This window comes from Ranitomeya imitator, chromosome 10 (genome assembly GCF_032444005.1).
Source record: "Ranitomeya imitator isolate aRanImi1 chromosome 10, aRanImi1.pri, whole genome shotgun sequence".
In the NCBI taxonomy this organism is placed as follows: domain Eukaryota; kingdom Metazoa; phylum Chordata; class Amphibia; order Anura; family Dendrobatidae; genus Ranitomeya; species Ranitomeya imitator.
Genome location: NC_091291.1, coordinates 25104498 through 25165445, shown reverse-complemented (window position 1 = coordinate 25165445; position 60948 = coordinate 25104498). Strand labels below are relative to the sequence as shown.

Genomic DNA, 60948 nt, shown 5'->3' with positions numbered 1-60948 from the left:
TGAAAAAATGAAACCCAAAAATGAAACCTTCTGAACTCCAAAGAGACATTTTGACCCCTTCACAAACAAGGAATTCGCACGAAGGACCTGGAACACCATTCTGACCTGCTTCACATGAGACTCCCAATCATCCGAAAAGACCGAAATATCATCCAAATATACAATCATGAATCTATCCAGGTACTCTCGGAAGATGTCATGCATAAAGGACTGAAACACAGATGGAGCATTAGAAAGGCCGAATGGCATAACCAGGTACTCAAAATGGCCCTCGGGCGTACTAAATGCTGTTTTCCATTCATTGCCCTGTTTAATTTGCATAAGATTATACGCCCCTCGAAGATCTATCTTGGTGAACCAACTAGCCCCCTTAATCCGAGCAAACAAATCAGACAGCATCGGCAAAGGGTACTGAAATTTGACTGTGATCTTATTAAGAAGGCGGTAATCAATACAAGGTCTAAAAGAGCCATCCTTCTTGGCCACAAAAAAGAACCTTGCTCCCAACGGTGATGACGACGGGCGAATATGACCTTTCTCCAAGGATTCCTTTATATAACTCCGCATAGCGGCGTGCTCTGGCACAGATAAATTAAACAGTCGGCCCTTAGGAAACTTACTACCAGGAATCAAATTAATAGCACAATCGCAATCCCTATGAGGAGGTAGGGCACCGGATTTGGGCTCTTCAAATACATCCCTGTAATTTGACAAAAACTCAGGGACTTCAGAAGGAGTGGAAGACGAAATTGACAGCAATGGAACATCACCATGTACCCCCTGACAACCCCAGCCGGACACAGACCTAGATTTCCAATCCAAAACTGGATTATGGACCTGTAGCCATGGCAACCCCAAAACGACCACATCATGCAGATTATGCAACCCCAAAAAGCGAATATCCTCCTGATATGCAGGAGCCATGCACATGGTCAATTGAGTCAAGTACTGAGGCTTATTCTTGGCCAAAGGCGTAGCATCAATTCCTCTCAATGGAATAGGATGCTGCAAGGGCTCCAAGAAAAAACCACAGCGCCTGGCAAACTCCAAGTCCATCAAATTCAGGGCAGCGCCTGAATCCACAAATGCCATAACAGAATAGGATGACAAAGAGCAAATCAGAGTAACGGACAAAAGAAATTTAGACTGTACCGTACCAATGGTGGCAAACCTAGCAAACCGCTTAGTGCGCTTAGGACAATCGGAGATAGCATGAGTGGAATCACCACAGTAAAAACACAGCCCATTCCGACGTCTGTGTTCTTGCCGTTCAACTCTGGTCAAAGTCCTATCACACTGCATAGGCTCAGGCCTATGCTCAGAGAATACCGCCAAATGGTGCACAGCTTTGCGCTCACGCAAGCGCCGATCGATCTGAATGGCCAAGGACATAGACTCATTCAGACCAGCAGGCGTGGGAAATCCCACCATGACATCCTTAAGGGCTTCAGAAAGACCCTTTCTGAAAATTGCCGCCAGGGCATACTCATTCCACTGAGTAAGCACAGACCACTTTCTAAACTTCTGACAGTACACCTCCGCTTCATCCTGACCCTGACACAAAGCCAGCAAGATTTTCCCTGCCTGATCCACTGAATTAGGTTCATCATAAAGCAATCCAAGCGCCAGAAAAAACGCATCTACATCACGCAATGCAGGATCTCCTGGCGCAAGGGAAAATGCCCAGTCTTGAGGGTCACCACGCAACAAAGAAATAATGATTTTTACTTGTTGAACGGGGTCACCAGAGGAGCGGGGTTTCAAAGCTAGAAATAATTTACAATTATTTTTGAAATTCAGGAACTTAGATCTATCCCCAGAAAACAAATCAGGAATTGGAATTCTAGGCTCTAACATCGGATTCTGAACCACAAAATCTTGAATGTTTTGTACCCTTGCAGTGAGATGATCTACACAAGAGGACAGACCTTGAATGTCCATATCTACACTTGTGTCCTGAACCACCCAAAGGTTAAGGGGAAAAGAAAGACAAAACACACTGCAAAGAAATAAAAATGGTCCCAGAACTTCTCTTATCCCTCTATTGAGATGCATTAATACTTTGGGCCAGCTGTACTGTTATGGACCTGGTGGTTAGGAGCACCAGGAACGACCAGATGGTTAAACTCACACAAGACAAGCTCTGGGAAGTGGGAACTCTGCTGACCGCAACCCCTAATCCTATCACACAACTAGAAATAGCCGTGGAGCGTACCTAACACGGCCTAGATGCCTCTTCACAGCCTAAGAGCTAACTAGCCCTAGAAATAGAAAATAAAGCCTACCTTGCCTCAGAGAAATTCCCCAAAGGAAAAGGCAGCCCCCCACATATATTGACTGTGAGTAAAGATGAAAGTCACAAACACAGAAATGAAACAGGTTTCAGCAAAGAGAGGCCAAACTTACTAAACAGACTGATGATAGGAAAGGTATCTTTGCGGTCAGCAGAAAAAACTACAAAAAGATCACGCAGAGTGTGCAAAAAGACCTCCGCACCGACTCACGGTGCGGAGGTGCCACTCTGCATCCCAGAGCTTCCAGCTAGCAAAACAAAATCATGGTAGCAAGCTGGACCAGAAAACAATGAACAAATAATAACTAGCAGGGACTTAGCTTCTGCTGGAGTAGACAGGTCACCAGAAAGATCCAAGAGCGAACTGAACCAGTACAAGAACATTGACAGCTGGCATGGAGTAACGATCTGAGTGGAGTTAAATAGAGCAGCCAGCCAACGAATAAACTCCGTCACCTGTGGAAGGAACCTCAGAAGCAGCAGCACCACTGACAGCCACCAGAGGGAGTCCATGGACAGAACTCGCCGAAGTACCATTCATGACCACAGGAGGGAGTTCGATAACAGAATTCACAACAGCAGACAGTAACCTCAATTCACCCACAGTACAAATTGCAGCATGGCACTGCAGCATCAGCCAGGCATGAGGTATCGTGGTCTGGGACAGCATTTACAGCTTTCAATTGAATGTCACAGTAATCTAGAAAAAAGACGACTGAGGGGCGATCTAATAACCATGTATAAGTATATAAGGGGACAATACAAATATCTCGCTGAGGATCTGTTTATACCAAGGAAGGTGACGGGCACAAGGGGGCATTCTTTGCGTCTGGAGGATAGAAGGCTTTTCCACCAACATAGAAGAGGATTCTTTACTGTTAGGCCAGGATCACACATGCGAGAAAGAAGTCCGTGTCTCGCATGTGAAATCCAAGCTCTGGCGCCGGCACTTGGGAGCGGAGCGTGCGGCTCCATGTGTTCCTATGCGGCCGCACTCTCCGCTCCACAGTGTCGGCGCCAGAGCTTGCTGTTCACATGCGAGACACGGACGTGTTTCTCGCATGTGTGACTCTGGCCTTAGGGCGGTGAGAATCTGGAATTGCTTGCCGGTGGTGATGGCGAACTCAGTCGAGGGGTTCAAGAGAGGCCTGGATGTCTTCCTGGAGCAGAACAATATTGTATCATACAATTATTAGGTTCTGTAGAAGGGCGTAGATCTGGGGATTTATTATGATGGAATATAGTCCCCTCTATAATTTGTAAAGCGCTGCGGAATATGTTGGCGCTATATAAATAAAAATTATTATATTATTATCTGGATGGACAAATGTCTTTTTTCAGCCTTACTAACTATGTTACTATGTTATGTTAGTAAGATGAGGTGGGTGAGGGATCAGTGTATGCCTCCTGTGCTGGTAGCCCTAATACCACATGTAACACAGCTCAACCTGCTTTCATACTCAGCCACACTCAGGTGACTCAAATATCATATAAATTTTGTAGACTAATATTGTCAGAAAAATGGATAGTAACACGGGCAGCTGACTCAAAGGAAGTGGAGGCCTGCCAATCTCTGAAGCCTACTGCTACAGGCAACACGCATGAAGGAGACCCAACCAGGAGTGTTCACATTTAAAATAATTAGGGGCAGACAAGTGGCAACTAGGGTTGAGCGAAACGGGTCGAAATTTTTCAAAAGTCGCCGACTTTTGGCAAGGTCGGGTTTCATGAAACCCGACCCGACCCCAGTGTGGGGTCGGCCATGAAGTCGGCGATCTTTTGAATCTAGAATCGGAATTCCGATACCGATTCCCGATATGTTTAAGATATCGGGAATTGGTATCGGAATTCAGATTTAAGTGTAAAATAAAGAATTAAAATAAAAAATATCGCAATACTTACCCTCTGTCGCGCCCTGGTACTAACCGGGAACCTTCCTTCCTTAGAATCAGCCTTCCAGGACCCTGCAGTGACGTCGCGTTGACGTCACGGCTTGTGATTGGCCGCGCGGCCGCCCATGTGACCGCTCGCGCGGCCAATCACAAGCCGCGACGTCACCCGCGACGTCACCGAAGGTCCTGGAAGGGCTGATTCTTAGGAAGGAAGGCTGCCGGAAAGAAGCAGGGCGCGTCCGAGGGTGAGTATATTCCTATTATGCACTGCATTGGGTTTCGGGTTTCGTCCGACCCCGACCCCGACTTTTTTATAGGATCGGCCGATTTCACTCGACCCGACTTTTTCAAAAGTCGGGTTTCGTGAAACCCGACCCGATCCTATAAAAGTAAAGGTCGCTCAACCCTAGTGGCAACATTTTCACTAGAGTAGAATTAGTATAATGGGGAGTAACAGGTCTTCCACTACAGCCAACGCAGCAGATGTAGACCCAACAGGAATGTTCACATTTCCACCAATTAGTGGCAGAAAACCAACAAAGTGGCATCAGTTAAACACTAAAAGAAACCACACTCAAAAATTACAAAGAAAAAGAAAATCTAACCTTGATGGTTGGATTAATGACTCACACTCAAGTGTCGCAGAGTAATATTCAACACCAAACAATAGTAATTTGAACACTTTTGTGAATACACCTTTTAGTAGGCACATCAGGAGATGAAGAACCGTGGGAACCAGAAAAAAACGTGAATAACACATTAATCGGTAATGAAGTGGTTAATTTGTCTGATCGAGTATTAACAAAAGATCATTTGACTTTGCTATTGGTCTTAATTTTTGCTTACCTGAAAAGTTTGATGAAACAGATTTCAAAATTGATTTATTCAAAACTATTAGAAAAATACATCTATGTAAAGCATATGCCAATGCTAATACAGATATTACGCAACCATGCCATGAAGGAGAAATTCCTAGTTCCCTAGGTCCGTTAGGGTTTAGTACCAATATGGATAATAAAAAAACAAATTCATTGTGATGCAGTATTCCTATTGAGTCTAACTGACCACTAAGACTCATATATTACTTCAGATACGATTGTATACTCACCTTTCACAGGTGGTATTCCTTCCACATATATGCCTCTGATATCACCTGGAAATGTCATAGATCAATTTAAAGATCAGATGAATCAATGATGGAGCCATGTCGCTTTTGGAGACCCCCTGATGTACCTAAACAGTGGAAACCCCCCAATTATAACTCTAACCCCAACACACCCCTAACCCTAATCAGAACCCTAACCACAACCCTAAACCCAACACACTCGGAACCCTAATCCCAAACCTAATCCCAGCCCTAAACACAACACACCCCTTACCCTAACCACAACCCTAACTACAGCACACCCCTAACCCTAATCCCAACCCTAACCATAACACTAACCACAAACCTCACCCCAACACACCCTTAACTCTAGGGACTGATCCTGGCCTTACAGTCCCGATACTTATGGCCCTCCTCACCACAAGCATTACACATAACAGGATTTGTGTAGTCTTTTGCCATATGGCCAGAACTATTGCAATTCCAACAAGTTGGCATCTCCCTGCAGCTATCCTATGTATGTACAAAATTTTTACACCTCCTGCAGCACATTGGGGCATAAAAAAAACAAAACACTATTCTTCCCAATTGAAAAATAAAGAGGGGTAATGGATGCCTCCTGGGCCTTGGGGATCCATATTAAATCTCACAAAAAATTTGTACTTCTCCAATCAGGACCCTGTGGGAGTATTGAGCATGAATGCAATGTCTCTTTTAAAATAAAATAATGTCATCCAGGCAAACAAAAGGGTTGTGCATGAAATCTACAAGTGGGATATCCCCCTTAAGGTACCGTCACATTAAGCGACGCTGCAGCGATATAGACAACGATGCCGATCGCTGCAGCGTCGCTGTTTAGTCGTTGTGTGGTCGCTGGAGAGCTGTCACACAGACCGCTCTCCAGCGACCAACGATGCCGAAGTCCCCGGGTAACCAGGGTAAACATCGGGTTACTAAGCGCAGGGCCGCGCTTAGTAACCCGATGTTTACCCTGGTTACCATTGTAAAAGTAAAAAAAAACAAAAACACTACATACTTACTTTCCAGTGTCTGTCACGTCCCCGGCATCAGCTTCCCTGCACTGTGTAAGCGCCGGCTGTAAAGCAGGGAAGCTGACGCCGGGGGACGCGACAGACACCGGAATGTAAGTATGTAGTGTTTTTTTTTTTACATTTACAATGGTAACCAGGGTAAACATCGGGTTACTAAGCGCGGCCCTGCGCTTAGTAACCCGATGTTTACCCTGGTTACCAGTGAACACATCGCTGGATCGGCGTCACACACGCCGATCCAGCGATGTCAGCGGGTGATCCAGGGACGAAATAAAGTTCCAGACTTTCAGCTCCGACCAGCGATGTCACAGCAGGATCCTGATCGCTGCTGCGTGTCAAACACAATGATATCGCTATCCAGGACGCTGCAACGTCACGGATCGCTATCGTTATCGTTCTAAAGTTGCTGAGTGTGACGGTACCTTTAGAGGACAGCACAGTAAAGGTAAGACCTCCCAGCAAAGGATTTGCAATTCTATTTTTCAGGGCAGTAAACAAATTCTTGGCAAGCAGCCATAGAAGATAGCACCAGCCCATACCTACCTTGCCTCTCGATCTCCTGCAGGCATATTATATCAGACTTCTGAATGTTCAGGATGTCATAAAACACCATGCTGTCCAAATATCCCCAGAGAAAAATGCAACTTGTTATCTTCAGCGATGTTAATCCTGAATCCATTTTTTGACCTAGCTATCACCATTTCCAGAGAATTGAAATCGGACTACCATCATCCACAATTCCCAGAGAATTGAAGTCGGACTACCATCATCCACAGGTCCTAGGATCTCCTTCCCAAATCCTCCTGGCTATCTCCCAAAAGCTGCAACCGGCTTAATCCACCAAAGTGGTGATGCCAGAAAGCCAAGAAACAGCACTCAAGGTATTCAGGAGACTTTGCCCGCTCGACAGTGCAAAGCATGAGATCTGATTTGGCTGTGTGAGGCGTCTGACCGGGATCCAAGAAGTATTGTTTTTCCTTGTGGAGAGTGAAACATGCCAAGATGAGAAGACTTAAAGCTGCAATGCTCCTCTGGGAAATATGTAAATTGTCTCTTCACAAAGGAAGAGGGCTAGAACTCTAGTGTCACCTATCGGAAGTAGCAATCCTAACAGTCAATGTCAACCCTTTAATGAGCCGTCACAAGACTTAGGATAAGAGCCAAACCAGATCTCAATTTGATGACACTGTGTTTCGGGGTAGAGCCCCTCGTCAGTGCAAAGTGTGAGATCTGATTTGGCTACGTGAGAGGCGTCTGACCGGAATCCAAAAAGGCTTTGGTTAAGAAAGCATAATCCAAAGGGAAACCACAAATGTGGCAATTGTCCAAGTTGCTATTTGCATATTGCAACTAACCCTTTGCGTATAAGAACAGTCTCACACAGTGTTACTGATTTCATCTCTTGCAGGACAAAATTTGTATACATCATTTACTGTCCGTGTCTTTTTTATTACATGGTAAGACCATTAAAAACGAGATTTCATGAGCTTTATGAAAGCTTGTTATTTTTCTTGTAATTGCACTCAATTGTGTTGAGAAACTTTGGAAAAGAGAGACAACAATTTTACATGGTCTTTTTCTTTTTGTTTGTTTTATTTTAAATATTTTACTATGTTGGTGATCATTTTTATATATAACAAACATATATTAAATATTTTGCTACTTTTGCATAATAAAATAACTTTTAAAAATTGTTTTTCTATTTCTATTTTCAGACATCCAAAACTTTTTTTTTTTTTTCATTTTTCAGAGGATGGAGCAGTGTGAAAGCTTGGCTTTTTGTCTGATAAGTTGAAGCTTTCATTGGTATTATTTTTTTTTTCATTTTTTTTTTATTATTTAACCCCTTTCTGACCTCGGACGGGATAGTACCGTCCGAAGTCAGAAGCCCCGCTTTGATGCGGGCTCCGGCGGTGAGCCCGCATCAAAGCCGGGACATGTCAGCTGTTTTGAACAGCTGACATGTGCCCATAATAGGCGCGGGCAGAATCGCCTCCCATGGAGGCTATTGAAGCATGGCAAAAGTTAAAAAAAAAGTAAAAAAAAAATGTGGAAAGAATATAAAAAATATAAAAGTTTAAATCACCTCCCTTTCGCCCCAATCAAAATAAATCAATAAAAAAAAACAAATCTACACATATTTCGTATCGCCGCATTCAGAATCGCCCGATCTATCAATTAAAGAAAAGCATTAACCTGATCGCTAAACAGCGTAGCGAGAAAAAAATTCGAAACGCCAGAATTACGTTTTTTTGGTTGCCGCAACATTGCAGTAAAATGCAATAATGGGCGATCAAAAGAACGTATCTGCACCAAAATACTATAATTAAAAATGTCATCTCGGCACGCAAAAAAATAGGCCCTCACCCAACCTCAGATCACGAAAAATGGAGAAGCTACGGGTATCTGAAAATGGCGCAAATTTTTTTTTTTTTTTTTTTTTTATTAGCAAAGTTTGGAAAAATTTTTCACCACTTAGGTAAAAAATAACCTAGTCATGTTAGCTGTCTATGAACTCGTAATGACCTGGAGAATCATAATGTCTGGTCAGTTTTAGCATGTAATGAACCTAGCAAAAAAGCCAAACAAAAAACAAGTGCAGGACTGCACTTTTTTTGCAATTTCACCGCACTTGGAATTTTTTTCTTGTTTTCTAGTACACGACATGCTAAAACCAATGATGTCGTTCAAAAGTACAACTCGTCTCGCAAAAAATAAGCCCTCACATGGCCAAATTGACGGAAAAATAAAAAAGTTATGGCTCTGGGAATGAGGGGAGTGAAAAACGAACACGGAAAAACAAAAAATCTCAAGGTCATGAAGGGGTTAATTATTTATGCTTTTATTTTCGCATTTTGTTTTTATTATTTATTCTTTTAATATTATTTATTTAATCATATATTTTTTATCATTTATGTTGATTTTTGTTGATTTATTATTTTTCGAGGAGCCGTTTGGATGAATGCAATTTTTTTAACATATCATTTTATAGACGAAGGTGCGACAATTGCTTTTTTTTTATTGTTGCATTCTATTCTATAAATGATAATAAGAAAAAGGGTAAAAGGTGATTATTTCAAAATGTTATTTTTTTTTTTTTTTTTTTACCATTTATAGGTGTATATCTATTTAGTTTTACGCAGATTTGTCCACAATTTTTTTTATCTCTATTTTAGTGCCAGGGTTTTATCTGAAACATTGAGATCCAAACCCTGCAAATATATATTTTGAATAAATCAGACATTGAATTAAAATGGCATTTAGTGTTGGAAATTTATTTTAGCCGTCCGAGAACAGACACAAATGATGAGAATCTTGTGCACACCGTCCCTAGCAACCAGGCAACCCCCACATGTACTCATGCTGGCTAAGGGTACTTTCACACTAGTGTTTTTTGTAAATCCGTCACAATGCGTCGTTTTGCAGAAAAAACGCATCCTGCAAAAGTGCTTGCAGGATGCGTTTTTTCCCCATAGACTTCTATTGGCGACGCATTTGCGACGGATTTGCACACTTCGCATCCGTCTTGCGACAAATGCGTCGTGCTTTGGCGGACCGTCGGGAAAAAAAACCCCTACATGTAACGTTTTTTTCTCCCGACAGACCGCTTTTTCCGACCGCGCATGCGCGGCCGGAACTCCGCCCCCACCTCCCCGCACCTTACAATGGGGCAGCGGATGCCCCGGAAAAATGCATCCGCTGCACCCATTGTGCAAAGCGTTAAACGCTAGCGTCGGAATCTCTCCCCGACTCATTGCGACGGGGAGATTCCGACGCTAGTGTGAAAGAAGCCTAACAGATGTAAATCATTCATCTGCGGCAAGAAAAACGAAATCTCCGAGCATTAAAAATTACTCGGAGGACCCCCGAGCGCGCTCGACAAAACTCGAGTAACGAGTATATTCGCTCATCACTAGTCACGAGGAGCAGTTTGTGTAACAATAGTTACATAATAAGACTGCTTAACTTATTTTGAAAAATCTAAAAGTTTAACAAAATAAATAGATTATATTTTAAATACAACAAGTGCAATTATTAAATTACGGTGATTTTTTTCTGAGGTGGTGGCATGGTTTTATATTTTATACCCTTCTAAAAATAACATCGGAACTGGATTGTTGCCTAAAAAAAATAATTTTTATAATATTCTTTTGTGTTTATTTATTATGGTTTGCTTATAAGGGACCATCTTATTTCACAGCACATTACAGGCATCATCATATGGAAAAAAATGTCTTGAAAAATATCAACGTTTTATTTGTGTAATTATCCTAAAAATAAACTAAATGAAAAAAAAAAGTAATGCTAAAATACAGAAGATAAGGTGGTAACATTTTGTAACTAACAATTTGAGAGGTATAATATTCTTTTTGCGAAACAGAAATTTTCAAATTTAACAATCTGCACGTTATCGTCCATATTTTCTGCAGGTTTTTGATTATTTTTGTAAATAAACACAACACAAAAGGGTTTGAAATAATGCAAAAAATGAAATAACAATGGAACAATCTCACAATCACTACAATAGATAAACCCTTTCTAAGCTATGGATCAGTAAAACAGCTCCAACCCCTTTATAAGTATTCTACGAATTAATATTATGACGCCTGATGAAGACACCGGTCCAGCCTTGAAACGTGACGTATGGCCTCTTTACCTCCCATTTCATGACTTTTTGCTGTTTTTTTTTACCTTTAAATAACTTTCAAGAATAAAATACTCGTTCTACATTCTCTTGGTACCACTTTTTATTCTATCTAGACTTTCACAACTAGTAGCTCCCAAGGTTCAGTATTCTCCTCCAGACTTTATTTTATGAATTAATCAAAAAACAGGATTTTGGCGCCGTTTGAATAAGAAAAGAAATATATTGTTAACTACTGGAAATTTAGTTCTGAAAGAGAAGTCAAGAATAAGAAGATTGTGCACACAAACCAAATAAATCCACTCAAATACATTTCCTAGAGATATTTTAAGATAATAAAAGTTGCCCAAAAAACAAACAAGACGCGGCATTCTCTTTTTGGCAAGATCAAATTGACAGATATTCTGGACTCCTCGTCATCACGTCATTGTTGTTTTGTGCCAGAACTTTAACCTTTGCCGAGTGGATAATTTACTTTGGAAATAATAGCGTGCCATGGTGCCATAGGATAGACTCCATCTATCCCATAATACTGTAGTTTCTTTATCTTTCTATAGAGCATTTATATGATCCCGGTGTACAGTCAACAGGACGAGCAGAAGAGAATCCGAGAAGCCACCAATCATCCACGATGAAGAACCTGGTCGCTTTGCTTTGCGTGATCTCTGCTCTTGTCGGCTCAGGTAAGAATAGAGAAAGTCCGTCAACACTAGAAGTCCCAGAAATTTCGAGCTCCAAAGGTTCCAGCATATACACATAGTCGGCAACTTTAATGTATTGCTTCCACTTCATTTTCAGCAAGTATTTGCTAATGTGAAATACAAATTGAGACATTTTTTCGGAGCCATGATGTTGTTACCGTATTGTGCGTTATGTAAAAAATGGTACACTTGTGAAATTTTATGGAGTAAAAGCATGCCCTATAAGAGATATTTCTAAAAAAAAACGGGTCAGTTTCAATAAAGTACAAGTGGGACTTAAAGCTCATCTCGAGTCTCGTTGACTACAAATATGAAAAATATGGTTCTCATAACAACTAAAATATTCACCTTTTCACTTGAATTCCCCCTTTTTGACTGTCTTTATTTAATATTATTAGATTGTCACCTCTTGTTTCCAGTGTTTTCCAATAGATGTATGTCGGGTGTGTCCTATAACTCCACCACATGTAATGTGTCTGAGATTGAATGTCTCGCAGCCGGATGTATGAACGTCTGCCAATACATTTACATGAGTGAGTAAAACTCAACTCTTCCTTTAAACAAAAGTATCACCACCTCAATTCAGGTTTCATGATGTCTATTTACTTCTCTTATAGATGGAACATTTTTGAAGTCAATCTATAAAGGCTGTGCCAACGAATCTATTTGTGGTCTCCAGGGTTCAGTACGCTATGAACGTGTTATATATCGATTTTATGCAAATTGCTGCTCTGGAAACTTGTGCAACACTGATGGATATTATCGTGAGTGACAAATTGTCGCTTATCGTAGAGTAATATTTAACTAGTGAGTAGATCACAGTCAATGTGGTGATTTACAGGACAATATAGACACCATATTTATTTGACCACCGGTCTTCTGACTCAAATCAACAGATTCCTAGGAGGAGACAAGGCTGGTTGGGTCAGGAGATCTGTAACCTGACTGAGACTTGTAGCAATACCACAAGACAAATATTCTTGTTCATAGGCTTAAATGCTGTACCGACCTAGTTATTGTTGTCGGATAGACCTCTCAAGTTTAACCCCTTCACGATCTTTGACATACTTGTACGTCATACGTAGTGTCCCCGAATTTGATGCAGGCTTTCATTGGGAGCCCACACCTTTGAACCAGCCATCTTGTGCCTCTAACAGCCGCTGGTGGATCGGAGCTCTGGCCGTGGCTCTTAGACTGGTTAATCCCGCTGTCTGTTGATGACCTTCCCCCTTTTTCCCTATTAAAAATAAAACAAAAAAAAGTTAGAGCTACACATATTTGGTATCGCTACATTTGAAAAGTAATATCTATCAAAATATAAAATAAATGAATCCGATTAGTAAGCAGTGTTAGTATAAAAACCATAAAAACACCAGAATTGTGCATTTTTGGCCAACTCAACATTGCAATAAAATCATATCTACCCCAAAATGGTATCAATAAAAATATCAGCTCAGGGTGCAAAAAATAAATAAGCCCTCACACAGCCCCATATCCTGAAAAATTAAAATGTTACGGGTCTCGAAAAATGGTGATAGAAGTGAATTTATTTTTCTTTACAAATTTCTAAACTTTTTTTTACAACTTAAATGAAAAAAAAATGTGGTAATTGTATTGACTTAGAGAATCATATTGCCAAGACAGTTTTACCATACAGTGAACAAGGCAAATAAAGTTGGAATTGCCCTTTTTTTGCCATTTCAACTCACTTGGAATTTTTTTTCCCACTTTCTAGTGCATCACATGATACAATTAATGATGTTATTAAAAAGTAAAAGCCACCTCGAAAAAAAAACAATTCTTCACATGGCTTTATTGACGAAAGAAAAAAAAGCAATGGCTCTTGGAGGAAGGGGAAGAAAAAGCAAAAACAAAAGCAAAAAAAAAAAATTGAATAGTCGAGTCGAAAGATTTGTGCTGCTTGTGTGTTTGGCTCATACTTTGTTTTTACTTGTATAAAATTAGAACAATTAGAGTCACCCAATGATATAAATAATTCAAGATAATTTATTAACCAAAATAACAAAGATTACAAAAATAAGTACTCATATAGATAAAAATAAGCAAGTAAATCTAACAATAATAGATACAGCAGAAGGACACAGGTAAAAAAATCCCATAGAGACCCACTGATGTTAAGGTCCGACCAAAAGGGTACAAATTAATTGAACAGCCATGCCACAAAGTAGATGTGTATATCTCAGCTCCTAAAGTGCAGCAAGTAGTATGGCCAATAAGATTAGTTCTCACCCATCTTGGTCGCCGTGAGTCAAGGGACACGCATCCCCTACGCGCGTTTCGCGTAGGCTTCTTCGGGGGGCCGTCATGGCTGTTCAATTAACTTGTACCCCTTTGGTCGAACCTTAACATCAGTGGGTCTCTATGGGATTTTTTTTACCTCTGTCCTTCTGCTGTATCTATTATTGTTAGATGTACTTGCTTATTTTTATCTACGGTATATGAGTACTTATTATTGTAATCTTTGTTATTTTGGTTAATAAATTATCTTGAATTATTTATATCATTGGGTGACTCTAATTGTTCTAATTTTTCACATGCATCCTAAGAGTCCTTGATTTTACTGACAAATTTCATGGTCAGTTAAATATATTATATTCTTATATGGATATGCTCCGACATATGTTCACATGTGAGGGCAGCCTGAGAAGCTGATGTTTTCCAAATCCCCCCCCCCACCTCAGGGAGCAGTATGCAAACTACCAGTTAGATGATTTCTGTAAGTTTTCTCCTATTTATTTTGACATTGTTTGCATAAGTTGTATGTCTTTTTATTATCGTATTTTTATACCTTTTTCTTATTGTAAGCATTGAACTTTTTGCTATTAAAGTATAAAACTTTAACAAGTTGAACCTTGAATGTTCTAAAGGAATCCATAGTCAAAAGGTGTGTGAGCCTTATGAGTGATAGACATATTTTTATTAGTATTATTAGTTCCAGGACTCATCGCCTGTGTATTCGATGATTGGTGGCAGCGCATATGAGCGGGTGTGTGGCCTGGGTTGGTGTGTGATTTATGCTCCCATTACAGCACAGGACAGAGGTTGAATGCTGGGACTGAGAGTGGGGAGATAGATTAACCCTTGCAGGCACAACCCCAAGTTCACGTGTGAGAGCAGGCACGTGACGAATAAGTGACGCCATGGAGAAGGGATCCGTGACAATTATTCTTCATTTGTTTTTACTTGGTAGAGAATTGGAACCAAAATCATAAAGAAGTGGCCACATAAAAGAATGGTATTAACAATTTCTTGACCTTGAGTCATAACTAAACGATAATATTTAATGCAAACAATTGTATTTATTTCTCCAGTTCCTACAGATGATCCAACACCAAATGGTAAACTATGTCCATCCGCCTACTGTACGGAAACTGTGGAAGAATGTAAGGGTCACCACATGGTGGAGTGCACTGGAGCCATGGACAGATGTTTTGAGTATAGGGCGGAAGCAATAGTTTTTGGTGAGCAAAGTATTTCGGACATTTTATTACTCAGTACAGATACAATAAAAAATAAAGCATATAATAGTGTAATAAAGAAATGTTTCTGCATGAAGTAATTAGAATATGGCTAGTACAACATTTTTTTCCTAATGATTGATGTTGTTTTTGTGTCTACAGGTGTCACAAGTAAGAAATATTCTGTTAAAGGTTGTATTACTGGTGCTGCCTGCAAAGCAATCTTTGGCGGCTCTATTGCGATTACAGAAAAAAAAAGAATTCTCCTGAACTGTACTGATCCTTTCATAAAATTGAATAATCTAATGATTAAAGATTCAATTTATTGTTTTTTTTTTATTTTTGGAATCACAAATGTTATAGAACTATACAATGTATAACATGTTCCATATTATTTCTTGGCTTTGCATACGGGAGTTGTGGGACTTTATTAAAGACTAAGATGTAAAAAAAACATTACTTTTTGAAGTGTGCAACATCTTCACATATGTTATACTGGTAGTTTTTGTATCCCAGGAGCTATAAATTGTATAACATTAGTCTAGCTAAAACCTGTAAACCCATAAATTGTTCCGAATGCTGAAATAAAACCAATACATTTCTGATGATTTCCTAAGATTTATTTTAATACGGTATGTGATTATCTGAACACTTCAGTAAATGCTCACTAGGCAATGTGCTGTCCCTGTGTCATTTTACGGAAGGTCAAAATATCTAAGATTAAACTGATGTTACGCAAATTGTTCACTTCAGTGGAAATATCATGGTACCTGGGCTGCAATTGTGGGAATGAAGAATCCTCGATGGTATAAAATAAGGTTTTTGTTCAACCAGCACTTTCCAACCGACCTGTACCTTTTCGAAAAAAGTCCCCAACCAGTGTCTATATTAAAATAGTGGAATAAACATACTCCAATATTGAGTGATGACTAATGAACGAAGGCACAAATTTGTGCCATAACAATATGAGATATCCATCAGACAAAAACAAATGCATATATAAACTAAATTGTAAAAATATCAACAGAAAACCACAACCTAATGTACTGGATGTTAGGGTTGGCGGATCGCACTAAATATAAATTAAGATGAAGTGCGATCGCAACCCGTGGTCCACCGTGCAGAGATAGAAAACTGCAGCTAGGATGAACAATGGCGGAACAAGACAGCGAGCGCTAGTTAGCTCGCACTGAGTTAAATGTCACTCAGTGTATAGCACACAAGAATGTGTCAATCACACACAGTAACAGAGCAGATATGGCGCTAAACACGAACCCTGTTAACTTCACAGGATGATGCTACCCTCACTGGGGCAAGGGAACAGGTAGTGGACACAAACACAGCGCGTGTACGCACACAAACTCCTCTCCGGAGGTGTGGAAATTCTAAAGGCTTAACATCTGCCCTGAATTCAATCAAACTCCTCTCCGGAGGTTCCAGAATTCTAAAGGCTATACGCCAGCCCTGATCACACGCAAACAAGTCCACACTACCGTTAGGTTCCACACACTCACAAAACATAAATGATCTTAGCGCACCGACGGGCGTGCCAAAGATCCTTTTATAGATTGTGCCAATCAGACAAGACCTTGCTCGCTGGCCAATCCGGAACCAGTACAGGACCTGAGCAGCTGATGACAGACCACCAATGAGAGATCGTCACCTCACAAGCATGCTCAGTAGAATGAATCCTGGACTTAGTCTCAGTAATGACAGCTGTCTCTTATTAGTTACCATAGCTGAACCTGGAGAGGCAGCAGTAACAATGCGCACAGCCCGAGTCTGATGACGAGACCAATATCTTCATCTTTGCTGAGCAGCATCCACTGTTGTCAAAGCTAAATGAGAGACAGCAGAGGAAGATAAGGCTTTGGGATCAATCCTGTGCAGAGGAAGAATCCCGACGCCTAATATTTATTTATTTTTCTTTTTAATTATTTATTATTTTTTGAGGAGGTGTTTTGATGAAAGCTAATTTTTTTTTATCATTTTATAGAGTTTCAGGAAAGCCGAAGCACCAAAACAACAGATTTTTGGTAAGCAAAACTTGTTTTTTTATTTCATGTCAATTAAAAAACAAGAACATGAAGACACAGCAGGCAGCGTTTCAGCCATAATTGGCCTTTTTCAATCCCAGAGGAAAATTCATACAGATTTGGTTTGATAAGGGGCAATTATGACTGAACGTTACCTGCTGTGTCTTCCTGTTTTTGTTTTTTAATTGACAAGGAATAATTAACAATATTTTTAACAACAATCTGCCTTTTTTGTGCCTTGGCTTCTTCAACTTCTACATTGCTCTGGGACCTGGTGGGAGTTCCAGCCGGGTTCAGCATAATTGGTGATTATTTCAAAATGTTGGGTTTTTTTTGCAAATCATACTGTAGGTTTATATGTATACTAGATGGAGGCTTTGCAGTACTGAGAATCTCTCATCCCCAAGCGCTCACCCACCTATCCACTCTCTCTTTCCACCATGTGCTGAGTTCTCCTTTCTGTGCTCTCTCCTCTGACCAGTCCTGTCTCTGCCCTGTGCACTGTCTCTCCTTCCTGTGTGTTGTCTCTCATGTTCTCTCTTCTTTGACCTGTCTACCACATGTGCTCTCCCCCTTGTCTTCTCTCTCTCTCCTCTTCCTGTGCTGTCTTCTTTCATCATATGTTCTCTCATTTGAGCTGTCTGCTCCCTGTGTATTCTCTGTTTCTCGTGTGCCAGCTGCCTCTACAAAGATGGCGGTCTGATTTACTGCGCTTGTGCAGTGAATCATTTTCCTACTGCTGCCCGGCTGGGAGGGTGCCCCGGTGGTCTGGATCCCAGGGGCAGCCTGGATCCCAGCGGTGGTCTGGATTCCAGCAGAGGCTGGGATCCCAGCGGTGGTCGGGTTCCCAGTGGGGGCCTGGATCCCAGCAGTGGGGAGGGGTCCTTGTGGTGTGGAATTCCTGCAGTGGGGGAGTCCCAGCAGGGGGGCTCTGGTGATGACCCGATGGTGGTACTGCGCAAGGGCCATCACTTCTGGTGCGACGCGGGGGATTGCGGGATTCGAGGACGTCCAGACAGAAGTGGATGACAGACAATTTAAGGTACTTATATAAATAGATAGCTTCACATAGATTTGGCCATAATTTTTTTTAACTCTATTTCAAGGTTGGGGGTTTTATCAGAAACATTAAGATCCAAACCCAACAAAGATGCAGGTGCTTCTCACAACACAGTGATCTATTTCACGTGTTTATTTCTGTTAATGTTGTTGATTATGTCTTGCAGCCAATGAAAACCCAAAAGTCATTATCTCAGTAAATTAGAATAATTAACAAAAACACAAAAACACATGCAAAGGCTTCCTAAGCATTAAAAAAGGTCCCTTTCAGTAGGCTCCACAATCATGGGGAAGACTGATGATTTGACAGATGTCCAGAAGGCAGTCATTGACACATTCCACAAGGAGGGGAAGACACAAAAGGTCATTGCTAAAGAAGTTGGCTGTTCACAGAGTGTTGTATCTAAGCATATTAATGGAAAGTGGAGTGAAAGGAAAAAGTGTGGTAGAAAAAGATGCACAAGCAGCCGGGATAACCGCAGCCTGGAAAGGATTGTTAAGAAAAGGCCTTTCAAAAATTTGTGGAAGATTCACGAAGAGTGGACTGCTGCTGGAGTCATTGCTTCAAGAGCCACCACACACAGACGTATCCAGGACGTGGGCTACAAGTGTCGCATTCCTTGTGTCAGCCACTCAAGCTGCCGGAGGTCTAGTGTGAAGTCTCCACAGTCAGTGGTGGTTTGGGGAGCCATGTCATCTGCAGGTGTAGGTCCACTGTGTGTTATGAAGACCAAAGTCAGCGCAGCCATCTAACAGAAAATTTTAGAGCACTTCATGCTTCAATCTGCTAATAAGTTTTTTGGAAAAGGAAATTTCATTCTCCAGCAGGACTTGGCACCTGTCCACACTGCCAAAAGCACCAATACCTGGTTTAAAAGCAACAATATCACTGTGCTTGATTGGCAGCAAACTCGCCTGATCTTAACCCCATAGAGAATCTATAGAGTATTGTCAAGAGGAAGATGAGACACCAGACCCAACAATGCAGACGAGCTGAAGGCTGTTATCAAAGCAACCTGGGCTTCCATAACCCCTCAGCAGTGCCATAGGCTGATCATCTCCATGCCACACCACATTTATGCAGTAATTGATGCAAAAGCAACCCTGAGCAATTATTGAGAGTAGGGTTGAGCGACTTTTACTTTTATAGGATCGGGTCGGGTTTCACGAAACCCGACTTTCTCAAAAGTCGGGTCGAGTGAAATCGGCCAATCGTATAGAAAAGTCGGGGTCGGGGTCGGCCGAAACACGAAACCCAATGCAGTGCATTGAGTTTCTAATGGTTCCCAGGGTCTGAAGGAGAGGAAACTCTCCTTCAGGCCCTGGGATCCATATTAAAGTGTAAAATAAAGAATTAAAATAAAAAATATTGCTATACTTACCCTCTGACGCGCCCTGGTACTAACCGGCAGCCTTCCTTCCTTAGAATCAGCACGTGAAAGACCTTAGATGACGTCGCGGCTTGTGATTGGTCGATCGACCGCCCATGTGACCGCTCACGCGACCAATCACAAGCCGCGACGTCACCGAAGGTCCTTCAAGCGCTGATTCTTAGGAAGGAACGCTGCCGGAAAGAAGCAGGGCGCGTCCGAGGGTGAGTATATAACTAATAGGAATATACTCACCCTCGGACGCGCCCTGCTTCTTTCCGGCAGCCTTCCTTCCTAAGAATCAGCGCTTGAAGGACCTTCGGTGATGTCGTGGCTTGTGATTGGTTGCGTGAGCGGTCACATGGGCGGTCGCGCTACCAATCACAAGCCGCGACATCTTCTAAGGATGATTCACGCGCTGATTCTAAGGAAGGAAGGCTGCCGGTTAGTACCAGGGCGCGTCAGAGGGTAAGTATAGCAATATTTTTTATTTTAATTCTTTATTTTACACTTAAATATGGATTCCGATACCGATTTCCGATATTGCAAACATATCGGATCTCGGTATCGGAATTCCGATACCAGATTCAGAAGATCGCCGACCTCATGGCCGACCCCACACAGGGGTCGGGTCGGGTTTCATGAAACCCGACTTTGCCAAAAGTCGGCGACTTCTGAAAATGGCCGACCCGTTTCGCTCAACCCTAATTGAGAGCATTTACTGAACATACATTTCAGTAGGCCAACAGTTCTGATTTTAAAATAATTTTTCAAGCTGGTGTTATAAAGTGTTCTAATTTACTGAGATAAAGATTGTTAGTGTTGGCAGATTGCAGTAAATAAATTTAATAAAGAGTGCAGTCACAACCTGGGATTCACCGTGCAGAGATGTAAAACTGCAGCTAATGTGAACAATGGTGGAACACACAGCGAGCGATTGCTAGCTCACACTAAGTTACACGTCACTCAGAGAACTGCACACAAAGCTGTGTCCCTCACACACATAAACAGAATAGATGCTCTGCAATAGAGCTGTGTCACTCACACTCAGTGATGAAAAAGATTCTCTGCAGTAGAGCTATATCATTCACACACAGTAACAAAGTAGGTTTGAAGCTAAACACGACCACTGTTAACCTCACAGGGAATCGAAACCTGCAAATGGGATAAATAGCAAAGAGTGGTCACACAGCCAGCAAAAAAAAACAACAGCCAGTTCCTCTCCAGAGGTGCCGGAATCCTAACAGCTTACCGCCGACCCTGATCAAATGCTGACATAGACCACGCTGTTCCAGTGTCTCATACACACATGTAAAATGGTTTGGTTGATACTAACACACCGGCGTGCGCCTCTGAGAGCCTTTTATACGTAAAGCTCAAGTCCAATTGGACCGGACCTTGCCTGTGGACCAATCCGGAGCTGCCACATCATCAGAGCAGCTGACAACTGACCACCAATGAGACATCGGCACATCGTGAGCATGCTCAGTAGGGTGATTTCTGGACTTATTCTCCAGAGTGTTCGCTCATCGCTGACTACCGCTGGTTACTATAGGCTTGGCTGAAGAGCCAGCAGTAACCAGACAAATAGCATGAGCCTCAGCAAGACGTTGGGACCAACGTCTGTGCTCAGCAGCACCTGCAGAGGACAAAGCTGGATGGGAGACCGCAGATGCAGGCAAGGCTTAGTATTTACCCCATGCAGCGGGAGAATCCCGGCATTTGATAATGACTTTTGGGTTTTCATTGGCTGTAAGCCATAATCATCAACATTAACAGAAATAAACACGTGAAACAGATCACTCTGTAATGACTCTATAGAATATAGGAGTTTCACTTTTTGTATTGAAGAACTGAAATAAATTAACTTTTTGATGATATTCTAATTTTGTGAGAAGCACCTTTATATTATTAATAAATCAAATGTTGAATTTAACTATTGTGTAGCATTGGAAATTTATTTAAGCCATCCGAGAAGAGAAGCAAACAATAAGAATCTTCTGCACACCGACAACATGAATCCACCCAAAATTCCTCAGGGAATATAAATATATGTTCTTGAGATATTTTCAGACAGTTAAATATTGTCTTTGTGGATTGATTAAATCAACAAATACCTTTAACACCACAAAATATAAGCCATCACGTCATAGTTGCATTGAGCCAGAATCTTAAACTTTACTGGGAGAATAAAGTCCTGCCAAGAAAACTTTGAAAGTCTTGAGTGCCATGGTGTGATGGGAGAGATCTTCTCCATCCAATGATATGATCATTTTCTTACCTTTCTAAAGAGTATTTATATGATCCCGGTGCACAGACAACAGGACGAGCAGAAGAGAATCCGAAAAGCCACCAATCATCCACGATGAAGAACCTGGTCACTTTCCTTTGCATGATCTCTGCTCTTGTTGGCTCAGGTAAGACGAGTGCAGCGTACACACAAAGTACATTAAGGCGTTTCAGTACATCATTGTCATATTTTTTGACAGGTTTTCAATAGTATTAAAATCTAAGTCGTGTAGATCTTGATCTTTTCTGGTAAATGTGATGACCTTAGTTCAAAGTTTCAAAGTTTCATTTTTTTAAGCTGACACGGCAATATGAAGACTTGTTTTAGGCAAGATAAATTGTTTGGAGATGCATATAAATTACTGTCATTTATCAATATTTTTGTGACACAAATACCCCAAAAATATGTTTGTTTGTTTAATGTTTTATGACATTTTAAATTTTACACCAAATGATCATTTCAATGAATTTTAAAGGTTATGTGTATTTTATTTGTTATATGTACAGTATGTGCATATGTATAGTACATATAGATTGCATAAATGCCTCTCCACTACTAATCTGTGGGCTTGATGTCACCTGACAATACAAAGGTGACATCAACCCCACAAATATGAACCTTACTTGCCACCGCTACAGGGAAAGTGGGAATAGCTGGGCAAAGCGCCAGAATTGGTGCATTTAATTGATGTGCCTCTTCTTGGTGGTTGCGGGCTGCTGTTTCTAGGCTGGGGGGCCAATGTCCATGGCCACTTAACAGCCTGAGAATACCTGCCTCAGCTGTCCCCTTTAGCAAGGCTGGTTGTTAAAAATGGAGGGAACCCCAAGCTTTTTATTTTAAAATATTTATTTAAATAATTTAAAAAAATCGGAGAGGGGACACCCTCTATTTTTGATAACCAGCCTTTTTGAACCTGATAGCTGAGGGTTGCAGCACCCCAGCTGTCAGTTTTGCCAGGCTGGTTATCAAACGTACAGGGGAACCCATGCCACTTATTTACAGTGCAGGCGCCGGCTGATGAATACTCCTGTCAGCCGCTCTTGCTTTCACTGTTATTATCGGGAGCAGGCGTTGGCTGATGAGAGCAGTAGACCCATCAGCTGACACCAGTGACTGGAGGTAAATTTTATACCTCCAATCACATCTGTGCGCTCTCGCTGTGATTTGACAGCTTGGGAACCGTGACCAGCGGTGATGATTCTACCGCTGATCAGAAGCCGTGTCTGCCACACTGTCAAGCATATGACAGCATGGCAAACACTGGATGTTGGGGGCCCCCATTCAAGTGAATTGGTTCTGGATTTGGGTTTGTGTCTTGGTACTATTCTGGTACCCGAACCAAAACTTTTTTTAACTTTTCGTCCGAACGCGCTGGACCTGAACATCAAGGTGTCTGCCCATCTCTAGTAATAAACTACTATAAATAAATTCTTATGTCTTGTCTTCGGGATTCCTACTTGTGTCAGATAAATGGAGAACTGACCTGATCTTTATAGACTGCAAAAACATGAGTTTTAATCTGGCTCCATAAGTTTATTACAGTGTTGGATTAAAGTCTATGGGCCCGATTAAGGATTGCATTGCACAAGCCAATCTTAATTAAGGCCACATTCACACGTTGCGTCCTGTCCTGCGGGTTCTCCCGCAGCGGATTTGATAAATCTGCAGGGCAAACCCGCTGCGGTTATCCCTGCAGATTTATCGCGGTTTGTCCTGCGGGTTCTGCTGCGGGATTTTACCCCTTCTATTGATGCTGCATATGCAGCAATATGCAGCATCAATAGTAATGTTAAAAATAATAAAATAATTATATACTTACCCTCTGACGTCCCGATCTCCTCGGCGCTGCAGGCGGCGGTCCGGTTCCAAAGATGCTGTGCGACCAGGACCTTTGTGACGTCACGGTCATGTGACCGCGACATCACCGCAGGTCCTAGTCGCACAGCAAACCTGAGACCGGACGGCCGCGTGCAGCGGTGAGACTTCAGAGGTGAGTATAGCATTATTTTTTATTTTAATTCTTTTTTTTTTTACTCAAATATGGTTCCGGGGGCCTGGAGGAGAGTCTCCTCTCCTCCACCCCGGGTATAACCCGCACATTATCTGCTTACTTCCCGCATGGTGGGCACAGCCCCATGCGGGAAGTAAGCGGATCAATGCATTTCTATGGGTGCAGAATCGCTGCGATTCTGCACAAAGAAGTGACATGGTCCTTCTTTTTTTCCGCAGCAATTCCGCGCGTTTTTTCCCGTGATTTTCCGCAATGTGGGCACAGCAGTTTTTGTTTTCCATAGGGTAACATTGTACTGTACCCTGCATGGAAAACTGCTGCGGACCCGAAGCGGCAAAATCGCGGCGGTTCCGCGGTAAAAACCGCATAGTGTGAACATACCCTAAGGGTTCTGTTTACTAAGAGACACGCCAATTAATGAATTTGGTGTAAAATCTATATTGTGTGTGCTTCCTTGCCAGAAAGACTACCCTAGTCAAGGAGTAGAAAGGAATGCTGACATCTTTACTAAATTTGATGGGGGGCATAATCAATTTTGGCACAGATGCTTCTTGCTGGCGTGAAAATAACAAAAGTCATTTGGGTAACTTTAATAATATTCTGTGATTTTTCCAAGCACTTTACACCATGTCCATGGAAAAATTAATTAAGACCATTATGAGTGAAAACTTAAAGTCAATGTGGAGTCATGATAGTTATGTTGACAATGACCAATGTCTGAGTCTGGTTGGTTATGAAAAACATGATTTTAATTACAACCAGAATATTCCCCATTTAACCCCTTCAAGACCCCGCCCTTTTACGATTTTAATTTCCGGTTTTCGTTCCCCTTCTTCCCAGAGCCTTAACTTTTTCATTTTTACGACAATATTTTTTACTGGACAAGTTGTACTTTTGAACAACACCATTGGTTTTACCATGTCGTGTACTCAAAAATGGGAAAAATATTCCAAGCGTGGTGAAATTGCAAAAAAAGTACAATTTCACAACTTTTTAAATTTGTTTTTACCATGTTCACTAAATGCTAAAACTGACCTGCCATTATGATTCTCCTGGTCATTATGAGTTCACAAACACCAAACACGTGGTGAAAAAAAATCCGAAGTTTGCTAAAAAAAAATTGTGCCATTTTCCGAGACCCGTAGCATCTCCATTTTTCGTGATCTCGGGTTGGGTGAGGGCTTATTCTTTTACATGCCAAGCTGACGTTTTTAATGATACCACTTTGGTGCAGATACATTCTTTTGATTGCCTGTTATTGCATTTTAATACAATGTCACGGTGACCGAAAAAAGTAATTCTGGCGGTTTGACTTTTTTTCTCGCCATGCCGTCTAGCGATCAGGTTAATCCTTTTTTTATTTGATAAATCGGGCGATTCTGAATGCAGCAATACCAAATGTGTAGGCTTGATTTTTTTATTGTTTTATTTTGAGTGGAGCGAAGGAGGGGTGATTTAAACTTTTATATTGGTGTCTGTCAAAAGATAAATAGTAGAGAGCACCGCCGACTTCACTGGATCAAAGCACCTAACACGTAGTATGCTCATTGAAGCTTAGCCCCCGGATCTCGGGTGCTCCTCTGAAAAAACATTGAAATGCAGTCCATATGACAAAGAAGAGAAGGCAGCACTCACCGATCCTTAAAATGGTTTGTCCTTTATTCAGTCACATAATAAGACCTTCATGGCTCGGGGGGGAGGGTGAAGATAGGAGTGTGCAGGCTCTGACGACGGCCGTTTCGCACTGGTATAGGACTTCTACGGGTCAGACCCGTAGAAGCGCTATACCAGTGTGAAACGGCTGTCGTTAGAGCCTTCACACTCCTATCTTCACCACCCCCCCCCCCGAGCCATAAAGGTTTTATTATGTGACTGAATAAAGGACAAACCATTTTAAGGATCGGTGAGTGCTGCCTTCTCTTCTTTGTCATTGAACTTTTATATATTTTAAATTTCTTAAGATTTTTAAAACCATTACTTTTTTACTTTTGGCATGCTTCAATAGTCTCCATGGGAGACTAGAAGCTGCCATAACTCAATCTCCTCTGCTACATACAGGCGATGATCAAATCACCTGTATGTAGCAGAATTGCTGTCTCCAGGAGACCTCTGGTTGTCATGCCAACTCACTGGTGACCCGCGATAATACGACAGGGGTCACTGGTGGGAGGATTTCCGGCCCAATGGTCGGACGCGTGCGTTAAATGCTGTTGAATTTGACAGCGGCATTTAACTAGGTAATAGCCGCGGGTGGATCGCGATTCCACCCGCGGCAATTCCAGGCACATGTTAGCTGTTCAAAATAGCTGTTCTGTGCCAGAAAAGATGTGGGCTCAGCGCCGGAGCCCATGTCAAACGGAGGGTAGCGACCTCCGCAGTTCTATTATGGCGGAGGTGGTGAAGGGGTTAATATGAATTCCTCTTTCTGATTGTTTCCACGTAATATCACTGGATTGTCTCCTTTTTTTCTTGTCTAGTCTTTTCATATAAATGCAATTCGTGCATGTGCCCTAACTCCACAAAATGTGAGGTGTCTGAGACTGAATGCCTTGGAGATCGATGTATGATCGTCTCTCAATACTTTTGCTTTGGTGAGTACAACTTAAAATAGCTCTCCTATCAAAGGTTTTATACTTTTGATATAGTGCAATCATCATATTACATAGCAATGTGTACTAACAATTGCTCATTTTTCTTTTTCTCTTAGCTAATTCTTCTCTTTTCCATTAGGTCTATGACATCAACTTACTAGCTGAATCCTTCTAAGCTTTATGTAGAAACAGAAGGTCTCTTTTTCCTGCATGCACCATCACTGCAGAAGTCATTGGCAGTGGTAGAGGGATCAGCTGGGTCAAAAGTTGAAAAGTGGAGTGATTCATGCAAGGAAAAGAGACTTCCTATTTCTACAAAGAACAGAGAAAAGAGAATAATTAACTGAGTAGAAAGGCAGAATGAGCAATTGTAAGTACACAGTCCTGTATAACACGGTGACTGCAAAATATTTCAAGGATAGTAAGTTTGATGGCAGTGGCTCTTTAATTCTTCTTTTCACCAAAAATACAGTTTGACATTTCAGCTCTGGTTCGGTGATGTATTTTTATTTACTTTGTAGGTGACAAGCTGTTTAAGTCATTTTATAAAGGCTGTGCCAATGAAACTTTGTGTGGAACCAAAGGCACAGGAAGTGTGGAAATGATGAAATTCCGATTTCATGTATATTGCTGCACTGGAGATTTATGCAACAATCAGGAATATGAAAGTAAGTGTTAGTATGATAATTGTTATAAGACAGCATTAACCCCTAAACCCCGAGAGCTTTTTCGGTTTTGCGTTTTTGTTTTTCACACCCCTTCTTCCCAGAGCCATAACTTTTTTATTTTTCCATCAATAGGGCTTGGTTTTTGCGGGACGAGTTGTACTTTAGAACAACATCATTAGTTTTACCATGTCATGTACTAGAAAGCGGGAAAAAAAATCCAAGTGCGGTGAAATTGCAAGGAAAGTGCAATCCCACACTTGTTTTTTGTTTGTCTTTTTTGGTAGGTTCACTAAATGCTAAAACTGACCTGCCAATACGATTCTCCAGGTCGTTACGAGTTCATAGACACCAAACATGTCTAGGTTCTTTTTTAATCTAAGTGGTGAAAAAAAATTCCAAACTTTGTAAAAAATGGTGCCATATTATGATACCCGTGGCGTCTCCATTTTTTGTGACCTTGGGTTGAGTGAGAGCTTATTTTTTGCATGCCGATCTGATGTTTTTAATGATACCACTTGAATGAAGATACGATCTTTTGCTTGCCCATTATCGCATTTTAATACAACGTCTCGGCGACCAAAAAAACCTAATTCTGGCGTTCTGACTTTTTTCTCGCTACGCAGTTTAGCGATCCGGTTAATCCTTTTATCATTGATAGATCAGGCGATTCAGAACATGGTAATACTAAATATGTGTACGCTTGATTTTAGTTTTATTGTTTTATTTTAAATGGGGTAAAAGGGGGGGTGATTTGAACTTTTCGATTTTTTGATATTTTCAAAAACATTTCCTTTTTACTTTTGGCATGCTTCAATAGTCTCCATGGGAGATAGAAGTCAATTGGCTCTGCTTCATAGAGGCGATGATTAGATCGCCTCTATGTAGCAGATTTACTCACTTGCTATGATCGCCGGCCACCTAAGCCCCAGGTGGATGAGCATTGAGCAACTGGGTGATCTGAATTCAAGTTTCTATACTAATTAAATGCGTTTCTCTAGTTTTCGAAGAGGATCCGACCCCAAATGGTGTAAAATGTCCATCTTGCTTCAGACTCGGCACTCTGGAGGAATGTAAGACTAACAAGGAGATGAACTGCACTGGATCCATGAACCGATGTGTGGAGTATAGAGCAAAAATCAGGAATGTGGGTGAGTAAATTTTTCATAAAGATCTGCACATTCTTTTTCTCAACCAAATTATCTTTTTCCTCCATTACATGAAAAATAATAAAAAAAAAAATCATCTTCTCCTATAATCTTGAATAGTCTACCGATTAATGTATACCGCTCCTATGCACACTTGATTATTTGCAATGGGTGCCACTCCGGTCACAATGATACTATGTTCACGGAATGTGGAACACGGGCATAAGATATTTTCCCTAATGATGTCTGTTGGTTTTGTGTCTACAGATAAGACAGAGGAAGACTATTCTTTTAAAGGTTGCATTAATTCTGACAGCTGCCGTTACAACTTTGACAGCTACGTTGGGATGGAAGAAATACAGAGGGTGTTCCTTAAGTGTTAGAAGTTACAGAACAATCCCGGAATCTTCAGCGAATGCGTTTTACGATTAAATCGATCAACTTCAATTCTAGCGCTCTTTACCTGATTCATCTTATATACAAATACTATAGAAGGATGCATTGTATAACACCGCCCATTGGGGCATCTATATTATTTTTTTTTGTCTTTTCAGTTGGAAGCTCAGGCTTATTTCTGAGTAGTCAAATCAAAGTAAAGTAATGTTGTTATCGTACTGGGAGTTGTAGTATTCCAGCAGCCATAAATTGCAGCTTTTGGCTCTACCTGAAAACTATTAACGCATGTACTGATCAAACTACTGCAAAGAAAACAGCAATTTCTGATTTTTTTTTAAAGAATTAAATTAACTTATGATCACCCGAACACTTCAATAAAAGCTCGCTAAGTAACTAAGTGATGTGTTGTCTCTGTCTGACTTCATGGCAAAGATATAATACTGTATTTAAGGACCTGCGATAAGGAAAATTGTCATTCTTAAAGGGTATCTATTATCTATATATATATAATTGTCTAAGGGTTTTTCCGTCTGTCTGTCTGTCTGTCTGTCCTGGAAATCCCGCGTCTCTGATTGGTCGAGGCCGCCAGGCCTCGACCAATCAGCGATGGGCACAGCATGGCGACAATGATGTCATAAAGGTTGCCTCGACCAATCAGCGACGGGCACAGTCTGACGCAAATTCGCCTCGACCAATCAGCGACAGGCACAGTATCGACGTAGATGTCATAATGGTTGCCTCAACCAATCAGCGACGGGCACAGTCTGCCGCGAATTCTGGAATCATCATTGTCCATATACTACAGGGACATGCATATTCTAGAATACCCGATGCGTTAGAATCGGGCCACAATCTAGTTTCAGATAATTGGCTTTCTTGCTTGTGTGTACATGAGGAATAACACCACATCTGACCATTATATGACTTATATCCTGTACGTTTTACCAATTTTCTCCTTTTCAGGCTCGGTCTCCAATTTTTTCTGGTTGTCTTTGAGCTAGTGAGTGGAGACTGACTGCTATAAGGTCTCCCATAACAGCACTCACTTATTCAATTTCTCGGAAATGATTAGAAGCAGTCGCATAAAATAAATTCTTCAGCAGTGTGAAGCAATTTGACATGAAGTTCAGTAATGGGGTGAGATAAAAGATAAGAGATCAGCACATCTCTATCCCAACAAATGATGATATCTTCACCCTCCAATGATGTCATCTCCACCCCCCAATGATGACAGAATGGATGGACTGGATGACATTATACAGCAGTACTTAGCAGGGTAGCTGTGAATATAGCTTAGCAGGGTAGCTGTGAATACAGCTCTGGGGTGAGATCTTCCAGTGAATCACTCTGCATATTTTCTCACACTGCTCCTTTTTCCTGCTCTCTCTAACTCTAAATTGAATTCAGCAGCTGTAATCTGATATGTCAGTGAGCTGAGAGTCACTCTAACTCACAGCTGGTATAATCTACACTTTTAAGCTATGTGCATACAGATTTTTTATTAATCTGGTAAAAAAAACAATAGGTTTTCAAGAAACGCTGCTTTTTGGGGGAATTTTTTAGAAGAGGATTTTATTTTCTAAAGAGTTTTCTGAATCGGTTTAAAAGTTTTTTTCTTAGGAATTTATTTTCCCTGAAGTATGTTTTTGCAGCCTTTTGAATGGAAAATTAATAGTTTGCAGCATTTTCCAGCAGGAGTCGCTTTACAGCACTGACATGCACATTCTTTTCTCCCACCAGTCGTTATTCAAAATCTGAAGTGGAAGAAAAATGTTAAAAAAAACTCAACAGATGACCAGCAAAATCCATAGGAAGAGTCTTTCCATTATTTTTAAGCAATTTTTCAAATAAATTAAAAAAAAAACCTCTGTGGGCACACACCTTTAGAATTTTTTTATAACAGCATTTATAAGCAGGATGATGAATAAACACATTTGTACTCAATCAGAAGCGATTTCAATGAAATTGACATTAGCCCCTGATTTCTCCTGTTATTTTAGATCATCTGTGAGAAGTTCATGCCCCCAGTTCCGGAAGTTCAGAAGAACTTTTGTAAAGCGTTGAGATGGCACTGTTTAATGAACAGAACTTCTAAGCTCCATTAACCCCTTCTTGATGGGGCAATATTACATTTTTGCATTGACATTTTTTCCTCCCCTATTTCCGAGAGCTTAAACTTTGTCATTGTTCCGCCCGTGAGCTGACATTTTTATTGATTCAGTGTTGAATGCAATGTTTTGACCTTTTCTTATTGCATTGTTGCAGTTGCCAAAAATACATAATTGTGGCATCTTGATATTTTTTTCCCTCATTATGACTTTTAAAGAATGGGTTAACTTTTTAAATATTTTTATAGATCAGACTTTTCTGAACGCAGCGATACCAAGTATATGTATTTTTTTATTTCTTTATTTTTAATTTTGGAATAGGTGGGTGATTTGAAACTGCCCTAACTAAAGTGACCAATGAACTACTAACTGCCAGGAGCAAGCGACACTACTCTGTCCTCCTTCTCCTGGACCTGTCTTCTGCCTTTGACACTGTGGACCATTCCTTCCTGCTACAAATCCTCTCATCTCTTGGCATCACAGACTTGGCCCTTTCCTGGATCTCGTCATATCTGACAGACCGGACATTCAGTGTCTCCCTCCCCCACACCACCTCCTCACTTCGCCCCTTGTCAGTCGGTGTTCCTCAAGGCTCTGTTCTAGGACCCCTACTCTTCTCCATCTACACTTTCTGCCTGGGACAGCTCATAGAATCCCACGGTTTACAATATCATCTCTACGCCGATGACACACAGATCTACCTATCCTCACTTCCTTACTAACCAAAATCCTGCACTGTCTGTCTGCTATCTTGGCCTTCTTTTCTGCTCGCTTTCTACAACTGAACATGGACAAAACAGAATTCATCATCTTTCCCCCATCTCACTCTACCCCTCCACCAGACATATCCATCAATGTCAATGGCTGCTCACTTTCCCCAGTCCCACACGCCCGGTGCCTCGGGGTGATCCTCGACTCTGCCCTCTTTTTCAAGCCACATATCCAAGCCCTTGCCTCCTCCTGCCGTCTCAAACTCAAAAATATTTCCCGGATCCGTGCTTTCCTTGACTGCAACACTGCAAAAACGCTAGTGCATGCCCTTATCATCTCCCGCCTCGACTACTGCAACCTCCTACTCTCTGGACTCCCCTCTAACACTCTGGCACCCCTGCAATCCATCCTACGCTCTGCCCAACTTATCTACCTGTCTCCCCGCTATTCCCCAGCCTCTCCCCTGTGTCAAGCCCTTCACTGGCTCCCCATCACGCAGAGACTCCAGTACAAAACCATAACCATGACGTACAAAGCCATCCACAACCTGTCTCCTCCATACATCTGTGACCTCGTCTCCCGTTACTTACCTACACGCAACCTCCGATCCTCACAAGATCTCCTTCTCTACTCCCCTCTTATCTCTTCATCCCACACCCGCATCCAAGACTTCTCCCGTGCTTCCCCCATACTCTGGAACTCTCTACCCCAACACATCAGACTCTTGCCCACCATAGAAACCTTCAAAAAGAACCTGAAGACTCACCTCTTCCGACAAGCCTACAACCTGCAGTGATCCTGAACCTACTGAAAAGCCGCACAACCTGCCCTACCCTCTCCTAGTGTATCCTCACCCATCCCCTGCAGACTGTGAGTCCTCGCGGGCAGGGTCCTCCCTCCTTATATACCCGTGTGCCTTGTTATCTGCTCATGTTTAATGTATTTGTTTATATTTGCCCCGTATTCACATGTAAAGCGCCATGGAATAAATGGCGCTATAAAAATGTATAATAATAATAATAATTTGAACTTTTATTTTTTTTCCTTTTTTTTATAAATTTTTTAAAACAATTATTTTTTAGTTGCAAATATAATTGTTAGTCCCCTTCGGGAACTTAAACCTGTGATTGTCTGAGCGCTTGTGCTATACATGGCAATAGCACTGCCGTGTATGTCTAAAATCACAATCTCCTATGATGTACATTTTTCTCCTTTCTAACAAGTGATTAAGTTCTGTGTTCGTCCATCCTGGTCTCTTTATATGAAAGTAAGTGTCTCAATGATAATAGTTGATGTGAATACTTTTCTGCCCAATGATGACAGAAGTATTCTAGGAGTGATACATTTATTGGCTAACCAGAAAATAACATGTATGCAAGCTTTCAAAGCACAAAGGCTCCTTCTTCAGGCCAATTACAAATTGATTAATAAGAAAAAAGCGCAATTTTTCAAGAATACTACAGCATATTGTGCTTTTTTCTTATTAATCTATCTGTAATCTTGCCTGAAGAAGGAGCCTCTGTGCTCTGAAAGCTGCAAACATATTATTTTCTGGTTAGCCAATAAAGGTATCACTCCTATTGTAGAATACTTCTGTCATCATTGGGCAGAAAAGTATTCACATCGATTTTTCTGGCTAACACGGTACCACAATACAATTTGTTATTGTACATAATGATAATAGTTATAACTCAATAATTGATTGATGACTAAAATCCCTGTTAATGAAAAGTTTTGTGACCTTCCAATAAACTTTTTCAGTCTCTCTCCATTTCCAAGATGTAAGGTTGCTTTAATTTAATGGGAAAATCCATTGGTTAGAGGCTATAAAAGTTGTACAAATGTAATTAATTTTGTAGGTTGGTGTACCTGAGTTCAAGAAAAGAAAACGATTATTGCAGGTGCTGGTTGCATCCTTGGCTTGTGTTAAATATATTACGCTGGGTTCAAATTGCGTTATGGCGGTACGTTTAACGGACTACGTTACACCGCAGCATAATGCGGTGTAACGTAGTCCGTTAACGCCGCCATAGACTGCAATGTTGGACGCATCGCTAGCGCACGCCCACATTGGGCGTGCGCTAGCGAAGTGCTGTCACTGAGTGATGGACCCTGAGATGCGGGCTGCAGCGTTTTCGAGTCCGTCACCGCTAGCGCAGATAGAGCTAGCAGATGCTCTATCTGCGCTAGCGATGTGCCAAAGTCGGCACTTGCGTTAGCGCAGTCCGTTTAACGTATGCGTTGAACGGACTGCACTAACGCAATGTGAACCTAGTCTTACATTATTGCGTTGTTATGTGTATACATATTCTTTGTATATTTCATAATCTGGAACCTTTCGCGTCACATTAATGCTGTATCAAAAGAATTTGACCATATCTAAAATTTGAATGTATGCAAAGGATATTTTACTGAATGATGTTTGTTGCTTTGTGTTAACAGATAATAAAGTGGGGAAATATTCTGTTAAAGGTTGTAATAATGAAGATGCCTGCAAATGTAATTTTGACAGCTCAGTTGCAATTATGGTACTGAAAAGGGAGTACCTGACCTGTGAGATGATGCATCAGAATCCAGGAATCTTCAGTGAATTAACCCATTACTGGCCAAATTAAAATTTTTACAAGTATGGATTTTTCAGAAAAGGGCGCCCCAATATTCATTTAAAAATGACAATGACATGATTTCCTATTTTGAAAACATTCATTTTACAAACACAACACAAAAAATTGGACCTAATTATAAAAAATATAAAATCTTAGTTGCTATAAGCTAAAGATTAGGCGTCCCAAAAAAAACGACATTGGTAGATAATGGGTTAATAAATGAATCAGCCACCCTTATTTGTAACTAGATGGTAGCCCGATTCTAACGCATCGGGCATTCTAGAATATGTATGCATAGTATGTAACAGTCCACGTAGTATATAGCACAGCCCACGTAGTATATAGCACAGTCATGTAGTATATGGCACAGCCCACATAGTATATTGCACAGCCACGTAGTATATTGCACAGCCCACATAGTTTATTGCACAGCCCACATAGTACATTGCGCGGCCCACGTAGTACATTGCACAGCTCACGTAGTATATTGTGCAGCCCACGTAGTTTATTGCGCAACCCACAGGGTATATTGCGCAGCCCATGGAGTATATTGCTCAGCCCACGTAGTACATTGCACAGCCCACATAGTATATTGCACAGTCCATGTAGTATATTGCACAGCCTACGTAGTATATAGCAATGTGGGCATCATGTCCCTGTTAAAAAAAATAATTAAAATAAAAAATAGTTATATATTCACCCTCCATTGGCTCCTGGATTCAGGAAGAGGTTACTGATGCTCCTCGTGCGCTCTGGTCTCAAGAGTGCATTGCGGTCTCGCAAGACCGCTACGTCATCATCTCGTGAGATCGCAATGCATGGCGCGGTCACCGGAGCATCGTGAGGAGCGGGAAAGGCCTGTTCTGGATCCGATGGGCCGACGGACGGTGAGTATATAACGATTTTTAATTTTTTTAAATTATTTTTAACTTTAGATCTTTTTACTGTTGATGCTGCATACGCAGGATCAATAGTAAAAAGTTGATCACACAGGGTTAATAGCAGCGGTTAAGGAATGCGTTACCCGTGGCAAAACGCGGTCCGTTACCACCGGCATTAACCCTGTGTGAGCGGTGAGTGGGGGGGAGTATGCGGGCGCCGGGCACTGACTGCGGGGAGTATGGAGCGGCCATTTTCTTCCAGACTGTGCCCGTCGCTGATTGGTCGTGGCTGTTTTGCCGCGACCAATCAACAACTTGGATTTCCATGACAGACAGAGGCCGCGACCAATGAATATCCGTGACTGACAGACAGACAGAAGGACAGAAAGACGGAAGTGACCCATAGACAATTATATAGTAGATGATCTTTCTCTGCTTAGTCTTAGTTACAAATTAAATTGAAGGATACAATGGAAAATGCTTTGGGGAAAATAAATGAATTCTTAGCTTTTAGTTGGGTGCTGGGGCAATCATTTGAAAAGTCTCATGTCATGAATAAAAAGCAATGGTTTTAGTCTACATTGTTAAGGTGTCATTGTACATTGGATGGAGGATGTATGGCGGATCATTTGGCCGACAGCCATCTTGGTCGTCTGTCCGATACACAGGAGCGCTGGTCAAGATGAGTGCTCCTCTGTTTTCTATGGGAAAGCATCTCTACCAATGGCTTATCCTAGAGAGAATAAAGTGCATAATCTGACATGTCAAATCAACATCTTCCCTGACAATCAGTTGGCTAGCCCATGCACAGTAGAATGTTGGCCGAACTCGTGGATATTGGCGAGTGTGTGCTACGTTAGACTAATGTGTGTGGGGGCTTGAGGGAAGTGCAATACTTAGCGTGTGTATCACACTGGGAGCTATAAATTGTAAAAAGAGACATTTCTGATCATTCAAGATTTCAGTTAAGATGCGATTATCTGAACACTTCAATAAAATGACTTAATGGATGCTAAAGAAATATATATTGTCAGCCATTTTTCATTTTTATGTTTTAATTACTAACACAGTTTTTTTTTCTAAAAAAAAAAAATATTCTAAAAGGTTGACTTGTTTACTTGTTTCTAATGTGTAGACCTTGCTTCTAAGCAGTCATCTCATTATCATAAAAGAACAAAGATAGAATTATAGCTATCACCGCTATAATAAAGTTGGATCCTTAGGGGATGGACAAATGTCTGTTACTCCTCCCTCCAGACTCTCCCTGAACAGTGTCACAGAGCATGCTGATTACATTAGCTCTGCACAGAGCATGCTCACTAATCTCTCGCTCTCACATTGTAATTTTAAGTTTATCGCATCTGCCACGCTTCTCTAAAGAAAATCTCTGGACAAGGAATTACAATTCAGAGCAGCAGCTCAGTTACATGGTTTCTCATATAATTAGATTCAGACATATTCACTAGCAGGGCGCGTCCGAGGGTGAGTATATACCTAACAGGAATATATTCACCCTCGGACGCGCCCTGCTTCTTTCCTGCAGCCTTCCTTCCTAAGAATCAGCGCTTGAAGGACCTTCGGTGACGTCGCGGCTTGTGATTGGTCACGTGAGCGGTCACATGGGCGGTCGCGCGACGAATCACAAGCCGCGACGTCATCTAAGGTCATTCATGCGCTGATTCTAAGGAAGAAAGGCTGCCGGTTAGTACCAGGGCGCGTCAGAGGGTGAGTATAGCAATATTTTTTATTTTAATTCTTTATTTTACACTTAAATATGGATCCCAGGGCCTGAAGGAGAGTTTCCGCTCCTTCAAACCCTGGGAACCATTGGAAACCCAATGCACTGCATTGGGTTTCATGTTTCAGCCGACCCCGACCCCGACTTTTTTATAGGATCGACCGATTTCACTCGACCCGACTTTTGAAAAAGTCGGGTTTCTTGAAACCCGACCCGATCCTATAAAAGTAAAAGTCGCACAACCCTAATATTCACAATTAAATCTACAATTATATAAAAAAAAAAGATACAGAGAGATTGAGCCTATATCGTATGAAGTATACCGGACATAGTTAACTATCAACTTACTATGACTCTGCTATGAAGGTTATTCTGGAAATGAAAACTGCCATTCTGCACCTGATCAAGCTTCTTCGAGACCCAATAATTTCCTATCACTAATTAGACTCCGACTGATGGACACACAGCCACGAGAAGCTATATAAATATAATATCCAGCTCGACAAAAAGGGAAGGCCACACCATTATAAGAAAAGAGTGCAAAAACCTGAAACAAAAACCTAAAGAAATGGACTGGAATCTAAGTTGGCATGCATGCAACGAGTAGGTACATGTGCACACTGGCCATTAAACAGATGAGAATGAAGATAACAACAAACTGAGCAAATACCCAGCGGTAAATAAAAACATAAAAAGCATTAATGTATGATAATAACATCGGATACTTACTTAACATAATGTTGATAAAAAACGTTAAAGCCATCCTACCACATCAAGGTGACCCTATTCATAAGGGTCCTAACCACTAGTTATAAAAATTCACCTTACGTAAAATTATGTAAACAAGGGCCGAGAGGAACCAAGACCACGACTAATGGACACCCAGCCATGGGAAGCTCTATAAGGTAACAAAAATTTACAACTTTACCTAAAAATATGAAGCTTACTTGAAGTCAAAGAGTGGTCACATAATTTATGTGATGTAAATTTTTCCTTTTGTTCGTTAACTTTGCATTTAGTTAACTGGTGAAAAATAAATTATTAACTAGAAATGAGCAAATGAGTGTAATTGAGTAAAGCTCAAATTTTACAAAAATTAAAATTGTGAAGAATATAGATTTTTATACAATTTGTTCCATGCAAACTCAACCATGAGTACCTTTCAATTCACGCAGAATAACTCTAACACAGCTAAAAATTTCCTTGTAAAATTTGCTTAACTTGGCAAACTGAAAGCTTGGCAGATTCAATCATTTCTTCTATTAATAATTCTTTTTTGAAAAGTGATCTTTCTTTGCTGCACATTTTCCACATTTTTCTTTAAATTTTGCGCAGTGCTGTTTATTTTCAATTTTTTTTAGGAAATTGCAAACTTGTTATTTATTTATTTATGTTATTTTGCTCGCTTACATAGGGCCATTAGTTCCACAGTGCTATACATCTATATATATAATTGTCTAAGGGTTTTTCTGTCTGTCTGTCTGTCTTTCTGTCTGTCTGTCTGTCTGTCTTTCTGTCTGTCTGTCTGTCCTGGAAATCCCGCGTCTCTGATTGGTCGAGGCCGCCAGGCCTCGACCAATCAGAGACTGGCAAAGCATCGACGTAGAAATCCCGCGTCTCTGATTGGTCGAGGTCGCTAGGCCTCGACCAATCAGCAACGGGCACAGCGACGATGATGTCATAAAGGATGTAGAAATCCCGCGTCTGATTGGTCGAGGCCGCCAGGCCTCGACCAATCAGCAACGGGCACAGCGACGATGATGTCATAAAGGACGTAGACATCTCACGTTTCTGATTCAGCGACGGGCACAGTATCGACGTAGATGTCATAATGGTTGCCATGGCGACGATGATGTCATAAAGGTTACCTCGACCAATCAGCGACGGGCACAGTGTGCCGCGAATTCTGGAATCATCATTGTCCATATACTACGGGGACATGCATATTCTAGAATACCCGATGCGTTAGAATCGGGCCACAATCTAGTCTATATATATAATTGTCTAAGGGTTTTTCCGTCTGTCTGTCTGTCTGTCTTTCTGTCTGTCTGTCTGTCTGTCCTGGAAATCCTGCATCTCTGATTGGTTGCGTTAGAATCGGGCCACAATCTAGTACATTATAATCACTGTCCTAATTGGGGCTCACAATCTAGATTCCCTATCAGTATGTTTTTGAAGTGTGAGAGGAAACCGAAGAACCTGGAGGAAACTCACGCTAACATCGAAAGAACATACAAACTGAACTTATGAAGACTAAGAATGGGTGAACCCAAACTGTAAAGTTCGGAACCATTCCGAACACATAGTGTTCGGTCACATGGTCCTCAACACGGGTTTCCATGGGAAACCCATGTTCCAGTTCGGGTCCAGTTCGGGCGGTAAAAAAAGCAGAAAATTAATAATAAACATTATAATTATAGTTACCTGTCCAGAGACGCGTCCTCCTGTCCCGTTGTCTCCAGGCCGCATCTGCTTACGGAGCCGCTTATAACCTTCACCCGGTATTCACTGCACTCGGCAGTCTTCGGCTTATTCCGGCAGTGTTCATGCGGTGACGGAAAAAGCCGAAGACTGCTGAGTGCAGTGAATACTGCCGGAAGTTAATCAGCAGTTCCAGAAGCAGATGCAGCAGGGAGACAGCGGGACGGGAGGACGCGTCTCTGGACAGGTAAGTATAATTCTCTATTTGGGTAGTAGATCATTTCAAAATTAAAAAACTGCAATTTTTTTCCGAATTCTCTGAATAATTTGGACATTTTTCCATACATTTTTTTTTCAAAAATGAAATGACCTTATGTTAGGACTGGCGGAACGCACCAAGACAGATGGTATAGATGCGTTCGCAGTCCGGGGTCCACCTTGCAGGTGAAAACCTGCTGCTAGCAATTAGCAGACTATATGGCGGTACACTAGAGTATACACGCGTGGGTTAACCTCACCCAGCGTGAAAGAAGCAATCCTGTTAAGGCACAGGACCGCGGTACCGCACCTAAAGCGCGAGCAAGTAGTCAGCGAACTCAACCCCAACTGGGATTGAAGTCCGATTAGACCCTTGCTGGTGCAACACCACAACTGGGTGTGAAATGAAACAGAAGAGCAATATTAAGGCACAAGAGTGCATGCAGTGCCGCACTGACGAACGCCACTAACCACCCAGGCTTGGGTAAGGAAAGCACAGAGGAAGTGCACGGCGCCGTACTGGCGGTCACAGCAACTGGACGCTATAATGTGTGACTAGTGCTGTAGGATAAGTCGGGCGCTAGGTAGCAGCCATACACCTTCCGCGAACAGTCATACTATAAGGTAGGGGTATCCAAGGACGACTTGCACTCACAACATACACACATTAGCAATTGTTTGACAATACTAGCGCATGGCCGTGCGGTCATGCGCAGTTTATATAGCAGCAGCACAGGAAGTAGCCACAGCACTTTTGCCCTTCTAGGACCTGCCAAGAGGACCAATGGAATGTGCTGCAGAGCCTGAGCACATGACCCTCGATCTCCAACGGGAGACCTTACGCTGGGCATGCTCAGTACGTGCAGACAAGGACTGAGTCCCAGAGAAGTCCGCTCGCTGCTGACCAGCACAGACTTTAATAGCAGAGACTGGAGAAGCAGCAGTAACTCTCAGAACAGAGTGAGAATGAGCAAGACGCTGGGACCGACGTCCTTGCTGAGCAGACTCCACTGCGGCTGGACAAGAATGGGAGACCGCAGCGGAGGTGGCCCGAGATTCCCCCTGTGCAGAAGCGGGAACTCGACCCCTAACATTACCCCCCCCCTAGGGCCCCCCCCTCCTTGGGCCTCGCTACGTTCGAAGGCAGCAATGAGCTGCGGAGCCCGAATGTGCTCAGCAGGCTCCCAGGACCTATCCTCAGGGCCGTAACCCTTCCAGTCCACCAAAAATTTTTTTTTGCCACGTACCACCTTGCCCCCCAAGATAGCGTTCACCTCGAAATCGTCCGTAGACGAACCCGATGTCCCGGCAGATGACTCAGAAAACCGAGACATGTATACGGGCTTAAGGAGGGACACATGAAAGGTGTCGGAGATACCAAGGCGTGGAGGAAGGGCCAGACGGTAGACCACAGGATTAACCTGTTCGAGGACCTTGAAGGGACCCAAGTAGCGAGGAGCAAATTTAGTGGACTCAACTTGCAGCCTGATGTTACGGGCGGAGAGCCACACCAAGTCGCCAGGAGCAAAGGACGGGGCGGGGCGCCGATGAGCAGCGGCGGAGGACCTCATTCTCTCCTTAGAGGCCCGAATGGCATCCTGAGTGCGGTCCCAAATATCCCGTGCCTCCACAGCCCAGTCTGCCACCCTGGAGTCTGCGGAAGACACGGGCATAGGCACAGGTACCCGTGGATGCTGACCATAGTTGAGGAGGAATGGGGTTTGTTAAGTGGAGTTGGCTACGGCGTTGTTCAGCACAAACTCTGCCCATGATAGCAAGGATGCCCAGTCATCCTGCCTGGCTGAAACAAAATGTCGCAGGTATGTGACCAAGGTCTGGTTGGCCCTCTCTACCAACCCATTCGTCTCGGGATGATAAGCGGAAGAGAGATTCAACTCAATACTGAGAAGACGACACAGCTCTCTCCAGAACCGAGATGCAAACTGGGGACCCCGGTCACTGACAATTTTGTCAGGCATACCATGTAAGCGGAAGATGTGCTTAATGAACAACGCAGCCAAGGCCCGTGCAGAAGGTAACCGTGGTAGAGGCACCAAATGCACCATTTTCGAGAAATGATCGGTGATGACCCAAATGATGGTACAGTCGCGAGACTTGGGCAAACCCACGACAAAGTCCATCCCGACCATCTCCCAGGGCCTATCTGCCACCGGCAAGGGATAGAGCAACCCAGCCATTTGGCAAAGGCCATTTGACGCGGAGATTTATTTTTGGCGCAGGAGACACACGCCAGAATATAATCCCTGACATCCCGGACCATATGCGGCCACCAGTACGTCCTCGCCAGTAGCTCAGATGTCCTCTTTGTCCCAAAGTGTCCACCCACTCTGGACGAATGAGCCCAAGAGAGAACCTCCGGTCGCAAATTAATGGGCACAAAAGTCTTGCCCGGAGGCACAGACTCAAGCGAAACCGGTGCTACGGTTCTCAGGCTCTCAGAGGGAACAATAAGCCGAGGCTCCTCTTCCTCCTCTTCAGTTGACATAAGGGAGCGAGAGAGAGCATCAGCACGAATATTCTTCTCCCCGGCGAGAAAATGAAGAGAAAAGTGGAACCGGGAAAAGAACAAGGACCATCTGGCTTGGCGAGAATTTAGCCACTGGGCTGTCTGTAAGTAGACCAAATTTTTGTGGTCAGTGTAAACTTGGAAGGGAAACCGCGCACCTTCCAGAAGATGTCTCCACTCTGAAAAGGCCAACTTCATTGCTAGCAGCTCCCTATCCCCGATGCAGTAGTTTCTCTCCGCTGGCGAGAAAGTCTTAGAGAAGAAGAAGCATGGATGCTTCCGACCTTGAGCATCCTTCTGGTAGAGGACTGCTCCAGCACCAACGGACGAGGCATCCACCTCCATTAGGAATGGCTTATCCACATCGGGACGATGTAAGATGGGAGCGCTAGCAAAGTGGGATTTAATAGAAGTGAAGGCCTTGGAGACCTCTTCCGACCACAATTTAGGATTCGCTCCCTTCTTGGTGAGGGCTACCAAGGGAGCTACCAGAGTTGAGAAGTGGGGAATGAACTGGCGGTAATAGTTAATGAACCCCATAAAGCGCTGCTCCGCTTTAAGAGAATGGGGCTCTTGCCAGTCCATCACAGCCTATAGTTTGGCAGGATCCATAGCCAATCCCTGGGCGGAGATGATATAGCCCAGGAACGGCAAAGACTCCTGCTCAAACATACACTTCTCCAACTTAGCGTAAAGAGAGTTTGCCCGTAGGAGGTCGAAGACTCTGCCAACATCTCTCCGGTGGGAGTCAATATCTGGAGAAAAGATGAGAATATCATCCAGATAGACTACAACTGAGGTGGAAAGCATATCCCCGAAGATGTCGTTGACAAAGTCTTGAAAAACGGCTGGGGCATTACAGAGCCCGAAGGGCATCACCAGATACTCATAGTGCCCATCTCTGGTGTTAAACGCCGTTTTCCATTCGTCCCCCTCACGGATGCGAATCAGGTTGTAAGCACCCCGCAGATATAATTTAGTAAATACCCTTGCTCCCCGAAGCCTGTCGAAGAGCTTAGATATCAAGGGCAAAGGATACTTGTTCTTAACGGTGATAGCGTTAAGACCCCTGTAGTCTATGCATGGACGTAGCTCCCCATTCTTCTTCTGCACGAAGAAGAACCCTGCCCCAGCAGGTGACACTGACTTCCTGATAAACCCTCTTGCCAGATTCTCTTGAATGTACTGAGACATGGCCTCCGTCTCCGGGAGAGATAATGTATAAACTCGACCCCGGAGAGGCTCCGCACCAGGCAAGAGATCGATAGGACAGTCATAGGGGCGATGGGGCGGAAGGGTCTCCGCCGCCTTCTTGGAGAACACGTCTGCGTAAGACCAATATTGCTTGGGGAGAGAGGATAGATCTGCGGGTACCTCAGTAGTAGCAACCTGAACGCACTCTCGGTGACACCTACCCCCACATGATTCACCACATCCCAGAATTCTGCCTGAGGACCACTCGATGTGAGGAGAGTGGTACCGTAGCCAAGGTATCCCCAACAGGACCTCATCAATACCCTCAGAAATGACGAGCAGAGAAATAATCTCCTGATGGGATGGCGACAGGGACAGAGTAACAGGGATGGTCTGATGTGTTATCTGTGCGGGGAGTGTCGACCCATTCACCACTCGTACCGTTACTGGTTGAGATAGCATAACCAGGGGTATTGCGTGACGTTGGGCGAAGGCAGAAGACATAAAATTGCCCTCCGCCCAGAATCCACGCAGAGGTCTACCGAGTGGGAGGATGAGCCAAAGGTAATTGTCCCCTTAAAGGACAATTTGGAGGCAAACGTCGCAGTGTCTAGTGCACCTCCACCTACTACCACTAGACGCTGACGTTTCCTCGACCGCTGATGACATCTGGTGGCAAGATGTCCTAACTGTTGGCAAACATGGCAACCCTGGAGTGCACGAGCGGTCTGGGACTTAGATCCCGCTCGTGACACCACCTTAGGTTCCTGGAACTCAGGAGCCTGGACTGGAGATTCCAAAGGTTTGGCGAAGGTAGGAGCCAGCCGAAACCTCTGCCTACACTGGGCTCGCTCTAACCTCCGCTCGTGAAAACGGAGGTCAATGCGAGTAGATACTGCTATTAACTCCTCCAGTGTGGCGGGAATCTCCCTAGTGGCCAGAGCATCCTTAACGTGGTCAGCCAGCCCCCTCCAAAATATAGGGATAAGGGCTTTATCCGACCACTCCAGCTCAGATGCCAGAGTGCGGAAATGGACGGCAAAAAGGCTGACCAAGGACGAGCCCTGAGTCAGTGCCAACAGTTGGAGCGCCGTGTCATGGGTGACACGAGGTCCTAGAAAGACCTGTTTCAGAGTGCTCAGGAATAACGGAGCACTCTGCACCACATGATCGCCACGCTCCCACAGCGGCGTAGCCCACTGCAACGCCCTGTCCGACAATAAGGAAAATATAAAGCCCACCTTAGCCCGCTCTGTAGGGAAACGAGAGGCCAGAAGCTCGAGATGTATTGAGCACTGACTCACGAAACCCTTACAGGACTTACTGTCACCAGAAAATTTATCTGGTAGCGGGAGGCGAGATAGCGTCGGTACAGGAGCGGCAGTGGACAAGGTAGCTGCAGCCACACTTGCAGCCTGAACAGCGACAGCAGTAACATCCACAGCTGAGGTTGAACGCTCAAGAGCCGCCAACCTTCCCTCCAGCTGCTGGATGTACCGCTGTAAACGCTGGTCCTCCGCCATTTACTAGCCAGACCCTGGCGCTAGTATTCTGTTAGGACTGGCGGAACGCACCAAGACAGATGGTATAGATGCGTTCGCAGTCCGGGGTCCACCGTGCAGGTGAAAACCTGCTGCTAGCAATTAGCAGACTATATGGCGGTACACTAGAGTATACACGAGTGGGTTAACCTCACCCAGCGTGAAAGAAGCAATCCTGTTAAGGCACAAGACCGCGGTACCGCACCTAAAGCGCGAGCAAGTAGTCAGCGAACTCAACCTCAACTGGGATTGAAGTCCGATTAGACCCTTGCTGGCGCAACACCGCAACTGGGTGTGAAATGAAACAGAAGAGCATGCAGTGCCGCACTGACAAACGCCACTAACCACCCAGGCTTGGGTAAGGAAAGCACAGAGGAAGTGCACGGCGCCGTACTGGCGGTCACAGCAACTGGACGCTATAATGTGTGACTAGTGCTGTAGGATAAGTCGGGCGCTAGGTAGCAGCCATACACCTTCCGCGAACAGTCATACTATAGGGTAGGGGTATCCAAGGACGACTTGCACTCACAACATACACACATTAGCAATTGTTTGACAATACTAGCGCATGGCCGTGCGGTCATGCGCAGTTTATATAGCAGCAGCACAGGAAGTGGCCACAGCACTTTTGCCCTTCTAGGACCTGCCAAGAGGACCAATGGAATGTGCTGCAGAGCCTGAGCACATGACCCTCGATCTCCAACGGGAGACCTTACGCTGGGCATGCTCAGTACGTGCAGACAAGGACTTAGTCCCAGAGAAGTCCGCTCGCTGCTGACCAGCACAGACTTTAATAGCAGAGACTGGAGAAGCAGCAGTAACTCTCAGAACAGAGTGAGAATGAGCAAGACGCTGGGACCGACGTCCTTGCTGAGCAGACTCCACTGCGGCTGGACAAGAATGGGAGACCGCAGCGGAGGTGGCTCGAGATTCCCCCTGTGCAGAAGCGGGAACTCGACCCCTAACACCTTATCATCTATAATTTAGGAGCAAATTAAAGTTCACACAAAAACAATTTTGTAAATATAAAATATGAATAATGGAGCTGCTTCCAGAAGACTGTTGTTTAAGGCGCCAAGATCATTTCATAGCTCAATCTTCTACAAGTAATGAACAGAATTTTTTTTAATCCCTACGCCTATGCCGGGGATTTGAAGCTCTGTCTCAGAACCATTATACTTTAACCCATATAGATATATAATATCATCAGAACAAGAGTATAAAATTATTTAAAGACAATCTGTCTCCAAGTTTTTGCTACCCATCAAAGAGCAGCATGATGTAATGGCAAAGACCGTGATTTCAGTGATGAGTCACTAATTTGGCTGCCTGCTGCAGTTTTGATAAAATTACAGTTCTACAGTTAGGGCCAGAAATATTTGGACAGTGACACAAGTTTTGTTATTTTAGCTGTTTACAAAAACATGTTCAGAAATACAATTATATATATAATATGGGCTGAAAGTGCACACTCCCAGCTGCAATATGATAGTTTCCACATCCAAATCGGAGAAAGGGTTTAGGAATCATAGCTCTGTAATGCATAGCGTCCTCTTTTTCAAGGGACCAAAAGTAATTGGACAATGGACTCTAAGGGCTGCAATTAACTCTGAAGGCGTCTCCCTCGTTAACCTGTAATCAATGAAGTAGTTAAAAGGTCAGGGGTGGATTCCAGGTGTGTGGTTTTGCATTTGGAAGCTGTTGCTGTGAGCAGACAACATGAGGAACTCTCAATTGAGGTGAAGCAGAACATCCTGAGGCTGAAAAAAAAGAAAAAATCCATCAGAGAGATAGCAGACATGCTTCGAGTAGCAAAATCAACAGTTGGGTACATTCTGAGAAAAAAGGAATTGACTGGTGAGCTTGGGAACTCAAAAAGGCCTGGGCGTCCACGGATGACAACAGTGGTGGATGATCGCCGCATACTTAATTTGGTGAAGAAGAACCCATTCACAACATCAACTGAAGTCCAGAACACTCTCAGTGAAGTAGGTGTATCTGTCTCTAAGTCAACAGTAAAGAGAAAACTCCATGACAGTAAATACAAAGGGTTCACATCTAGATGCAAACCATTCATCAATACCAAAAATAGACAGGCCATAGTTAAATTTGCAGAAAAACACCTCAAGAAGCCAGCTCAGTTCTGGAAAAGTATTCTATGGACAGATGAGACAAAGATCAACCTGTACCAGAATGATGGGAAGAAAAAAGTTTGGAGAAGAAAGGGAACGGCACATGATCCAAGGCACACCACATCCTCTGTAAAACATGGTGGAGGCAACGTGATGGCATGGGCATGCATGGCTTTCAATGGCACTGGGTCACTTGTGTTTATTGATGACATAAGAGCAGACAAGAGTAGCCGGATGAATTCTGAAGTGTACCGGGATATACTTTCAGCCCAGATTCAGCCAAATGCTGCAAAGTTGATTGGACGGCGCTTCATAGTACAGATGGACAATGACCCCAAGCATACAGCCAAAGCTACCCAGGAGTTCATGAGTGCCAAAAAGTGGAACATTCTGCAATGGCCAAGTCAATCTCCAGATCTAAACCCAATTGAGCATGCATTTCACTTGCTCAAATCCAGACTTAAGACGGAAAGACCCACAAACAAGCAAGACCTGAAGGCTGCGGCTGTAAAGGCCTGGCAAAGCATTAAGAAGGAGGAAACCCAGCGTTTGGTGATGTCCATGGGTTCCAGACTTAAGGCAGTGATTGCCTCCAAAGGATTTGCAACAAAATATTGAAAATAAAAATATTTTGTTTGGGTTATGTTTATTTGTCCAATTACTTTTGACCTCCTAAAATGTGGAGTGTTTGTAAAGAAATGTGTACAATTCCTACATTTTCTATCAGATATTTTTGTTCAACCCTTCAAATTAAACGTTACAATCTGCACTTGAATTCTGTTGTAGAGGTTTCATTTCAAATCCAATGTGGTGGCATGCGAAAATTGTGTCACTGTCCAAATATTTCTGGCCCTAACTGTATATGCTGCAGATCTACCGGTTCTCCAAATGCTGAGCTCTGTGCAACTTCTCCCACACTTCTGATTGACAGTGTTCGCTGTGCGTTAACAGAAAGCGGCCAATCAATTGTGTGCTAATTGACATATAGGAAGCAGTTTTACTAGCCCTCTAGTTATAATCCCCTGCTATCAAAACACTGATTTTATCAAAACTACAGCAAGCAACCCCGTGACACATTATGCCACTCCCAGTTTAGGTGACAAAAACGTAGAGGCAGATTTCCCTTTAAAACAAGAAAATAGAAATTGCCTTCAGTATTGGAAATTCAATATATTTTGACTGATAGAAGAAGAATAAACAACATGAAATTTACGCAGACAAACATATCCACCAACTGCTAATTTTTGACAATACTCTTTTTTGAAATATAGGCTTTCAAAGTTTTCTTTTCGTTTCAATTTTTATTATTTTTTTTTATAAATAGAGACAGTTCTAATTTTCCAGATTTAAAAAAAATAATCAAACTAAAGAACAATATGGGCCGTGTTCCTCTACAACTTGTGATTTTTAATTGTTGCGTCATTTGTCATATTTTGCAATCTGTATCTGTCCAGCCGTTTGAGGTATTTAATAAAGTTTATTTTATTGTATTTCCATCTTGATATATTTGATCCATACAAGGCTACTGTGGTGTTTGATGTTTTGGTATAGATTGAATATTCCATCTATGTCTATGCGAGGGATTTCGAGCTTTAAACCATAAACGGACAGCTTCAACATCTAAAAAGATATGTTATAAAAATTATCAGGTTAAGATTACTTAGTAGCATTTAGAAAAGGATTTCAGTGTTGGAAATGTAAGAGACCTGCGGGAGAAACAAACAATAGGAAGCCCGTGTACACAACCAAAATGTATTCAATTACATTTCTGGAGGGAAAGTAAATATATTATTTTGAGATAATTATTAAACATTACCCAAAAAACAAACATGACACAACTGTATTTGGCAAGATAAAATTGTAGATATTCTGATGGACTCACACTATAGGTCATCACGTCATAGTCATACCATGATAAATATTTAACTATTGAGACTTGGAAAGTGTTATGGAAGAGATCTCATCCATTCCATGACGCAATAGTTTCTTTACCTTCCCAAAGAATATTTATAGAATTTCGGTGTACAGACAAGAGGACGAACAGAAAGGAAACCGAGAAGCCACCCAATCATCCACGATGAAGAACCTGGTCGTTTTGGTTTGCGTGACCTCTGCTCTTGTCGGCTCAGGTAAGACTATTATTCAGACTTCAGATCAAGAAAAGAAAAAGCTAGCACTTGCCTCGCCATTCATCTGACCTACTCGAAACTCAGCGCCTATTATTTTCTCTTTTCTCCATCACACCTTTTGTTTTGCCTTTTTCACTCCAAGCCAAAGAGAGTTTATTTTCTAACTTTTCGCCCTATCCTTTATGGTTCATCTGGCTGCCATTTTACACAATCAACGCAGAGAAATTGAAAAAAAAATATATATATATTTGGGAGAATACAGATTTTTCTACGGTTCAAATAGAATTAAATTATATTCTAAGAAATTTAATAATCTCTAATTAACTGCCTTAGGGAAAAAAAAAAACGTAGAGGTTAAAGCACGTTTCCAAATTTATGACACAAATACTAAAGTAATTCAAAATGATTAATAGTCAAGAAAAAAAGGCAGCAAACTATAATTGAGGGAATTGTTATTAAAACTTACACGCATCAAGAATTCAAGTTGCTGTGTCATCAAGGTCGCAATGTTGGCAAATTGGCATTGATGATGAAAAACATGATTCTAAATGGATGACAACCAGAAATGTCACCATTACTCCAGAATGCCTCATTTTCACTGTCTCCATATAACATCACTGGATTGTCCTCTTTATTTTCCAGTCTTTTCTTATAAATGTTATTCCTGCTTCTCTCGCAACTCTACAACATGTAATGAGACTGAGACTGAATGCCTCGGAGATCGATGTATGACTGGGTCTCAACACGCTTACAACAGTGAGTACAAGTCTAAGCGTCCTGTTTCCAAATTGCCGTTTTACTATTTCAGTTTTAGTTTTAAGCCTTATATTTATTCACATTGCAGATGGAACTGTGTATAACTCAATATTGAAGGGTTGTGCCAATGAAACTTTATGCGGAGCCAAGGGATCAGCAGTAATGGAAAATGTCAAATATCGATTTTATATGAATTGTTGTACTGGAAATTTATGCAACACTGATGGATATGAACGTAAGTGACACAATGATGATAATCATCTGCTATATAATTGTCTAAGGGTCACTTCCGTCTTTCTGTCTGTCTGTCTTTCTGTCACAGATATTCATTGGTCGCGGCCTTTGTCTGTCATGGAATCCAAGTCGCTGATTGGTCTCGCCAGCTGCCTGTCATGGCTGCCACGACCAATCAGCGATGGCCACAGTCGGATTAGTCCCTCCCTACTCCCCTGCAGTCAGTGCCCGGCACCCGCTCCATACTCCCCGCAGTCACCGCTCACACAGGGTTAATGCCAGCAGTAACGGACCGCGTTAAGCCGCGGGTAAGGCTCTCCATTACCGCCGCTATTAACCCTGTGTGACCAAGTTTTTACTATTGATGCTGCCTATGCAGCGTCAATAGTAAAAGGATCTAATGTTAAAAATAATAAAAAAATAAAAAATGATTATATACTCACCATCCGCCGCCTTTCCCGCTCCTCGCAACGCTCCGGTTACCGCTCTATGCAAGCGGCAGGTTCCGGTGGCAAGGATGGTATGCGACAAGGACCTGCCATGATGTCACGGTCATGTGACCGCGACGTCATCACGGGTCCTGCGCTACCAACCCTGGGACCGGAAGCTGCCGAGTGCACCGCACACAGGTGACATGACTACAAGGGCTCCTTCGGAGGGTGAGTATATGTTTATTTTTTATTTTTTAACCTGTGACATACGTGGCTAGGCAATATACTACATGACTGGCCAATACAATACGTGGCTGGGCAATATACTATGTGGCTCTGTGCTGTATACTATGTCGCTGTGCAATATACTACGTGGCTCTGTGCTGTATACTACGTAACAGGGCAATATACTACGTGGCTGGGCAATATACTATGTCGCTGGGCAATATACTATGTCGCTGGGCAATATACTACGTCGCTGGGCAATATACTACGTGGACTGGACAATATACTACGTCACTGGGACATATACTATGTGGCTCTGTGCTGTATACTACTTCACTGGGCAATATACTACGTGGCTCTGTGCTGTATACTACGTAACAGGGCAATATACTACGTGGCTGGGCAATATACTACGTAACAGGGCAATATACTACGTGGCTGGGCAATATACTACGTGGACTGTGCAATATACTACGTGGTTGGGCAAAATACTACGTGGACTGTGCAATATACTACGTGGGCTGGGCAATATACTATGTGGCTGGGCAATATACTACGTGGACTGTGCAATATACTACGTGGACATGCATATTCTAGAATACCTGATGCATTAGAATCGGGCCTCCATCTAGTAGCTATATAACTGATCATCTCTACACCCTCTGATGAAGCTACTGGTGAAACACGCAAAGGGGCCTTTGGACCAGTACACATTTACTCTCTCCCCATCTGGAGACACCAGTTAAGTGCAAATATTACTTACATTCATTGTTTTAGCAGATCTTTTATGGATAGTCATAGCACTAAGCTCTTAGGCTAGGGGTGGTCACTGCATGCTCTAAACTTTTTGTCTTTTCAAGTTTATACATTTTCTATACTTTATGTATGTACTGGACCATTTGTTGGAATACTCTGTTTTTTTTCTGTATGTATGTTTTTCATATTTTTAAATTATATATTAATAAAAGATGTAAACTTTTATGAGATTTTCCTGCACTCTTGTCTCTTGTGTTCGTTTAAATATTTACCCTAGAGTGTGTCTCTAGTACCTTTTTCCTTATTGCTGCTCATGCTGTGTTATTATTCACATGTCACTAATGGTGCGATTTTTTTTCCACCACTACATGCAATGCACACAATTCTTTCTAAGTGACATTCTTAATGTATGATTTACTAATTATCACCTAACCGTACATTTTGTTTCCTTGTCCCATGTGCACCTTACATTTTCCTAAGTAAACATTTTCTCTACTGTGAGGCTGTGGCTCCCCAGAATGTGCAAGCAGACGGATGAAGTCCATAGGTGTGCATGGGAGTCACGGATTCCCAATCCGGGTTTTCCATGTGGTTGAAGGCCACAGGTTTGTGTGTGTTAAAAGCCCTGCAGTAAGAGGTATGGGTGTGTCAGGTGTGTGAGGTGCACGTCAGTGTCAGTCTGGTGTGTGGTGGTGTGCAGAGCAGAGGGCTGCAGAGCAGTGGCTGAGTGCATGGAGGCACAGGCCAGTGGAGCCAGCACCCAGGGCAGCTGAATAGCCTGGCACCCGCAGCGTATACAGTGATGCAAGTCGTCCATGGTACTGGTCTTGGATGTGGACAGGCCTGGGCCCGGAGGTTGATGTCCTGTACCCAAAGGAGTTGGATGTGGACAGTCCTGTGCCTGGAGGTGGATGTCCTGTTCCCGAAGGAGTTGGATGTGGACAGTCCTGTGCCCGGAGGTGGATATCCTGTGCCAGAAAGAGGACTAGCATGTGTAACGATTGCAAACAGGTGGATATGGTGCCCGGCTGCTATCTGGAGGATATCCTGGACTGTGTACAACTGTGTGAGTAAAGAGACTGTAAGAGACTGTGATACAGTGATGCAAGACACCCACGGGAACTAGTCAGAGGAAGGCTAGCGTGTGTAGTGTCTGCGACATATGAGGCTGTGTGTATGGAGACTGTAATATGGCGTGCGGTTGCCCAGGGAAACTGGACAAGTGAAGTCTGGCCTGTTTAGGGACCTCAAATCTAAAGCCATGTGATATGTATCGCTATGAACTGGTGTAAACTGATCACTGATAATATACACTGAAGTTATATGCATTTGTGTGAATGGGACTTTAATGCTGTGAGGAAACACATTATACAGGCTTTTGTGTTGGAACTTTGTGGGTCACTGCCTCTTCACTGCGTACGATGCTACTACAATCTTACACTACCAAGACATTAAGTTCTACAAATACTTCCGTAATGCTATATCATCCTCTTTTGCATTGATTACCCTGCAGAGTTTAGAATAATCTGTACATTTTGAACTTCTACTCTGATGCCCTCTACAAGGTCATTGATAAATGTGTTAAGCCCCCGTCACACACAGCGAGATCGCTAGCGAGATCGCTGCTGAGTCACAAGTTTTGTGACGCAACAGCGACCTCAGTAGCGATCTCGCTATGTGTGACACGTAGCAGCGACCAGGCCCCTGCTGTGAGATCGCTGGTCGTGTCGGAATGGCCTGGACCGTTTTTTGATCGTTGAGGTCCCGCTGGGTAGCACACATCGCTGTGTTTGACACCTTACCAACGACCTCGTTGATAGGACGTCCCATAGAATCGTCATGAAATAGCATCGTTGTACAGGTCGCTACAGGTCGCCGCATCGCTGCTGCGTCGTTGGGGAGATCGCACTGTGTGACATCTCACCAGCGACCACATAGCGACGCAGCAACGATCCGTGACAGGTCGTATCGTTGTCGGGATCGCTTAAGCGTCGCTATGTGTGACGGGGCCTTTAGGAAGAAGAGGGCTCAGTACTGACCCATGTAGTACCCAATGGTTAACTGTAATCCAGCCAGTGTGTTCTTAGAATAATCACCATTTGTTTCCTGTCACTGAGACAGTTGTTAACCTAATTGCACATCTTTTTCCATTGTTCTCACTTCATGTACCATCCCTTTATGTGTCAGGTTACCAAACACCTTTGAAAGGTCCAGATTTAGAACTTCCACGATGTTAACCTAGTCCAGTCTGCACTGTAGTGTTTGAATAAGCTGGTAATATTTAATGGAGAATTCATGGTATCAGTGACCATGTCATCATTCATAGGTTTTTCTTCTTGAAATGCTGTAGAGCAGATATTTAGTAGATTGATCTTTTCCTTATCTTCTTCCATCATTTCAACCCATTTTTTTTAGAGGACCAACACTTTCACTTTTGAGTCTTTTCCTCTTAATGTAGTGGAAGAAAAAACTTTTGGAGAAAAATTTGCTGAAGCTGGAAAATTCACGTTTCTAATTATTTGCTCGTGTCTAAACAAAACACTTAAAGTTATAACTCAATGAAAGTGCTTAATGATAACAACCATTATATCTTTATCACCAGTTCCTGCAGAAGATCCAACCCCAAATGGTGTAAAATGTCCAACTGCCTACTGTAAAGGCAGTTTTCAGGAATGTAAAACAGAGAAAGAGATGAATTGCACTGGATCCATGGACCAATGTTTTGAGTTTAGAGGAGACACGAAGGATCCAGGTAAGGTGATGTTTATTTTTAAAATATGTATAAAGCAATGTAATGTATAATATTCACTAAAAATCACTAGTAAATCATAACCTAATGATGTCTGTTATTTTCTTTTCTCTCCAGGTGACACAGAGGGAAAATATTCAGTAAAAGGTTGTATGAACTCTGATTCCTGCAAATTTAACTTTGACTGCGCCATTGGGGTTTCAGAACTAAAGAAGAAGTTTGTGAACTGTTATAAGTTACATCATAATCAAAGCTACTCTAATGAATAAGTTTTTATCCTCTTCATATATTGCAGTCATCATATTATATAGCACTGTGTACTTACAATTGCTGATTTTACCTTTCTACCCAGATAATTCTTCTCTTTTCTATTAGATCAGTAACATCACGTGATTAAAATCTGATGAGCTGAATCCATCTAAGCTCTATGTAGAAACAGGAGGTCTCTTTTCCCTGAATTAGTCATGGGTCATGGTGAGGCGGGAGCAGCTGGGTCAGGAGTTGAAGAGGGTAATGATAAATACAGAGAAAAGAGACTTCCTGCTACTACATATAGCAGAGAATTAACTTGGTAGAAAGGCAAAATAAGCAATTGTAAGTCCACAGTGCTGTATAATATGATGACTGCACTATAATAGGAGGAAAAAAAATTTGATGGGAAGAAAATGAGGAGGAGAAGGATGAAGAGGAGGAGGAGAAGGAGGAAGAGGAGAAAGAGGAGGGCTTCTATAAGGAAATCACTATCTTTAACTCCATTGATTTTACTCTGTTCTGTCCTAATGAAAAATGATATAGAATGTTGAAATAGTAATTGTACTTACATAGCCATAAATAACTACAGTTTTCTGCATAATCACATACTTATCATGAGTAGCTTAGCCAGTAAAACATGCCTTATCTCGAAGTAGCAAGACATGTACTTAGAACCGTTAGACATATGCAGTAGCATTAGTAGAAAGTGGATACTTTATATAAATTTGATGTCAAATATATTTTATGCAAGGTGAATTGAATTGTCATGAATTTGAACTGTACAGTGCCTGAAAAAAAAAAGAAAACGTTCACTTGTTTCGTCTCTACAACCCTACCGTACAGTCCTCCAGCCATGGTCTTTGGCTCTTCTGTCATCTTCATTCAGTGCCAGGGCTTCCTGCACCAAATAGGCCTTAGAAGTCATAAATGCATTGTGATATCATAGTGATTTTGGTCATGGATCTGACTAGGCTTCAAGATTGTTGATGATTTACGGTTTATATTATTATATTTTTTGGTTATGCACCAGTTCAGATTAGATTGCTGTTCAGTCAGTTTTTCTATATTTATTATTATATTATTATATGATTATCTGAACCCTTCAATAAATACTCTCCAAGTGATATGTTGTTTCTGTCTGTGGCAAATTATTAATAACGAACGAGAGGGGTGCTGAGATAAAGCAAAACTTAATTTCTAGAAACAATGTATCATCAGATTTTTTTTAATTTCATTTGTGTTTTTACGAAAACTTTCTATTCAATGACCCTGATTCATCCAAGCTTTTAATCCAGAGAAATACTGTAAAAAGCTTAAAAAATCATAAAATTTTTGCACAACGTGAAATTGTGCAAACATTTTGCCCACCTCCAACAAAATGGAAGGCGCTAGCCCATACAGAATGATGGAAAGCGGTAACCACCGCTTGTGAAACATGGCGAGAGGTGGTAATCCTTATGCTATAAGTCTGAAGTAAGATTTGTGGTGAGATGCACAGCACTTTGTGCCTTTACTGATTCAGTCGAGGGAAGTCGATGACTGATAGCTCTTTCTCAATAGGGGCAGTTTTAGACAAAATTTGTCACTGGGTCAAATGAAAATTGGGGACTATATACTAAAAGATTGAATCAACAACACAGTCAAGATCTTTTAATTCAGTGAATTGCATCAAGTTACGGTTCAGCAACCTCAGGCTGGAGCAGAGGTGAAGCCAAGTATGAAGAAGAATAGAAGTGAAGAGGTCAAGCATGTTTACGCAAAAGTTCCATCTCCGGCAGAAGAAAGCGGGTAGACATTAAAGTGGATGTGCCAAGCTAGTGTCATGATCCAGTTCGGAGTTTGTTTTCTTCTGTTCCCTCTCTGGACTGGTCATGTGGGAGTTAATCCCCTCGGCCTTGCTTTGGAGCTGGCTGGGCTTTTTAAGTCCTCTGTAGTCTGCTGGCTGATAGTTCATGCTTCCTGGTTAGAGCAACTGACCCGTATACTTGGGTGTTCCTTCTGCCTCTGACTTCCCTTAATTTTATTAGACCCATTCCCTACAGTGTATGACTCGGCCTAATCTCTGACCCTGCCTCTTGTTTTCCGTCACTGTACCACATTCCTCAATGGCTTTTGACTCTCTGGCTCGTACCCCGACTTCATCTCATGTCTCTCGTTTTGGATACCGCGCTCCCGTTTGGCTCTGACTTCTGGCTTGTCTCTGACTACGTGCTCTGCTGTTACTTCTGGTATCTCGTCTCCTGTTTGTTGTGGACTGGCCTGTCTGACTACTCTGCTGCCTCCTAGTGGTGCTCCGTGCCTTGCACTGTGGTGCTACACGGTGAGTGCTACCTTGTCCCCGTTACATGCTCACCCTGGGGGAGGTTGCGTGCAACTGCCTTGCAGTTGCATCACAGTTAGCATGTTTTGCTGCATCATTGGGATAGGAGATAACTTCTCAATCAAGAGAGGTCAAATCGCTGGGAGCCCCACTGACCACAAGACAGTGGTTCTGAGGAGCTCCATCTAAGCGGAGTGGAGGTCGCGCATAGATTATCATGACCATAAAAATGTGGAAAAAACATATATACATAGATATCGGTGCTAGGCACATCTCAATGTTAGTCTCCCCATCATATATAAATAACTGGTGGGTTCTAATACAGTATACAGCCAAAGTCAGAATACAAAGAACCCAGAAAAACACCACTCAAAAAAGTTTTTGCGACCTATGGAACCTAATCAGTGCCCCCTTTTTTGTCTTATATAGACTACTTTGCTATCCCTTACCTTGAGCCCACCCCTCACCTCTTTCTACTTGATTTCATACTTTTTTGAATCCTCTTACATGTCCTATTCACGTTTGGCTCATGTTCTTTTTAATATTTATTCTCTAACAAATTTGTATATTTTTAAATAGTTTTTTGAGTGGTGTTTTCCTGGGTATTATGTATCCTGACTTTGGCTGTATAGGTTATCATGGCAGCTGAGGGGTCTACTGGAGGACCCCATCCCCACCCCATTCTTGGTACTTGTGCGAAGCTCGGCTATTGAGTTTTAATGGAGACTGTGAGTTCCACCACACATTGCTGAACTGCGATATTGCAGCATATATTATAAGCAATCAAACAACTATGGTTTAAAGTTCACTAAGAGACTAAAAAATAAAGAAATAAACAAAAAATTTCAAAAATATAAAACTTTAAATTCCCCCCTATTCTTCCAGTTTTAAAAGAAATAAATAAAAATAGCAAAAAACATGTCCAGATTAAAAACAGCTCCAGATTGGCCCACGGGTGATGTCACGGCCGGCTGGGCGCCGATTGGCTGAGTGTGAATGGTGAGCGGGCCTGAAGCACCAAGGAGAAGCCTTGCTTCTGGGAAATGAGACGTTGGATGACTAGGACGGTCTGCTCAGCCTGTTCAGCTGGACAAACGGAGGGGCTGAAGGAGAAAAAAAAAAACCACAAAAACATGCAAAAAAAAAATAAAAAAAAAAAATAAATAAATATTAAAACATGTTGAACGCCAAAAAAATAAAATAGAAAAACAGATTTGCACTTTTTCAATCACCAGTTTCTCAAAAAAGCGGCATTAAAAATAAATCAAGGCCATACATACCCCAAAATGATACCAATAAATATGTCAGCTAAAAAACAAACAAAGCATCATAGAGCTCCACTGACAAATAAATAAAGAAAAGTTATAGGACTCAGAAAATAGCAACACAAAAATGTTTTCTATTCATGGTTTAAATCTACATTTTTTTTTAGATATTTAGTATCTCATTAATCCACTCTACCAGGTCATCATTACTGCACTGTGAATGTTGAAAAAAAATAATACGTTATTGCTGTTTTTTAAGTACATGAGCGTTGAATATAGCATTGAATATAGCTGCTTAATGCACCATGATTGAAAGCAGCCGGCAGCTCCCAGGAGGAAATAAGCTAATTGTCGCCCAGTATTCGAACTATCAGTAACAAGGCCAAACAGCATTGTACCTCTATTTATCTGTAGATTAAATTTAAGCTGACATGTAAATAGCATTTTCTGAGGTAACAAGTTCTGTTAATTTCAGGGCTTCCAACTAGTGATGGGCGAACCCCTCGATGTTCGGGATTGGCTGGTTCGCCAGAGTTTTCCTGTAAAGTTTGAGTTCGGGGCCAGAGATGATAAAAGCTTGCATCCGAACCCCAAACTTGGGCCTGTAAAAGAAAGCAGAATATTAATAATAAGCATTATAATTATACTTACCTGTCCAGCGATGCATCCTCCCGTCCCACTGTCTCCTGGCCGCATCAGCTTCCGGGGCCGCTCATTAACTTCTGGCGGTATTCATTGCACTTGGCAGTCTTCGGCTATTTCCGTGTTCAGTGTTCGTGCGGTGACGTCAGGGTTCAGTGGAGTGAATAACCCGGAAGTTAAGGAGTGGCATATGCGGCCGGGTGACAGCGGGGTGGGAGGACCCTTTGCTGGACAGGTAAGTATAATTAAAATGTTTATTATAATTTTCTGCTTTTTTTTACAGCCGGCCCTGGACCCGAACTGGACCCCGAATGGTAACACGGGTTTCCCATGTTTGGTATGGTCCCAAACTTTACAGTTCGGGTTCGCCCATCCCTACTCCCAACCTTTGGCTCAGGAGCCACATGTCACTCATGGACAAATTATGGCATAACCCTGATGAAGGAGAGTGCAGCTCTTTGAAACGCATTGATTGGTCCTTCCCATCCTTTTTTGAGTGCCACGGCGCTCTTTCCTTAGTGTGTTGTCACAGGTAGGTGGAGCCTAGCGGCCATTTTTTCCTGTCCCGTGCTATATCCAGGGACGCCTTCGGCTGGGGAGTCCCTGGCTCTACACAAGCGCTTGAACATCTGAAACACGCGGCACCGGAATCTCCTGGTGTCCGCTTCAAGCAAGAGATTCTGCACTCGGCATCTCGGCATCCGTACATCGCGTGCTGGACAACACCAACCAACTAGTCCTCTAGTGCGGCATCTTTTTAGTATTATGTATCGAACCCCGATTTGGACAGATTTTAGCGCCGGCTCTGTCCTGATTCCAGCAGCTGAGGATTGCTTTCTTCCAAGGTGAGCACCAGTTTGATTGCTTTAATAGAACAATAATTGTATTTTTCTCTCCAGTTCCTTCAGAAGATCCAACCTCAAATGGTGTAAAATGTCCAACTGCCTACTGTACGGGAAATTTGCAGGAATGTAAGAGTAACAAAGAAATGGGCTGCACTGGATCCATGGACCGATGTTTTGAGGTTAGACCAGACGTGATTGATCCAGGTGAGCAAATAATTACTCTTTTTAATGGATGTATACATTTTTGCACAAAAAATCTTTATTGATTCACATGCTTGTAGAAAATAGAGCAACTGCTGATATCACTTTCACTAAATACTATCACACCATTTTGCAAATACAGCTTTGGTGCATATTCGATTATCTGTAACTTTGCAAGTCACATTCTGTTGCATACATGGCATAAAGCAGAAACATCATTTCGGCAGGATAACAACACATAGCATTGCAAGACTCGGCCTTCCCGATGACTGAGAGAACCATGTGGCCACACAGGTCTTATTCTCCCTGTCTGACAATGATCTATCAGTAAAGGGTGACATAGAAAGCAGGACAGGACCTGCACAGATCTACTCATGCAGCAAGTCCTGAGAAAGCAACCGTAGAACAGGGCGGCAGGACAGGCATTCAAAGGTCTTAATTACCGTAAGTGGGATCTTTCATGACTAATGCCTTCAAGGAACTTGCAAGTCCAGGGAATAAAAATTAAACTCTACTTATGAATAACAGTAATTTAGGGTTCTGCAAAGATATATGTGAGTAAATATTAGAGATGAGGGAATAAATTCAAGTAGACTTGAATTGTAGTCTATTTTTTAAAAAATCCTGAATTCACCAATATTGTTTTTTTTTTAATTGTCCTTTGAGCAGATTCAGCAAAATGGCGGCCACAGGTCATTCTTTTTTAAAACCCAAATAAGCCATCAAGAAGTAAAAAATAAAAATCAATATACTCACCTTACTGTTCACCTCTTCAGCCCCTCCGCTTCTCACCATCACCCATCTGGTCCTCTCCTCTTACCACTTACTGCTCACAATGGAATTTTTGGGCGTCTCGTACTTCCAGGTGTCATAGTGCCTGGAAGGCTTCTGCACAGAAATTCAAGCTACACAGCATGCCACCATTGACCTTGTGCAAAACTGTCCCAGACACCCTGACACCCAGAAGTGCAACATAGAATCAGAGGCCCGAATACTCCAAAGTGAGCAACCGAGGTTCAGAAGATGCGGTGAGTATCAAACTGGTGGCAGTGAACAGAGGAGCATCTGGAGAGGTAACCAGTGAGGTATGGTTACTCCATATTCTAACCAGGAGTATGAAAATCGGTGGCATTGACCCCGCCACTTATTTACTCTTCCAGAGAAGTTTTAATAGGCATTAAGTATATTTATCCTACACATATTATTTTTCCAGCCCCTGTCTGAATAAGTTTTAACTAATGATGTCTGTTTATTTTTTTGTACAGGTCAAAAGGAGATTACATTTTCCATAAA

At 42.4% G+C, this 60948-nt stretch overlaps 3 protein-coding genes across 4 annotated transcripts; all 3 read left to right on the top strand.

Moving 5' to 3' along the window:
• The first annotated feature begins 11534 nt into the window (after positions 1-11534).
• LOC138651213 (phospholipase A2 inhibitor and Ly6/PLAUR domain-containing protein-like) lies at positions 11535-15771 on the top strand. Of its 2 annotated transcripts, XM_069741249.1 has the most exons (5): positions 11535-11670; positions 12108-12221; positions 12306-12452; positions 15021-15170; positions 15330-15771. In XM_069741249.1, the coding sequence occupies exons 1-5, from the start codon at positions 11619-11621 to the stop codon at positions 15545-15547; spliced, it is 681 nt and encodes a 226-aa protein (XP_069597350.1). In that variant the 5' UTR covers positions 11535-11618; the 3' UTR covers positions 15548-15771. The 2 variants fall into 2 exon arrangements, with proteins under 2 accessions (XP_069597350.1, XP_069597351.1); XM_069741250.1 differs by lacking the exon at positions 12108-12221 and having other exon boundaries at positions 15330-15756.
• A 6084-nt stretch (positions 15772-21855) lies between these two features.
• On the top strand, positions 21856-29130 carry LOC138651991 (protein RoBo-1-like). Its single transcript, XM_069742661.1, has 5 exons — positions 21856-22049; positions 26411-26524; positions 27046-27192; positions 28191-28340; positions 28605-29130. Exons 1-5 carry the CDS (start codon positions 21998-22000, stop codon positions 28718-28720), a joined length of 579 nt encoding a protein of 192 aa, XP_069598762.1. The 5' UTR covers positions 21856-21997; the 3' UTR covers positions 28721-29130.
• Positions 29131-48799: 19669 nt separating this feature from the next.
• On the top strand, positions 48800-55506 carry LOC138651073 (phospholipase A2 inhibitor 25 kDa subunit-like). Its single transcript, XM_069741044.1, has 5 exons — positions 48800-48979; positions 49622-49735; positions 49824-49970; positions 53984-54133; positions 54248-55506. Exons 1-5 carry the CDS (start codon positions 48928-48930, stop codon positions 54397-54399), a joined length of 615 nt encoding a protein of 204 aa, XP_069597145.1. The 5' UTR covers positions 48800-48927; the 3' UTR covers positions 54400-55506.
• Positions 55507-60948: the final 5442 nt, after the last annotated feature.

Coding starts and splice junctions, on each gene's coding strand:
- LOC138651073 (XM_069741044.1), top strand. CDS start 48,928: ATGAAGAACCTGGTCGTTTTGGTTTGCGTGACCTCTGCTCTTGTCGGC. Junction 49,971..53,983: donor CAACACTGATGGATATGAAC/GTAAGTGACACA, acceptor CTTTATCACCAG/TTCCTGCAGAAGATCCAACC. Junction 54,134..54,247: donor AGGAGACACGAAGGATCCAG/GTAAGGTGATGT, acceptor TTTTCTCTCCAG/GTGACACAGAGGGAAAATAT.
- LOC138651991 (XM_069742661.1), top strand. CDS start 21,998: ATGAAGAACCTGGTCACTTTCCTTTGCATGATCTCTGCTCTTGTTGGC. Junction 26,525..27,045: donor CTCTCAATACTTTTGCTTTG/GTGAGTACAACT, acceptor TTTACTTTGTAG/GTGACAAGCTGTTTAAGTCA. Junction 27,193..28,190: donor CAACAATCAGGAATATGAAA/GTAAGTGTTAGT, acceptor GCGTTTCTCTAG/TTTTCGAAGAGGATCCGACC.
- LOC138651213 (XM_069741249.1), top strand. CDS start 11,619: ATGAAGAACCTGGTCGCTTTGCTTTGCGTGATCTCTGCTCTTGTCGGC. Junction 12,222..12,305: donor CTGCCAATACATTTACATGA/GTGAGTAAAACT, acceptor CTTCTCTTATAG/ATGGAACATTTTTGAAGTCA. Junction 15,171..15,329: donor GGCGGAAGCAATAGTTTTTG/GTGAGCAAAGTA, acceptor TTGTGTCTACAG/GTGTCACAAGTAAGAAATAT.